Source organism: Mobula birostris, chromosome 20 (assembly GCF_030028105.1).
Source record: "Mobula birostris isolate sMobBir1 chromosome 20, sMobBir1.hap1, whole genome shotgun sequence".
NCBI lineage: Eukaryota > Metazoa > Chordata > Chondrichthyes > Myliobatiformes > Myliobatidae > Mobula > Mobula birostris.
In genome coordinates this window covers 38,439,718-38,511,806 of record NC_092389.1, presented here as the reverse complement: position 1 = coordinate 38,511,806, position 72,089 = coordinate 38,439,718, and the positions used below count along the sequence as shown (strand labels likewise).

The 72,089-nt window shown below is 46.6% G+C and overlaps 1 protein-coding gene across 1 annotated transcript; it reads left to right on the top strand.

The window, feature by feature from the left end:
- Window positions 1-49,900: 49,900 nt before the first annotated feature.
- On the top strand, window positions 49,901-67,612 carry LOC140185455 (nucleoprotein TPR-like). Its single transcript, XM_072238796.1, has 6 exons — window positions 49,901-50,009; window positions 53,420-53,520; window positions 53,638-53,766; window positions 55,688-55,822; window positions 57,165-58,089; window positions 67,543-67,612. The coding sequence occupies exons 1-5, from the start codon at window positions 49,901-49,903 to the stop codon at window positions 58,062-58,064; spliced, it is 1,374 nt and encodes a 457-aa protein (XP_072094897.1). The 3' UTR covers window positions 58,065-58,089; window positions 67,543-67,612.
- Window positions 67,613-72,089: the final 4,477 nt, after the last annotated feature.

Below are 72,089 nucleotides of genomic sequence, written 5' to 3'. Positions count from 1 at the left end.
CCCTTTCAACCTTATTTATATCCTTCCTGTAATTTGGTGACCAAAACTGAACACAAAACTCCAGATTCGGCCTCACTAATGCCTTATACAACCTCATCATAACATTCCAGCTCTTATACTCAATACTTTGATTAATAAAGGCCAATGTACCAAAAGCTCTCTTTACGACCCTATCTACCTGTGACGCCACTTTTAGGGAATTTTGTATCTGTATTCCCAGATCCCTCTGTTCCACTGCACTCCTCAGTGCCTTACCATTAACCCTGTATGTTCTACCTTGGTTTGTCCTTCCAATGTGCAATACCTCACACTTGTCTGCATTAAACTCCATCTGCCATTTTTCAGCCCATTTTTCCAGCTGGTCCAAGTCCCTCTGCAGGCACTGAAAACCTTCCTCACTGTCTACTACACCTCCAATCTTTGTATCATCAGCAAATTTGCTGATCCAATTTACCACATTATCATCCAGATCATTGATATAGATGACAAATAACAATGGACCCAGCACTGATCCCTGTGGCACACCACTAGTCACAGGCCTCCATTCAGAGAAGCAATTCTCTACTACCACTCTTTGGCTTCTTCCATTGAGCCAATGTCTGATCCAATTTACCACCTCTCCACATATACCTAGCGAATGAATTTTCCTAACTAACCTCCCATGCGGGACTTTGTCAAAGGCCTTACTGAAGTCCATGTAGACAATATCCACTGCCTTCCCTTCATCCACTTTCCTGGTAACCTCCTCGAAAAACTCCAATAGATTGGTCAAACATGACCTACCACGCACAAAGCCATGTTGACTCTCCCTAATAAGTCCCTGTCTATCCAAATGCTTGTAGATTCTGTCTCTTAGTACTCCCTCCAATAACTTACCTGCTACCGACGTCAAATTTACTGGCCTATAATTTCCCGGATTACTCCATCTGCCAGTTCTCAGCCCACTTCTGCATCCTATCAATGTCTCTCTGCAATCTTTGACAATCCTCTACACTATCTACAACACCACCAACCTTTGTGCCATCTGCAAACTTGCCAACCCACCCTTCTACCCCCACATTCAGGTCGTTAATAAAAATCATGAAAAGTAGAGGTCCCAGAACAGATCCTTGTGGGACACCACTAGTCACAATCCTCCAATCTGAATGTACTCCCTCCACCACTACTTGCCTTCTGCAGGCAAGCCAATTCTGAATCCACCTGGCCAAACTCCCCTGGATCCCATGCCTCCTAACTTTCTGAATAAGCCTACCGTGTGGAACCTTGTCAAATGCCTTACTAAAATCCATATAGATGACATCCACTGCACTACCCTCACCGATATGCCTGGTCACCTCCTCAAAGAACTCAATCAGGCTTGTTAGACACGATCTGCCCTTCACAAAGCCATGCTGACTGTCCCTGATCAGACCATGATTCTCTAAATGCCCATAGATCCTATCTCTAAGAATCATTTCCAACAGCTTTCCCACCACAGACGTAAGGCTCACTGGTCTATAATTACCCGGACTATCCCTACTACCTTTTTTGAACAAGGGGATAACATTCGCCTCCCTCCAATCCTCCGGTACCATTCCCATGGACAACGAGGACATAAAAATCCTAGCCAGAGGCTCAGCAATCTCTTCCCTCGCCTCATGGAGCAGCCTGGGGAATATTCCGTCAGACCCCAGGGACTTAACCGTCCTAATGTATTTTAACAACTCCAACACCACCTCTCCCTTAATATCAACATGCTCCAGAACATCAACCTCATTCATATTCTCCTCACCGTCATCAAGTTCCCTCTGATTGGTGAATACTGAAGAGAGGTATTCATTGAGGACCTCACTCACTTCCACAGCCTCCAGGCACATCTTTCCACCTTTATCTCTAATCAGTCCTGTCTTCACTCCTGTCATCCTTTTGTTCTTCACATAATTGAAGAATGCCTTGGGGTTTTCCTTCACCCTACTTGCCAAGGCCTTCTCATGCACCCTTCTTCCTCTCCTCAGCCCCTTCCTAAACTCCTTTCTTGCTACCCTATATTCGTCAATAGACCCATCTGATCCTTGCTTCCTAAACCTCATGTATGCTGCCTTCTTCCACCTGACTAGATTCTCCACCTCACCTGTCACCCATGGTTCCTTCACCCTACCGTTCTTTATCTTCCTCACCGGGACAAATTTACCCCTAACATCCAACAAGGGATCCCTAAACATCAACCACATGTCCATAGTACATTTCATCATCAATGAAGGTGACTTATTCAAGAAGCTATTTGCTTGGAAAACAATGGACAATAGACTGAGTATATGGGTGGATGACCGAACACAATGAAACATGCCCCTAATCCAGCTGATAATATTGGAAAAGGCAAGATGCACCTTCAATCATAAGAAGAAGATACGTCGGTAACATTCACAGCCAGCAGAGGTTGGTTTGATGGATTTAAACAGCGTAGTAACTTCCACAGCATACGTATGTCTGGTGAAGCAGCTAGTGCAAACAGCAAGCAGCCCAGGATTTTTCTGCAGCACTGAAGACTTTAATCAAAAATGATTATCCTCCCAACTTGTCTTCAATGTGGATGAAATGGGCCTATTTTGGACAAGAATGCCTTCTTGTACTTTCATCTCCTGAGAAGAGAAACACTCATCTGGGTTCAAGGCTGAATGGGCCGATTAACACCCTTGCTAAGAGACAATGCTAAAGGTGACTTTAAGTTAAAGCCTATGATTGTGTATCACTCTGAAACACCACGAGCAATGAAAGGCATTTTAAAGTCAAGTCCACCAGTTTTTTGGAAATCAAACAAGAAAGCCTGGATGACGGTTAAAGTTTTCCAAAATTGTTTTGTTTCCCCTTTTTGTCCAGCAGTGAAGTGGTATTGTGAGAAGTATGACCTTGAACCTAAAGCGTTCTTGGTGCTTGATAATGCCCCATGCCACCCTGAGAATCTTCACACGCTTCAGATCTGCATTCCTTCCACCCAACACCAATTCATTACTCCAACCAATGGATCAAGGAGTAAAATTGAATTTTAAAGCCTACCTGTGGAGGAAACAAAAAGTCAAAACGAGCAATCCATCAGGCAATTTTGGAAAATCTACAACGTCATGAAATCTGTAGACAATATCAGAACAGCCTGGGATGGAGTAACTTCAAACTGCATGAACGGAGTGTGGAAGAAGCTATGGCCAGAAGCATGCAATGATGTCCGAGTATTTCAGGCAGAACCAGTCATCCAAAACATCGTTGAACTGGCCAATGAAGTGGGATTAGAGGATGTTAATGATGGTGATATTGAAGAGTTACAGCACTCCCATGGTGAGAGCCTTAATAACAAAGAGTTTCGAGAATTGGCAGTGCAACGCAGCCGGGTGAATCCGAGGACACGGATGGAGAAGAGACAACACCAGCAAGAAACCACACCACAAGGTTCCTCAACATTAGCATTACCACGATCACACAAATGGACCAGTTCATCGATAACGATCCTGACTGGGAGCAAAGCGATAAGGAAGGCAAAGAGAGGTCTTCTCGACATGATTTCCTGCTACCGAGAACTGCTTCATGAGATGAAACTTAAGAAAAGGCAGTCAAATCTCGATGTCTACTTGAAGAGGAAGCCAAAGTTAGAGGAGGACCTACAGCCTGGTCCCTCCTCTAAGACGTAACCACCACCCGCTTCCCTCCACTGCCGCTGCGAGGTGTTGCTGATGTACAGGTTTGGCCTATTTGTGTGTTTGCTACCCAACAAATTGTGTGTTGACGCGTGGCCAAGTGGTTAAGGTGTTCATCTAGTGATTTGAAGGTCGCTAGTTCGAGCCTCGGCAGAAGCAGCGTGTGTGTCCTTGAGCAAGGCACTTAACCACACATTGCTCTGCGACGACACCGGTGCCAAGCTGTATAGGTCCTAATGCCCTTCTCTTGGACAACATCGGTGGCGTGGAGAGGGGAGACTTGCAGCTGGTCTTCCATATAACCTTGCCCAGGAAACTTTCCAAGGCGCAAATCCATGGTCTTATGAGACTAACGACTATACTCAGCAAATTCCTGTGTACACATAAAATAATATATCATATATCTCGGGTTTGGTTTTTTAAAAATCAGGCACACACGTCCATTTACCTTATGTTATGACCTCGCATCGTGCTGATTTACACAGTGCTCCACCTCCAGTGAACGCATCCTCAGCGTTAAGTGAGGTCCGAGTGTACCAGATGGTAGAAAGTGTTGGGAAGGTCAAGAAATTATCCCGGGTTCTTGCAACAAATTCCATTTTGTGGGCACTGACTCCTAAGTTCTTATTCACAGTACAAAATTTTACTGGACTGTGAGTAACATTGGTGTTATGAAAACAAATGCTGAAAACACTCAGCAGATCAGGCACCTTCTGGGGAAAGGAAAAACATATGTTGTGATTAAGGACCTCGACTGCAGTTGTTTTGTTTTTCAGCTTTGGGTCATATTTGATTCTTATGTGAGCTTCAAACCATTAGACCATCATTAAAACCAACACAATTAGTTTCTCCCTCATCTTTGTTTTGCTGCTGAAACCCTCTTCAAAACTTTTGTTATACCTGCATTTCATTATCCCAAACCACCACTAATCTGCCTAGAGAACACATGGCCATCATTGGGTACAATACAGTATCGTGGGAAGGATATTGATACCCTGGAGTGGAAATGCAGATTAATAAGCCGATAAAAGAAAATTCAGTTAGCCTGTATAATAACTCAGAGTTTTAAACTAGTTTGGCAGGGGTATGGGAAACAGAGCACCAGGTCAGAAAGTGCAGGGATTAACAGAAAGGTAGAAGTCATGACCAACAAATCTGTAAGGAAGAAAAGGCTATAAACTTGATGGGGCATAGACATAACAAGGTTATAGACATGATGAGATGGATGGGTTGAAGTGTGTTTGTTTTATACCAGGAGTATTAGGGGTGAGGTTGATGAACTTACAGCATGAATCAGTAAATAAAACTATGATAGCCACTACAGAGACCTGGACGAGAGAGGGACAGGACTGGATGCTTAATGTTTCAGAGCTTTGGTGTTTTAGAAAAAAAATAGGGAAGTAAAAGATTGTGGGTGTTAGAGTGAGTTTTTTTGGATAGATGATTTGTTTACACTTAAATGACTTTGGCCGCCAGACTTCTATTTGACAAAGCATTGTGGATTGAGTCCACCACAATGGGCTTCCTAAAAAGGTGTGAATACCAGATGCTTCTGGCACCGTTGTTTCAAAGACAGTATTATCTATACATTGTAAATATTAATTGTCTTCTATGTTAGCACGTAAAATGCCAAGTAAATCCTAAAGGCTGTGGATACCAACCCAGACACGTTGGCGTCGGAAGGAAAGGATAGTGTGATATTTTGTATGTAGCTTCAAAAGGAAGCCTTGTCTGTAACTTTTTAAGTAGCGATTGCCTTTGTGTTTAGCATATAAATATCCAGTCCACATTGAGCTAGCAGACCTTTCTATGGAAAGCGTCCTCGTCCGTAAGATGCCTGCTGTACCTTGTTGTGTCGAATAAAGAAGCTGCTTTGTATCTATCAGTGACTCTGTCTCTCTGGTAATTTCATCCACGCTACAACACATGTAATGTAACGGTGGCCATGAAAGCAACCCCCTCTCCCAGGTGAGCAGCTGCTGTCTGTAACAGCAGCAGATGTGAAAAGGACTCTGCAGAGAGTCAACCCCTGCAAAGCAGCTGGGACAGGCAACATCCCAGGCCAAGTACTCAGGGAGTGTGCACACCAGCTCACTCATGTATACATGGACATCATAAAGACTTCACACTTCCAGGCTACTGTCCCCACGTGCTTCAAATCAGCCATCATCATCCCTCTACCAAAGAGCCCTACACTTTCGGACCGAACAACTTAAATCCAATGCCACTGCCGCCAATCATCATGAATTGCTTTGAACAGCTGGTAATGTCACACATCACAAACTCCATTCCTGCCACACTAGACACTCACCAATATGCTTAACGACACAACTGCTCTACAACAGATGCCATAACACCTGGCCTGACACACTTAGAAAACAAGGACACTTGTGTCAGAATGCTGTTTCTGGATTTCAGTTTGTAGTTCAACACTATGGTCCCACAGACCTTGATGAACAAACTCCTACTCCTTGGTCTAAGTACACCACTGAGCAACTGGGTGTTGGACTTCTGAACCAACAGACCTCAGATAGTCAGGACATGTAAATGCTCCCTCCCATCGTCCTCAACATGGGTGTCCCCCCATGTGTAAAACAAAACTTATCTTGTAAACCTCTTCTAAAATTTCTCTCTCTCTCACCTTTAACCTATGCACTCTAGTGTTTGACATTGCCACCCTGGGGAAAAATACTCTGACTGTTTGCTGTATCTATGTCTCTCTTTATTTTATAAACTTTTACCAGGTTGCCCTTCAGCCTCCAGAGAAAATAACCCAAGTTTGTCTAACCTCTTCTTGTAGCTAAAACTCTAGTCTATTCTGGAGATTTTTTTTTTGCAACCTCTCCAAAGCCTCTACACCTTTCCTGTAATGGGATACCCAGAATTAAACACAATACTCCAAATGTGGCAGCATTTTATACAGATGCAACATGACTTCCAGACTCTTATACTCAACACACCACCCAAGGAAGGCCAGCATGCCATACACCTTCTCTACCACCCTGTCTGCTTGTGTTTCCATGGTCAGAGAGCTATGAACTTGTACCTCAAGATCCCTCTGTACATTGGTAATCTTAAGAGTCCTACCATTTACTGTATATATTTCTCTTAGATTTGACCATCCAAAGTGCACACCTCACACCTGTAGGGAAGCTTTTGGAAAAAATTCTGAGGCACAGGATTAATTTATACTTGAAAAGGCAGGGATTGATCAAGAATTGTCAGCATGAGTGTGTCATAGAATCATTCTATGTGAAAAGATGTTCTTCAGCTCATGAGTTCACCATGGCTGGCAAGCAGCTGGCTGCACTAATAGCCTTCTTACTGTCCTGATAGTCTTGATGACTGTTATTCTTAAGGGACTCGACCCAAAATGTCAACTGCACTCTGTGTGTGTGTTGCTCAATATTTCCAGCGTCTGCAGAATCTCTTGTGCCCCCTAGATTCTATCACTCATCCCACATTAGGGACAATGTATAGTGTCCAATTAACCTACCAATCAGGCAGCATTGGGCCAGGGGTGGAAATTGAAGCACCCAGAGGAAGCAGACACAGTAATATAGAACATCCTGAGCTCAGGATGCAACTTGAACTTGAGCTGAGACAGCGGCTCTACCAGCAGTTTGCTTTGTTGGACGGTGATCCTGTCTGTCTAATTTGCTTGGTTGTTTCGAAGAAGTAGCAACATAGTGATGAGGGTAGTGAGTTTGATAGCTACAGAGACGTCAGTGAGACCTTTAATAAAGTCTGTCCAAAAGGTGAGAGGACCTGGGATTCAAGACGTTTGGCAGATTGGATCTTAAATTGGCTTGGCAATAGGAGAGAGGGTGAAGAATTGTTTTATTGATCAGAAATCTGTGACCAGATATCAGTGCTGGGACCTTTTTATTTCTTATATACAGTGTATTAATGACTTGGGTGTGAATGTATGAGGTGTGATAAATACAGTAATTTTTCAATGACTCAAAAATTGGAGGTGTTGTTGATAGGATAGTCTTAAAACTACAGAACAACATTGTTCACCTGCAAATTTGAAATATTCCCAAATTTGAAAATTGGAAATTGAGTGGAAAATGGAGATGGAACTTAATCCTGAGTAAGTGTGTTACATGATATACTTTGCAGGGACTAATGAAGGCAGGGCATGCATTATGAATGGTAGGGCCCTGTGAAAATGGAAGGACAGAGAGACTTAGTGTATAAATCCATACATTCCAAAAGGTGGCAGCAGAGGTAGATACAGTTGTGAGGTGCTTATTTTCTTTGGCTGAGACATGTGGTGGAGATGATGGTGCAGGTTGTTTAAACTTTGGCTGGGCAGCAGCTGAAATATTTTATAGTCTCGGAGCAGTACATCACAGAAGCAGGCCACCTAACTGCTTTCCCATCCATATCAATCAGATTTGCCCAGAGTACTTTTGTAGCTTTATTTAAGATTGAGCATAGAATATAGAACATTGCAACCTTTTAACCTAAGATTAATCTAACCCCTCCCACATAGCCATAGAGCAGCGGTCCCCAATCACCGGGCCACGAGGAAACGATGTGAGTCAGCTGCACCTTTCCTCATTCCCCGTCACGCGCACTGTTGAGCTTGAACGCACATGAGGTCATTACGCATGCGTCATCCACGTCAGCACGGGAAGGAGATCAACTCCTCGAGCTTGCAAATGACGACAGGCTGAAAAGTATGTTTGACATAATATCTCTGCCGGCATTCTGGATCAAAGTCAAGGCTAAATATCCTGAGATAGCCATGAAAGCACTAAAAACGTTACTTCCATTTCCAACATGTCTCTGCAATGAATGCAACAAAAACTAAATTGCGGAATAGACTGGACATAAGGAACCCTCTTTGAGTATCACTGTCTCCCATCACCCCTCGATAGGACAGACTTGTTGCAGGGAAACAAGCCCAGGGCTCCCACTGATTCAGCGATATTGGTGTGTTGCAATGATTTTATATGTTCATACGAGGAAAATATGTGCTGTGTGTTTGATATCCAAACGTTACTTAAAGTGTTATGATGCTATTGACTTATAAGTGACTTATATAACCATAAAACAATTACAGCACAGAAACAGGCCATCTCTGCCCTTCTAGTCCGTGCCGAACGCTACTCTCACCTCATCCCACCGACCTGCAGTCAGCCCATAACCCTCCATTCCTTTCCTGTCCATATACCTATCCAATTTTTCTTTAAATGATAATATCGAACCTGCCCCTACCACTTCTACTGGAAGTTCGTTGAGTACTTACTTCAAGCTCCCCTGTCCTCCCCTGATAATTGACTTCTCACTATATTCATGCGAGGAAAATATGTGCTGTGTGTTTAATATTAAATTCGTTAGATAAACCCTTTTAGAAACGAAATTGAGTGTATGAGCCACTTATCACCTATATTCCGGTCGTGATTAACACCCGCCTTCAAACAGAATCGCCAAAAAAATCGGCACGTCCACGCATGCGCAAGACATGCATGCGTGCATAGGTGCCCGCGCAAGGCTTCATGGTCATGGTAGTCTTTCTCCGGGTAAACACAACGTATTTGACGGCTACTCTTGTCCGTTGGCAACACTACCCCACCCCCCTCCGGTCGGCCAGTCCGCAAGAATATTGTCAATAGTAAACCGGTCCACGTTGCAAGAAAGTTTGGGGACCCCAGCCATAGAGCCATCAAGCATTAAAGTACAGGAACAGGCCCCTTTGCCCATAACTGTGTAAGTCCTACCCAGGTTTGTCCTCCCAAAGTGCAACACCTCACAATTATCTGCATTAAATTCCACCTGCCATTTTCAGCCCACTTTTCTTGCTGCTCCAGATTCCACGCAAGCATTGATAGCCTTCCTTGCTATCCTCTATATCTTCAATCTCTATCTCAATCTATCCCCAATCTCAGTGTCATCTGCAAAATTGCTTAACAGTGGCTAAGGATGTTTTATATATCTCTGTTAGGTCCTCTGCAATTTCTGAACTCGCCTGCTACAAGGTCTGAGGGGACACCTTGTCAGGCCTTGGGGACTTAGCCACCCTAACTTGCGTCAAAACAGCAAGAACCTCTTCTTCTGTACTCTGTATATGGCTAATAACCTCACAGTTATTTTGTCTCAGTTCTATAGACTATATGTCTGTCTCCTGAGTAAATACAGATACAAAATATTCCATTTAAGATCTTCTCCATCTCTTTCAGCTCCACTTATGGAATTAACATTCTGATCTTCCAGAGGACCAAGTTTGCCCCTTGCAATCCTTTTTCTCTTAACATATCTGTAGAATCTTTTGGGATTCTTCTTCACCTGGCCTGCTAGAGCAACCTCACGCCTTCTTTTAGCCCTCCTGATACCTTCCTTAATGTTCTTTTGCATTTCTTATACTGCTCAAGTGCCTCATTAGTTCCTACCTACCTGTACCTACTATGCACATCCTTCTTCTTAACCTGTGCCTCAATACTCCTGGAAAACTAAGATTCCCTAAACCTGTTATCCTTGCCTTTTATTGTGGCACATTAATGTGTCCACACTTTCTTATTCCTGAGTTTCACCCATATATCCTCACTAGATGAGCTCTTCAATCTGTCCTCTCTCAGCACTGCCATGACATTTTCCCTGACTAGTAATGTCACATCTTCCCCTTTAATCCCTGCTGTTCTATCATGTCTAAAACAATGAAGCTTCAGAATATTGAACTGCCAGCCCTGCTCCTCCTGCAACCAAGTCTCACTGCTGACCACGATGTCACAATTCCACGTTTATCCATGTCCTAAGCACATCCGCCTTTCCTACAATACTCTTGCATTGAAGTATGCACAACTCAGAACATTATTCGCACTATGCTCAACCTTTTGATTCCTGACTTTGTATGTAGGCTTAACAACAACTTCTCCCACACCCACTCCCACTCCACTGTCTGCTCTGGTGCTCTGGTTCCCATCCCCCTGCAACTCTAATTTCAACCCCCCCCCCACCACCACCACCACCGCCAGTGCAGCACTAGCAAACCTTCCTACAAGGATATTAGCTCCCCCCTCTCCCCACCCCCCAGTTCAGGTGTAAACCATCCCATCTGTACAGGTCCAACCTTCCCTGAAAAAGTGTCCAATGATCCAAAAATCCGAAGCCCTTCCTCCTGCACCATCTCCTTAGCCATGTGTAAAATGGTATTACCTTCCTATTTCTGGTCTCACTAGCAGATGACAAGGATAGCATTCAAGAGATCACAGCTCTGGAGGTCTTGTCCTTTAACTTATGTAACGTTCCGTTATTTTGGCTCGTGTATGTCTAGGGGAAATCCCGCCCAGCACCTGCTTCAACAGTCCCCTCAGGGTCAATCGTCGCCCGAATCAATCACAAACATCAATCATCAGCCAGCACACCCAGTAAATTTTAACACATACACTTTATAGATATTACTAATTCTAGGGCATTAATATACATTTGATACAGAGAGGAAAGTAATGGAAAAAAAAGGCGCCAACACTTATTCAAAGTCCAAGTTCTTCGCGCGCTACCGTTGGAGCTCAAGTTCGACGTCAGACGACCACCCGAATTCCGTCGACCCACGGCTCGGGACCACCCGAAGTGATCGACCGGAGCCTCTCCGCACGTCCGCCGTCCTCCTCGTCTCTCCTCCCGACTCCCCGCCAAAACTCAGTCCACAGTCATATCATACAGCATGGCATCCGAAAACAAAACGATACATAACCACCCATTGGCTAATAGCACCCTCTTATCACCCTCTAAACCACAATAAACTGCTAGCGCAAACTCTCTGCAGCGTTAAAACACAACAAAGCCGCATTCCACAGATTAACATAACAAAAATCGCCATTTTTAATGTAACAAAAGAAAGACCCCGTACACTCTCCCCCCACCTAAAAAAAGTCATGCCCTCATGACGTTAACAGAATTCACTAGTACTCCTTGTAAAACACAAAACCCAACCCAGGTGCATAAAGCAGTGACATAACTTTGCAGGGCAGTAGAGATCACACCCTGCTCTCCCGGCGCTATATAAGTGAGTCTTTCCGGGGGATGCCTACTCCTCTGAGGCCTCAGGACTTCCTTTGCTGTCTCTCCCTGTTCAGACACCCCAGTTGACCCCTCGAGCCTATCTGTCGGACCTTCCCCTTCACCGGGATCCCTCTGCCCCGGTGAGCCCTCTGGCTCGGGTTCTGCCTCCACCCTCTCCTCCCCCAATGCCGGCTGTAATACAGGCGGCTCTGCAACACCTTCCCTCGGTTCCCCTGACTCAGTGATGGAAGGGCCAAGAGTCTCTTCTCCTGGCACCGGGGAATCAGCGAACGGAAGCAGGTACCACACGTCCGACTCATCATCTTCCGATGACGTATCCCTTCTCGAGGTGGGGACCGGCCCCGTTTTCTTCGCAGCGGCCTCTTCCCGCGCCCCGCACCCTCACAGAGTCCTCGTACTAGGAGTAAACTCCCATTCGGGCTCTGGGTCCATCTTCACCTCTCGACCCAGAGGCAACAGGTGGTTCCGATGGAGTACCTTGACAGGCCCCTGCCCGCCCTTAGGTCTCATCCGGTAAACCGAGAGATTCGGCATCTGACTCTCCACCACATATGGGGTGGCTGCCCAACGGTCCGCCAACTTGTGCTTACCCTGTAGTCCTAAATTCCGGATAAGGACTCGGTCTCCCGGCAATAGCTGGACGAACTTTACCTTCTGATCATACCTCCTTTTATTCCGCTGGTTCTGCTTGGTGGCTGCCGCCTCAGCCAACTCGTACGCCCTTTTCAACTCTCTCCTCATATCGGACACGTACTTCAGACATGGCTTCGAAGGTATTGCCCCCGCTTCAGTCCCAAAACACAGATCAATGGGCAACCTCGCTTCCCGTCCGAACATCAGATAGTAGGGCGAGTACCCCGTAGCATCATTGCGAGTACAATTGTAACAATGAACCAAATGGGCGATGTGCTGACTCCACTTACTCTTCCGTCCAATCTCCAAGGTGCCGAGCATGTCCAGCAGGGTCCGGTTAAACCTCTCGGGCTGAGGATCACCCTGCGGGTGATAGGGGGTGGTTCTGGACTTTTCAACCCCAAGCATATCCAGCAATTCATGGATAAGCCTGCTCTCGAAGTCCCGTCCCTGATCACTGTGGATCCGCCGGGGAAGGCCATAATGAACAAAGTACTTCTCCCATAACACCTTCGCCACTGTAGTCGCTTTCTGATCCTTAGTAGGAAAAGCCTGCGCATATCTAGTGTAGTGATCCGTGAGGACCAAAACATTCGCGGTATTGCTGGTGTCCGGCTCAATAGACAGGAAATCCATACACACCAGGTCCATGGGTCCTGCACTCTGCAAGTGGGATAACGGAGCCGCCTGCGCAGGCAAGGTCTTCCTCCTGACGCAACGGCTACAGGTCTTACAGTATTCTTCCACCTCCCCCCTCATCCGGGGCCAGTAAAACCGGTCCTTGACTAATCCATAGGTCTTCTCTACCCCTAAGTGCCCGGAATCATCATGTAGAGCCTGAAGCACAGCCTTTCGATACTTCTCGGGCATGACCAGCTGCCAGCGCCGGAGGTGGTCCGGAGGCGACGTGACTCGGTACAGGACGTGGTTCTTCAGCTTCAACCGGGGCCACTCCTTCAGTAGTAGAGGAACGGAGGCATGTTTCGCCTTCTCCACCTGCCCCATATCACCCTGGCTAACCGCGTACCAGATAGTGCCAAGGCTTGGGTCATCACGCTGAGCCGCCTGTACTTCCTGGTGACTCAACTCCGGCAGCTGCTGGTTCCTCAGAGCAGTCACATTACAGTAACCAGTGGGCAGCGCGTCACCGTCAGCCCCCAGTTGATCTACTGCCCGATCCGTTCCCATCTGTGCTCCTACTTCCCCGTCGCTCCCAACTTGACACATGGCCTTTACTCCCTGGGCAGGGACACTCTTCCACTCCTCGGCCGTGCCCGACTCATCATGCGCCTGACGAGACAGGGCATCTGCATCGATGTTCCGACTCCCCGGGCGGTACTTCAGGCTGAACTCATAGGCAGACAAAGCTGCTAACCACCGGTGCCCAGTAGCGTCCAGCTTCGCCGAAGTCAGGATATAAGTGAGGGGGTTGTTATCAGTTCTCACTTCAAACTGGGCCCCGTATAGGTAGTCACTCAACTTGTCTACCACCGCCCATTTCAATGCCAAGAACTCCAGCTTGTGAGTGGGATAGTTTCTCTCAGATGGCGACAAGCTCCGACTGACAAACGCCACTGGCCTCAATCCGTTTCCCTGTTCCTGGTACAGAACAGCCCCCAGACTGTCGTGACTGGCATCAGTGTGTAGAACATACGGCTTCCGGGGATCAGCAAAAGCCAACACTGGGGCCTGTGTCAGCGCCCTTTTTAGAGATTGGAACGCCTCCTCACATTGAGCATCCCACCTCAATCCAAAAGGCTCCCCCGGGTTCAAGTATCCTCCTACCTCCGACCCTGGGTCTCCCTTCCTCCTCCTCCCCACAGGTGGATAGCCACACAGCAGCTGGTTCAATGGATGACTCATTTTCGCATATCCTTTCACGAATCGCCGGTAATATCCGCAAAACCCCAAAAACGAGCATAAGGCGCTCACCTTCTGAGGTCTCGGCCAGGTGGTGACTGCGGCTATCTTACCCGGATCGATGGCCACTCCATTTCGCGAGATTATGTGCCCAACATAGCTGACCGACGTCTTACAGAACTGGCATTTATCCAGGGAAAGTTTTAACCCTTCCTCTTTCAGCCGACTCAGCACCTTCAGCCGCCGCTCCTCATGTTCCTCCAACGTAGATCCAAACACTATCAGGTTGTCCAGGTACACCAATACCTCCAGCAGGTTCATGTCCCCCACTGTCCGCTCCATGAGCCGCTGAAAGGTGGCTGGGGCCCCCGAGATACCTTGGGGCATTCGTTCGAACTGGAAAAACCCCAGGGGACAGATAAAGGCTGTCTTCTCCTTATCAGTCTCGCTCATCGGAATCTGGTAATACCCACTCCGCAAATCCAATACACTGAACCACTGTGCACCACTCAGACAGGCCAAGGCATCTTCCACCCTCGGGACCGTATATTGGTCGGGAACAGTGCGGCGGTTCAGGGTCCTATAGTCCACGCACATGCGTACCTTCCCATTTTTCTTCCTTGCCACCACTATGGGGGACGCATATGGGCTTCGGGACTCCGCAATAATCCCTGCATCTTTCAACTGCCGCAAGTGCTGCCGCACATCCTCCACATCTGCTGGGGCCAACCGCCGCGACCTCTCCCTAAACGGGGTGTCATTTGTTACCCGAATGGTGTGCCGAGTGCTCTTGGAAAACCCTACATCAAACTCGCCCTGAGAAAAGACATCCCCTAACTTCAGCATCTTCTCCACCAGCCTGCTCTTATACGCCGGCGGTACAGGGGAGTTTTCAAAATTAAAGGCCTCCTCGGTCAGCCGCCCCCCGTCTCCCAATAGTTCTCTTCCTGTGGGCTTCACGGGGGCGCTGGACATCACCGTCACCGGGAACAAGTGCGCGAGGGGCATCCCGCGCTTAAAGGTGATCTCCCTCTCCGTTATGTTCCGTATCATCACCCCCATCCGCCGTGCCTGTACAGCTGAGGGCCTCTGCAATTCAGGTCTCACCAGCGCCCCGGCCGGGAAGCAGGACTCCCTTTCCAGGTCGTCGGGGGCGTCTACTAGCAGGGCCTCTCCCGGCGGCAATCCGGGGAATCTGGGGGTTCCCATCACTAATGCCGCCTCCCCTGGCTGTATCACCTTAGGCCTCGCCTGAGTGCACCACACCGTCCCTCGTTTGCACTCCGGGTCCAGCCCCTGGGGGTCACTCACTCCTTCGTACACTCCTCGGAACACGGGGTGTACCGAGAGGGTCTCCAAAAAGTTCTCCCCCCCCCCTTCTTCTTACAGGCTCCCAAGAGCCGTCGCACCAGAGGGGAGTTAGTCCCCACCAACAGGGCAGCACCACCGGTCTCCACCGGGTCCGGACAAACCAACACCAGCGTCTCAAAGGCTTCCGATCTCCCTCTGAAAATTCCAATCTCACTGACAAGTATCCATCGTACGGGTAATCACCATCACTTATGCCCCAAATCTCCAATGCGTTAAACGGAGTTGCTGCCAAATGCTTCAGATATTTGTTGTAGAACGACCGGTACAGTAAGGTAACCTGCGACCCGGTGTCAAGGATGGCTTTTGCAAAGATTCCCTCTATCCGTAGGGACACGCTGGAACGGGGTCCCACCAGCCCATCAGGAATTTGGGCTTGTTCGTTCCGGGGTTCCATAGGGGTTTTCTGGGAACGTGTTCCTCCCGAGACTCCAGTCCGTTCCCTCACTGAGCCTCTCTTAAGTTTCCCGACACCTCTCCCTTCTTGGTGGCCTGGGGGCCCTCCCCCCTCGGCGCATTTCGTCTCTCACAATCCTTCCGTAAGTGGCCAGCTTCCCCACAGTGGTAGCACGCCCCCGGCCACTCACATTCCCGGCGGAAATGCCCTTCTCTCCCACAGTTATAGCACCCACTACTCGCCGCCTCTCTCCTCCCGATACGGGCCCCCGAGGACCCCTTGGATTTCTCTGGTCTCATCCCGGCTACCACCTCCTGAACCGCTGAAGACCGTCCCTGAGGGTCCGAACCCCCTGGTCGGCCCAAAGCACACTCCTCGGCCCGTACCTCTCGGATCAGCCGTCCGAATGATGGAGGGGAGCTCTGCTTAAATGACTGCCGTACACTCCAAGCCACCCTGTCATCCTCCCGGGAACCGCTACATATCTGGCTCATCCTTAACTCCGCCACATCGTCCTCCCTCACTATACCTCGTCGCAGCAACCCCGTAAGCTTTCCTTCCAGCCTGAAAGCATAGTCGGAGAGCTTTTCCCCTCTTCTCTGCCCCATCCGTTGAAACTCTGCTAAATGCCGCCAGGGATCCCCTGACAGTCCAAACACTTCCTCCAAAGCGTCTAAACACTCCGATAGGGAAGCCAAGGGGCGTGCCGCTCTCAGATCGCGGACCACCCCTTAAGCTTTCCACCAATCGCTGTCTCTTTTCCTCATCCGAAACTGGCCACACCTCTAACAATTGGGATGTATCTTCAACCCAGGTCTCATAGTCATCCTCCCCTTCCGGGGTGGGCTTGGCTCCCGAGAAAATTCTCAGCTTCGGGCGGTGCACCTCAACCCTTCTCGCCAGGGAGGTAATGGCAGCCGTTAACTCGGCAGTCTCCTCAAGCCCATGGGGGCGAGGCCTGGCCAAACCTTCCCACTCCACACCTCTACCTCTTGCTACGGGCACCCGGCCGGGGGCCTCATTTAGCTCCTCCTCCTCCGGCACCTCCTCACTTGCGTCCTCGGGGAGGGTATGGAGACCCCACGGCCCCGCCTCCCCCTGGACATGGACTGTCGCTGGTAATTCTAAAGTCACGACGTCGGCACTCGCCCGCACCAACATCCAGCTAGCTTCCAGTTCTTTCCCACTCCTTCTAGCTACAAGTTCTACCTGCCCGATACCTTTAATCAAACTCAACCCTCGCACCAGTACCTCTGCCGGAATGCGATAATCGACCCCGCTTACCACACACGCATGATTCACCGGTACCTCCTCCATTTCACACCAACTTACAATCTTATCTCGCTCCATCTTCACACCACTTACCGCAACCACAAGTACAACTTTCCCGAAAAAAAAATCCAAATCCCTGACGGTAGCCCCCACTTGTAACGTTCAGTTATATTGGCTCATGTATGTCTAGGGGAAACCCCGCCCAGCACCTGCTTCAACAGTCCCCTCAGGGTCAATCGTCGCCCGAATCAATCACAAACATCAATCATCAGCCAGCACACCCAGTAAATTTTAACACATACACTTTATAGATATTACTAATTCTAGGGCATTAATATACATTTGATACAGAGAGGAAAGTAATGAAAAATAAAGCGCCAACACTTATCAAAGTCCAAGTTCTTCGCGCGCTACCGTTGGAGCTCAAGTTCGACGTCAGACGACCACCCGAATTCCGTCGACCCACGGCTCGGGACCACCCGAAGTGATCGACCGGAGCCTCTCCGCACGTCCGCCGTCCTCCTCGTCTCTCCTCCCGACTCCCCGCCAAAACTCAGTCCACAGTCATATCATACAGCATGGCATCCGAAAACAAAACGATACATAACCACCCATTGGCTAATAGCACCCTCTTATCACCCTCTAAACCACAATAAACTGCTAGCGCAAATCTCTGCAGCGTTAAAACACAACAAAGCCGCATTCCACAGATTAACATAACAAAAATCGCCATTTTTAATGTAACAAAAGAAAGACCCCGTACACTTAGCTCCTAACTCTCCGACTCACTTTGCAGGACCTTGTAACCCTTTTTGCCTTTGTCATTGGTACTGACATGAACCACAACCTCTGGCTACTCACCCTCCCACATAAGAATGCTATGGACTTGATCTGAGGTGTCCCTGACCCTAGCACTTGGAAGGCGACATACCATTCCCAGCAATCTTGTTCACTTCCACAGAACCTTCTGTACGTTCCCCTAGCCAATGAATCCCCTATCATTACTGCTCCCCTCTACTCCCCACCTTCCCTGCTGAGTCACAGAGTCAGACTCAGTGCCAGAGATGCTAGGTTATCCAACCCTCAAAGGCACAGCAATCTCTTCCCTCACTTGTAAAAACCAATGCCCCAGGGACAACACCATTTATGAAAAACTATACATAAATAAAGACAGACAAACAATGTGCAAAAGAAGACAAATTGTACAAAAGAATATGTATAAATACTGAGAACATGAGTCATTGAAAGTGAGTCTGTAGGATGTGGAATCAGTTCAGAGTTGTGGTGAGTGAAGATATCCATGCTGGTTCATGATGATTGTGGGGTAATAACTGTTCCTGAAGCTCCTGGTGTGGAACCTAATGCTCCTGTATCTCCTACCTAATTGTAGTAGTGAGAAGGGAGCATGGTCTGGATGGTAGAGGTCTTTGATGATGATTTAGGTTGTTCTCACAAACATGAAGGTCCCTCTCATTGGTGAATACTGAAGCACAATATTCATTGAGAACCTCGCCTACCTCCTCTGACTTCAGGCACATGTTTCCTCTTCTATTCCTGATTGGTCCTCCTGTTCTTCACATACATGAAGAACCCATTTATGCTTTTCTTAATGCTACTCACTAAGGCATTCTAGTGATCCCATCTATCTCTCCTCAGTCCATTCTTAAGCTCCTTCATGGTACTGTGTAGCTCTGTAGAGCCCTGTCTGATCCTTGCTTCCAAAACCTTAAGTAAGCTTCTTTCTTCTTCATGACCAGATGTTCCACATTTCTTGTCAACCACGGTTCCTTCATCCTACCATCCTTTTCCTGTCTCAACAGGACAAACCTATCTAGAACTCTGTGCAAGTACTCCCTAAACAATATCCACATTTCTGTTGTGCATTTCCCTGAGAACATCTGTTCCCAATTTACTTTGCCAAGCTCTTGCCTAATGGCATCATAATTTCCCCCTCCCCCAATGAAATACTTTCCCATTTCATCTGCTCCTATCCCTCTCCAAGGCTACGGTAAAGATCAGGGAGTTGTGACATTGTTTCTCAAATGCTCACCCACCAAGTGATCTGACACCTGACCAGGTTATTGCGAGGACCAAATCCAGAGTGGCCACTTTTCTAGTCTGCCTGTCTACATATCGTATCAGGAATTCTTACAAATTCCGCTCCACCTAAACCTTTTCCACTAAGTAGGTGCCAATGAATATTTGGGAAGTTGAAAATCACCCCTGACAACAACCCTGTTTTATTTGCATCTTTCCAAAATCTGCCTCCCGATCTGTTCCTCTGTGTCTCTGTTGCTATTGATGGATCTATAGATTATTCCCAATAGAGTGATTGATCCCTTCCTGTTTCTGACTTCCACCCACACTGACTCAGTGAACGATTCCTCCAGGAGGTTCTCCCTTTCTGCAGCTGTGATACTATCCCTGATTGGCAATGCCACTCCCCTACTCTTTTACCTCCCTCCCTGTTCCTTTTGAAACATCGAAACCCCAGAACATTTAGTAGCCACTCCTGCCCTTGTGATAGCCAGGTCTCTGTAATGGCCACAATGTCACAGTTTCATGTACTGAATCCATGCTCTAAGTTCATCACCCTTGTTCCTGATACTTTTGTATTAAAATAGACACACCTCAACACATCCAACTAACTGTAATTTTGCCCTGTCAACTTCCTATCCTTTCTCACAGTCTCTCTACAGGTGGCGTCCATCTGTACATCAACTGTCCATTTCTCTAACCCATCACTCTGGTTTGCATCCCCTACCAAACTAGTTTAAGCACACCCCAACAGCTCTAGCAAATCTGCCCGCAAGGATATTGGTCCCCATCATGTTCTGGTGTAGCTGTCTTTTTTGTACAGGTCATTCCTTCCCCAGAAAAAAAGTTCCACAAATCTGAACCCCTGCCTCCTGCACCAGTTCGTCAGCCACACTAATTTATCCTATTCTCACCCTCACTGGCATGTGGAAAAGGCAGCAATCCAGAGATTACTGCCTTTGAAGTCCTGCTTTTCAGCTTCCTAGCTAACTGCCTCCATTCTCTCTTTAGGATCTCTTCACTTTTCCTCCCTAGGCCATTGATACTGTTGAGACTGTGATTGAAGTCACTGACGCTAGTGATATAATGGAGGCCGATGTCAGGCTGTCTTTCGAGAGGGCGATCCTTCGCAAGGCGAGGCCCCGATGGAATACCTGGTAGGGCTCTGAAAACCTGTGCCAACCAACTGGCGGGGGTTTTCAAAGACATTTTCAGTCTCTCATTGCTACAGTTGGAAATTCCTACCTGCTTTAAAGGGCAACAAAAGTGCCCAGGAAGAGCAAGGTGAGCTGCCTTAATGACTATCATCCAGTAGCACTCACATCTATGGTGAAGAAGTGCTTTGAGAAGTTGGTTATGGTTAGAATCAACTCCTGCCTCAGCAAGAACCTGGACCCACTGCAGTTTGCCTATTGCCACAATAGATCCACAGCAGACGCAATCTCATTGGCTCTCCACGGGGCCCTGGATCACTTGGGCACTATAAAGATCTATGTCAGGATGCTGTTTATTGACTACAGCTCAGTGTTTAATGCCATCTGTGATGAAAGTACACATAGACTAAGATGTTAACTGCCCTGTGCTGGCACCAGTGGGATCAGCAGTTGGTCTGCCACCTGTCTTCAGGAGAAAGAGAGATAAGGAAAACAATTGAGCAGCATTTGGAGATGTTAATGAAGGGACGGGGGAGTTTAATGGAAGGAGACACGGTCTGAGAGCTGTCAAGATCAGCTCCTCTTTGAACCCTGAACTGTTTGAAGTGATGGACAGGCGAAACCCCAGCAGGGGGATAAAAAGGGACAGGTTCGCTAAGGCAAGACACACACGACACCACGAGGTAACGAGACCCTGGAAGCGGTGCGCCTCCCACAAGTCGGTGGGAGTTTTGGAGGGCTGGTCGCGGGACCAAGCCATAGACGCACAGGGTGGAGAGGTACGATTGGCGGGAACCTGGTGTGTGTCCGCCCTTGCCTGGGTGCCGGGTTCACTGCAGAGGAAAGATCGTATCTGAAACGGAGGGGTCACAGTCGGTGACCTCAGAAGACATCACAAAGGGCTCGCCCGAAAGCTGACTGCGAAGAGTATCGAAGGTCTGTGTGGAAGCTGTTTGAATATTCATTCACTTTTGCTCTCTCTCTCCTTCCCGCTGCCCCCCGCCTGCCCATCGCCACAGCAGTGATTACTGTGAACTGAACTGAACTCAATTGAACTGAACTTTGCATCACTTTGAAACTGGTCATTTACCCCTAGACGACGATAGAGCTTGATTGATCCTGTTATCCTAGTTCTGTGTACATGTGTATTTATCATTACTGAACTGTTGCATTTATTATCCTTTTGATTAGAGTACTGTGTTGCTTGTTTCTTTAATAAAACTTTCTTAGTTCCAGTAATCCAGACTCCAACTGAGTGATCCATTTCTGTTGGTTTGGCAACCCAGTTACGGGGTACGTAACATAAGTGGGGGCTCGTCCGGGATTTTGAACGCTAAATTTGGGACGGAGTAAATTGATTGGGTTAAAATTCCTGAAAGAAAGAAAAGGCAAACAGCAGAAATGGAGATTGAGGAATTTCTAAAGGCACCGACCTTGGAGGCATTAGAGGATGCCAGGAAAGCGGAATTGGCAGCTGTGGCCAAACAGTTGAATCTTGTTAAGGGGAAGTCGACAATGAGGAGAGAGGAGATACACAAAGCTATCGTAGAGCACTATGTATCTAAAGGTGTGTTTCCCCAAGGGGAGCTGGAGGTGGTGTCTATTGAAAAACCTGCTGGAAACGCGGTACAGGTGCAGCTTGAAAAACTGAGACTCGAGCACGAGTTCCGGGTACGGCAGCTAGAACACGAAGAGAAGCAGTTAGAAAGGCAGGAGAAAGAGAAACAGTTAGAAAGGCAGGAGAGAGAGAGACAGTTAGAACTGCAAGAGAGAGAGAGGCAGTTGGAGCGAGAAGAGAGGAATAAACAGTTGGAGCGAGAAGAGAGGGATAAACAGTTGGAGCGAGAAGAGAGGAAGAGGGAAAGGGAATTTGAGCTGGAGAAGTTTAAGATAAGGGCAGAGCAGGGGCCCATGCCGAACCAAGGTGGAGGGTTCAGGGCGACCCAGGAGGTTAGGCTGGTTCCCCCATTTGACGATACCGATGTGGATCGGTACTTTCTCCATTTCGAAAAAGTTGCTACAAGTCTAGAACGACAATCCAAAAGAACACTGGTATCGAGCTACAATGCTGGAAGTGTTCTGGTGTGAATGAGGGTCATGACTGCAGTTTCAAGTAGATGCAAAAAGTACTGGTATGAGTAGGTGTGAGGAGGGTTGAAGGGAGCTATTCACAGAAATTTGGCCAACACTTACGGTCACTTTATATTTGCAAAAATAGATTATCTACACTTTATGTTTGTGAGGGCTCCAGGAATACAATTAGGTTTGTGTTACTTTATCAAAAAGGAATATTTCACTTTCAAATTATTTATCATAAAAAGCAATTTGCTTTGACCATGTTTCAGCATTTTGCATCCTGACATACAGAACAGCATTTTTCAAATGTTTCTCTGTTAGTCATCATCATCATCATCATCGTGTACTGTGTCATGTGACATGAGTGATCATGGTCCATGACAATGACTGTTCTTGGCAAAGTTTTCTGCAGAAATACTTTGCCATTCCCTTCTTTCTCAGCCGTGTCTTTACAAGACGGGTGACCCCAGCCGTTATCAATATTCTTCAGAGATTGTCTGCCTGGTGTCAGTGGTCACATAACCAGGACTTGTGATATGCACCAGCTGCTCATATGACCATCCATCACCTGCTCACGTGGCTTTACTTAACTTGTACTTAGCCTCAGTTGCTGTGTGTAACATTTTGCTGTACACATATTGCTTGTTACTATTTCATTCATCCACAGGATGTGGACATCAACAGCGAAATTGTCATTTCATAAACAAAAAAAGATTCTGTAGTTGCTGGAAGTCCAGAGCAATGCACACAAAATGCTGGAGGAACTCAGCATCAATATAAATGAAGAAACAGTGAATTTCTGGGCTGAGACCCTTCAATATTACCATTTATTAAACATTTCGAACTGCCCTTGAATTGAGTAGCCATTAAATGTCCACTACGTTGGTGGGTCTGTGGTTCCATACAGGTGTGAAGATAAAAGATTCTCTCTCCTGAAGAACAATTTCTTTTCTGGTCAATCTAATGGTGACTACAGTACAAAAGTAAAGAGATTGGTCACTTGAGCTCTGCTTTGCTCTAAGTGTGTCAAAAATTGCCTTAGGAATGCTACAGCATTCTCCTTAAACTCTTGAGAGGAAACTTGAGGCAAAGTGAGAATCGGAATGCAGACAGCGGCTAGGTTACTAATAATATCACACAGAGTGCCCTGTGCATGGTCGTGAGATAATTAGGAAAGAAGCAATCAAATAAATTGGTTGCAAAGGTAATTAAATCAACACTCACAACACGCTGGAGGAACTCAGCAAGTCGGGCAGCATCCGTGGAAACGATCAGTCAATGTTTCGGGCCAGAACCCTTCGTCAGGACTGAAGAGGGAAGGGGCAGAGGCCCTATAAAGAAGGTGGGGGGAGGGTGGGATGGAGAAGGCTGGTAGGTTCCAGGTGAAAAACCAGTAAGGGGAAAGATAAAGGGGTGGGGGAGGGGAAGCTGGGAGGTGATAGGCTGGAAAGGTGAAGAAGGAATAGGGGAAAACACAATGGGTAGTAGAAGGAGGCGGAACCATGAGGGAGGTGATAGGCAGCTGGGGGAGGGGGCAGAGTGACATAGGGATAGGGGAAGGGAGGGGGAGGGAATTACCGGAAGTTGGAGAATCCAGTGTTCATACCAAGGAGCTGGAGACTACCTAGACGGTATGTGAGGTATTGCTCCTCCTACCTGAGTTTAGTCTCATCATGGCGGTAGAGGAGGCCATGTATGGACATATCCGAATGGGAAGCAGTGTTGAAGTGGGTGGCAACCAGGAGATCCAAGGTAATTAAGTCATCCCTTTCTCAAGTAGAGCTAATAGACTGAAGGAGAGTTAGTTAACAATAGTGTGACAGAGGCTTACTGATAAGTTGCCGTTTTCCCACAGCTTCTCTTCAGTATCTCACCAATTGTTCCTTAAAATTGTCACAGCTGGGAAGTGCGGTAGTGGGGATAATCACTGCCTATGAAATGCTCCCAATGAACACAATACAAACAACATTAGAATCCCACCCACCCTGCAACTTATACATAGCAATGAAAAATGTAAACGAATACAGCTCATCTAAGACGTCAACTACTTTTTAGTACACACGTGCTGAACTTCCGAACAGAGACTAAACATTCACGTTACACTGTTACATGCACAATCAGTCCCGATACAATAAAGTTAGACAAAAGGTATGAGACACTTTGGCATAACTTTCACAAGGTATTGCCTGGTAGTTAAATTACAGGAAGACTGACCTACTTGGATGGTGAGGAATTTTGCATAAGCCACGCTACCCAGCATCGATTTCTTCACTCGTGGAAATCTAAAGCATCCACATGTAATACATGTCAAATTACTGATATTCTCGATTTGCCAACAAGCATAACAGAATTCACGTGGATACTGTCAATTAATATTCACTGTTCCTCACCATGTCCAGTATCTCTGGAAGGAACTTAATCCCCACGTGCATTACAAGGACATTGCTAGAAGAAAGAAAGGAAACTTGCACTTAAATGTGTTTTGTCACGTACCTATCAGAGCATCTACGAACTCGTTACAACAAAGGAAGTATTTTTGAGATGCATTTACAATCGTATAGAACATTCATCAATTTACATATGGTCGGCCGCCAGACTGCAATGTGTTAAATCCTGCTGATGTGCTTAAGGAATGATTGTTGATGGATAATTGTTACCCAGGGCAACAAGAATAACTCCTTTGGTTTTCTCTGAAGTTGTCCCAATGACCACTCAAGTTCAAGTTCAGGTTTAGAACCATTCAATCACTCACATGTTTACGGCCAAATGAGACAATGTTCCTCTGGACCAAGGTGCACGATATACTACATAGAACTCAGACACATAATACATATTATCACAAATAAATTAACAAACAATAAGGTGCATATACAATACAAGTTTAAAAAGTAGACAGTATAACATCACTAGCTCTTCATATGTGATGAGACCTGGGTGGTGTCTGGGAGTTCAGTAGTCTTATGGCCTGGAGGAAGAAGCTGTTCCCATCCTGACTGTTCTTGATCTAATGTTACAGTACCTCCGGCCTGATGGTAGGAGGTCAAAGAGATTGTTGGACAGGTGCGAGAGATCACTGACGATGCTGATGGCCCTGCGTTCCTCATCTCAGGAAGCAGCCACAAGCTCATTTTAACATCGTATCCCATCACAAGCAGAGCTACACCCACTGAGAGGGGCAGCCTACGTCTGATGTTCAGTTCTTCAAAGCAGGCTTTGCACCCACAAGTTTCTGAATCAGAAGTGAGACTGCAATAAACACACTACATATTTATGAAGACAACATCATTTTCACAGCAGCCTTTGCTTTTCTGAATGGAAAGCCATTAGGGTTGTTAAACGTGGTCACATCAGAAGAGAAAAAGACAAAAGAGAGTGGCACCATGGTAATCCTGCCACATCAACCCAACCATAAGTGTAAGTGTTGCAAAGTTGTGAAATTAACTGAACAGGTGGAGATACAATATTCCAGCTTGGGGCTTCGGTGTTTAGAGTTCAATCCCAGCGTTCGGTAAGGAGTTTGTACGTCATCCCCATGGAATGTGTAGCTTTCATCCAGGTGCTCCAGTTTCCTCCCAGAGTCCAAAGACACGCCGGTTAGGAGGTTAATTGGTCATTGCAAATTGTCCAGTGATTAGGCTGGGGTCAAATTACAGGTTACTGGGTGGCCCAGCTTGAAGGGCCAATGGGCCTACTCTGTGCTGTATCTATAAACACAATCAAAATAAAATACAAATTAGACAGTGAATGACTGAACAAGTTCAAGGGACTGATGGTCCACATGTGGAGGGGCTGAGTTCGGTGGAACAAGACCGAGGCCGATTCTCGGTGCTGGGGTGAGGGAGGGCACGGCTATTTACCTTCGGAGGAAAGTATGCTGTCGTGGATGAAGATGAATGAGGGTAACTCTTTGGTTAGTCCTACAGTGAAGCACAAAGTGTCAGAGGTTAAGGTCAAAGTTCAAATGAATTTATTATCAAACTATGTACGATATAACTATGATCTGAGCAATGGGATCTACATGCACGAAACAGCTCACCCTAACACCTTCGCCATCATTTTGGGAGATTTTAACAAGGCCAGTCTGAAAAAATCACTAAGCAATTTCCATCAACAGATGACTTGCAATACCAGAGGAAACAACACACTGGACCATTGCTACACCACCATCAAGAATGCCTACCGTACTATTCCACGCCCTCACTTCGGGAAGTCTGATCACCGAACTGTATGTCCACTCCCTGAGTATAGGCAGAGACTGAAGACTGCAGCACCAGCAGTGAGGACCAAGAAGGTATGGACAGGGGAAGCTTTGAATCGGTGGACTGGACTGTATTCAGGGATTCATCTTTCAATCTGGATGAGTATGCTGCAGTTCATTAAAACCTGTGTGGATGAGTGTGTGCCTACAAAGACTTAATGTACATTCCCAAACCAAAAGCCGTGGATGAGCCAGGGGGTACATCGTCTGCTGAAGTCTAGATCTGTGACATTCAAGTCTGGCAACACTGGCCTGTACCAGAAAACCAGGTATGATTTGGGGAGGGCTATTTCATGGGTGAAGAGACAATTTTGAACAAGGTTGGAGGTGATATCAGATGCACAGCAACTCTGGCAGGGTCTGTAAGACATTACTTCCTACAAAGTGAAACCCAATAGTATGAATGGCAGTGATGCTTCACTACCAGATGAACTCAACGCCTTCTATGCACGCTTTGAAAGGGAGAACACAACTACAGCTGTGAAGATCCCTGCTGCACCTGATGACCCTGTGATCTCCGTCTCAGAGGCCGATGTTAGACTGTCTTTAAAGAGAGTGAACCCTCGCAAGGTAGAAGGTCCCAATGGAGTACCAGGTAAGGCTCTGAAAACCTGTGCCAACCAACCAGCGGGAGAATTCAAGGACATTTTCAACCTCTCACTGCTACGGGCAGAAGTTCCAACTTGCTTCAAAAAAGCAACAATTATACCAGTGCCTAAGAAGAATAATGTGGACTGCCTTAATGACTATCACCCAGTAGCACTCACATCGACAGTGATGAAGTGCTTTGAGAGGTTGGTTATGACTAGACTGAACTCCTGTCTCAGCAAGGACCTGGACCCATTGCAATTTGCCCATCTCCACAACTGGTCAACGGCAGACGCAATCTCAATGGTTCCCCACAGGGCTTTAGACCATTGAGAAAACACAAACACCTACTGTATGTCAGGATGCTGTTCATCGACTGTAGCTCAGCATTTAATACCATTATTCCCACAATCCACAATCAGAAGTTGCAGAACCTGCGCCTCTGTACCTCCCTCTGCGATTGGATCCTCAGCCTACTAACTGGAAGACCACAGTCTGTGTGTTTTGGGAATAATAATCTCCTCACTGATGGTCAACACTGGCGCACCTCAGGGGTGTGTGCTTAGCCCAGGGCTCTACTCTCTGTATACACATGACTGTGTTTGCTGGGCACAGCTCAAATACCATCTATAAATTTGCTGATGATACAACCATTGTTGGTAGAACCTCAGGCGGAGATGAGAGTGCGTACAGGAGTGAGATATGCCAACTAGTGGAGTGGTGCTGCAGCAACAACCTGGCACTCAATGTCAGTAAGACAAAAGAGCTGATTGTAGACTTCAGGAATGGTAAGACGAAGGAGCAAATACCAATCCTCAAAGAGGGATCAGAAGTGGAGAGAGTGAGCAGCTTCAATTTCCTCAGTGTCGAGATCTCTGAGGATCTAACCTGGTCCCAACATATCAATGTAGTCATAAAGAAGGCAAGACAGCAGCTATACTTTATGAGGAGTTTGAAGAGATTTGGCATGTCAACAAATACACTCAAAAACTTCTATAGTTGTACCGTGGAGAGCATTCTGACAGGCTGCATCACTGTCTGGTATGGAGGGGCTACTGCACAGGACTGAAAGAAGCTGCAGAAGGTTGTAAATCTATTCAGCTCCATTTTGGGCACTAGCCTACAAAGTACCCAGGACATCTTTAGGGAGCGGTGTCTCAGAGAGGCAGCATCCATTATTAAGGACCTCCAGCACCCAGGGCATGCCCTTTTCTCACTGTTACCATCAGGTAGGAGATACAGAAGCCTGAAGGCACACACTCAGCGATTCAGGAACAGCTTCTTCCCCTCTGCCATCCGATTCCTAAATGGCCATTGAAGCTTTGGATACTACCTCACCTTTTTTAATATACAGTATTTCTGTTTTTGCACATATTTTAAAATCTATTCAATATACGTAATTGATTTACTTGTTTATTAGTTTTTATTTTATTTATTATTATTTTTTTTCTCTCTCTGCTAGATTATGTATTGCATTGAACTGCCGCTGCTAAGTTAACAAATTTCACGTCACATGCCGGTGATAGTAAACCTGATTCTGATTCTGATATATGTCATGATATTCAACGTGGAGATTCATTTTCTTGCAGGCATTCACAGCAAATACAAGCAAAGAAAGACTGCGTCCAACAGGACAGATAAATGACCAGTGAAAAAGACACCAAACTATGCAAATACAAAAAAAAAGAAAAAAATGAATAATAATTATTATAATAATAATACTACAGAGGATTCCGGTTAGTTGGGCCACATCAGGACCAGTACGTTATTAGATTTGTTAATTTTATTCTCCTGAAGGTTCTTCCAGGAGTCGAGAATGGTGAGCAGTCTGAAATTCTTATTGTCTATTTTAAAGTACAGACAAACATACAAATACTATGGAAACTAAATAAAGAGCTGGGAAATGAAGCTAAGGTGAATGAAAAACAATCAGAAGCTGAAGATAAAAGAAAAGGAAAGAAGCAAAGATGTCGCTCTGAAAAATCCATCACCATGTGTCATCCATATGACAGAAATCCCTGAGAAAAGAATAAACCAATCAGTGCTGCACAATTACATCACATGGGCAGTGTGTGTGTGCATGTTCAGCCAATGAGAAATGAGAAAGGCAATAAACCATTAGTTTAACTGCTGTCAACTTTTATGTCTGTAAGTATGGACGACCCACCACAAACTTTGAAAAATGCATCAGTTTGTTGAGAAGTACAAATCATTAAAACACAACTTGAGTCTTGGATTAGTTCATCTTATAAAAAGTAATAAAAACACAGTGGTGTCCATCATAATTTTGACCCAATTAAATGGCTGCCCTAATTCGTCAGAGTTTCATGGAATGGTTAAAAACAGAAACTACCTTTTAACTGTATTTTGTATGTAAATGAAATACAGAACAGATTAGAACACTATAAATACTTTCACTGTACTATAAAACTGTGTATTAGTTCCAAATAGTTATTGAAGAAGTAACTAAAGAAAGTTGGCAGAGGGATTGGCACTACTGATAGGGCAGAGGGTGGGTGAGTTGGAGAATGAGGGGGAAAGGGGTTAACACCTTTCGGTATTCAAAGGCGACAGCGACCCAGATTCAATTCCTGCCACTGTCTGTAAGGAGTTTGTACGTAACAGCATGGACGTCCTCTGGGGGCTCCAGTTTCCTCGCACAATCCAAAGACACACTGGTCTTTGGTCAGCTAATTGGTCATTGTAAATTGTCCCATGCTCAGGCTAGGATTGAATTGGGGGAATGCTGGGCGGTGCAGCTCAAAAGACTGGAAGACCAACTCCGTTCGGAGGTAAAAGATTGCCATGAAGTTATTGAATGATGTACAGGCACAAAGGGTTGCCGGCTGTTGGCGTAGTGGCATCAGCACTGGACTTCGGAGCGAAGGCTCCCGAGTTTAAATCCAGCCGGCTCCCTTGCACGCATTCCATCTGTGCTGGGATTAACGTCAAGCAAGCAACTCGGCCTCGTAAAAATAAGAAAGCCTGCGAAAAAAATGCTATCATGACGGCGTCCCTATAACTCCACTCTGAGTTAAGGGCTTTCTTCTTTCTTCACAGGTACAAAGGGTAGAAATGCAAGCTCTTGCATTTGTTTATGTTCTCCCATAAATTGTTGTGACCAGGTTGCTGGTAACTCAGAATATAAATGATAAAATACTAAATACTGTTATGTTTTGTAAATTCAAAACATTGAAACGAATTGAAAGGCAAACAAGGGAGCTGGGAGATAACTCATGTGTGTTTGCTTTTACTTTAAGCGAGAATCTCATGTTTGATGTGGTGGCATGATGCCAATCACGCCCTTTTACATATACCCCAGAATTAATTATTCAAACAACAAGGGATGCTTAATCAAACAATATATTTACAGTAGAAAGCAAGCATTACTGAAATATTAAACACAGAACTGTAACCTGAGGAGAAAGTTGTGGAAATTAGCTGAGGGTCAAGTAGAGGAGAGAGAAGCAAAGTTAAGGGTTCAGCTCACTGATGTATCAGAAGAGACAATGGTTACAGACACAGAGGAACGATGGGCAATTGGTCTGTGACCCTGCTCAAACCAAATCAGACAACATGACACAGGATGGGATCTCAGGGTAATCTAAAACACTGAGTTTAATTTGATGCTGAATTATTTGGTGTGTTTCAATAAAACTATGAGTGAAGTTGCTCTATATTTAACCCAACATGCTTGTATAACCAAATCAATGATTTCATCATTATTGGACAGGATTTGGTGTTTGTATGCTTGTTCAAACAGTTCGCAGATAAATAAAAGTTAATTTTCAAAAACCTGAAATCTGCGAAAGTGGCCATACACTTTTGTGTTATCTGGAGTCATAACACACTACAGAACTGAAAGAAGCTCTTCGGCCTATCTCGTGTGTGTGAGATGTAAAGGAAATTTTAAATGAATGACTCAACTCCCGTTAAAGAGAGTTAGTATCTAGTGTTCCGATTACTAATGCAATTTTAATGGAACATAGGACCCAGCCTCCAGCAGACAATGATCTAACTCCATTCCTTTTCTTGCAGATGCATTTGAAGATCCACACTGGAGAGAGACCTTTTTCCTGCCACACTTGCAGTAAGACATTCACACAACAGGCCTATCTTCAGAAACATTACCTTGTACATACTGGGGAAAAGCCTCACCAGTGTCAGGTAAGAGAGTGCATGCAAGGAAACTTGGGAAATAAACTGAGGTGATTAAAAGAGAGTCAGCCATGGTTCCTGACCTTAATTGTGAAAAGCAGCACAGACAATATTGACACACCCCACAGTTGAATACCATCACTGCTTTCACAGGTGGGGTGACTTTGACAAACCTCTGTGGATATGCAGTGGGGAGTATATTGACTGGCTGCATCTCATTCTGGTGTGCAAACACCAATGCCCTTGAACAGAAAATCCCACAGAAAGAAATGGATGCAGCCCAGCCCATCACAGATAAAGCCCTTCTGACTATTGAGCACATCGACATGAAACACTGTTGCAGGAAAGCAGCACCATCATCAGGGACACTCCAACTGAAGGGAGAGTGGAAATTTGTCCTTCTGCTTCTGATAGGCTGCCTTGTAGTGATCCAGACTAAACTAGTCAGAGCCTAACTGGCCATACTTATTGAGTCCAGTCTGGCACCAGTGCAGACAGGACCTCGGAATTTTTCCAATGAACTGATCCTGAGATTTTACAAACAGGCTCTGACGGGCCAAGGCCAATGTTATGGGTTCCATCAATTGGAACCTGGGTGCTCAGGCAGAGAGCTCACCTGGCCTTCACACCTGGAATATTTTACAAATTACTGACAAATCTGCATCAAACCCAGAGTTCTCTGGTGTACTATTAGATTGTTCACATGACATGCTTCTTCTGTGCAGAACTGTCTTGGTTGGCACTTCTCACTATGGAGACCCCCAAAGGGCTGGTTCAGTTGAATGAGGCTTCAGATCATAGATGGCATCTGAACAGCCCGTGGCTCATTCAGGAAAGCAGAATGGATGGGGGTGGCGGTGGTTGTGAGGAAAGGAAAGAATGTGAATGAAATACAGGCCATAACATACAACATTTAGAGAAAAAGTAGAGTAGGATTGTGTGACATGGACATTCGTCTCCGTTTTAACCCACATACCCCATGGGACAGGAATGAAACTCATTTTAATGCGGCACAGTTTTGCTTTTCTTCCAATGCTTGACTTATCTTTCCTTGTTTTACTCGGGCAGGTGTGTCACAAGCATTTCACTAGCACCAGTAACTTGAAGACCCACCTTCGCCTGCACACCAGAGAGCGGCCATATCACTGCAAGCAATGCTCAGCCAAGTTCACCCAACTCATTCACCTTAAGTTGCACGTGCGTGTACACAACACCGGAGAGAGGCCACACAGGTGTCACCTCTGCTCCAAGAGCTACAGACGCCTACGCAGCCTGAAGGGGCACCAGAACGGCTGCTGCCCCATGGCAGCAGACACAAAACGGACCAATGAGGATTGCCCAAAGATCGGCGATGAAATCGACATGAGTGAATGGGCAGAAAGAATGGACAAGGTTGCCCCAGTAACAGAGAAGGAACATTAGTTACAGGTACTGAGGGTTTGGCAGTGCGACTGTCAAACATGGCTTAAATCTGGAAAGAGTTGTTTCAGACTCACACTGGGAGAACTCCCACTTCCGGCCGAGACCCTTCATCAGGACTGGAAAGGAAGGGAGAAGAGGCCAGGTTATTCTATAAATAAAGGACAGATTTTACTGTAAACATCTGAAAACGTTGCCACAGTGCCAGGGAAGGGAGCCATTTCAGCGTGAGGAGAACAAAGTCTGGCCATAGTAATCTCTGCTAAATGCTAGAGGAACTCGGCATGTCAGGCAGCATCTATGCCGGCTGGTTGTGTGGTGGCATCCGCACCGGACTTCGAGCTGAGTGGCGGTTCGAGTCCGGCCGGCTCCTTGCACGCCTTCCATCCGTGCTGGGTTGAGCGTCAAGCTGGCGACATGGCCTGGGAAAAAGCAGACAGATGTGAAAGAAATGGCAAGGTTACCGCCCAATGCGCCACGAGAGGAACAACTAAAACTGTCGATGTTTCGGGCCGAGGGCATTGATCAGGACTGGGAATGAGATGAGAAGTCAGAGTAAGAAGGTAGGGGGAGGAGAAGAAGAAGTACAAGGTGGCAGGTGATAGGTGATAGAAGGGGTGGGGGTGAAGTAAAGAGCTGGGATGTCGATTGGTGAAAGAGATAAAGGGCTAGAGAGGGGGGAATCTGATAGGAGAGGACAGAAGGCCATGGAAGAAAGGGAAGGGAGAGGAGCACCTGAGGGAGGTGATGGGCAGGTAAGGAGATGAGGTGAGAGAGAGAAATGGGGATGGGAAACGGTGAAGGGGAAGGATGGTGGGGGGGAAGGGGAATTTGCAGAAGTTCGAGAAATCAATGTTCATTCTATCAGGTTGTAGGCTACCCGGACGGAATATAAGGCGTTGTTCCTCCTGCCTGAGTGTGGCCACATCGTGGCAGTAGAGGAGGCCGTGACTGAAGTGACTGAAAGGGAATGGGAAGTAGAATTGAAATTGGTGGCCACCGGGAGATCCCATTTTTTCAGGCAGACGGAGTGTAGATGCTCAGTGAAGCAGCTCCCGGTCCACATTGGGGCTCACCGATATACAGGAGGCCACACCTGGAGCACCAGGTAGTCAGCCCCAACAGACTCACAGGCGGCAGTGACAAACCACTTCTGTAGAAATGTCTGCCAAGAACAATCATGGTCATGGAAAAACTGTGATCGCCCACATCACACGACACGGTACATAATGGTGACGTCATACGACACAGCAAATAATAATGAGCAGCTCAATTTCCAACTGACAAATGCTAGAAATCCAGAGTAACACAAGCAAAATGGAGCAACTCAGCAGATTAGAGAGCTGGATAAAGGGCCAACATTACGGGCTGACCTCCACAGCCTTGTTGTGGTTTGAAGGCTTACATGCCTCAATGACCCAGAGAGCTATACTGGCTGGGGTCGGGGCTTTGTGCTTTGGCTCTTGGTAGGATCGCCCATGCCAAGCAGGTCAAAGGGTAGAGGTCAGACTAAGAGTGGTCCAGCAGTCCTCCGGATTCGGGGGTTCAGCTCAGAGTTGTTACGGAAACAGTAGTGAAGATTCCTTCTACGTCTGAGTGCTGACGGTACTCCTGAGTCTCCACCCGGGGCTTGCATGGCTAACAGTAGTGAAAATGGAGAGAAGCCACCGACGTGATGAAGGGAGTCCTGAAGATCGTCAGAGACGGAGGACCTTCATTGCAGAAGGTAAAGTAAGTTTCAGGCCAAAACCCTTCATTAGGGCTCACTAATACTTTGTGATTGGTGAAACCGACCATTGTGTGCGGGACATTCTGACTCTGCCCAGCTGAAACTACATAGGGGGAAGGCATCAGATCGGTATCGGCACTTTGTGAAAGATATATCCCTGCCTCTTAAGGCCCAGTTCAGGACAGATCTGTTTCATCACTTAAACCTCTGTTTAGTTGTATATTCAGGGTGCCATGCGTCAATGCTGTAACAGAAAGGGTTCTGCTAGTTGGGACGTGCTACCATTGTAATCATGTGATTCTGTAAATCTGCCTGACTCTATTCAAAATGTTCACATTAAGTAGGTGATTAGTTAATCAATCATGGTGTCGACGAAGTCAAAGTCAAAGTAAAATTTATTATCAAAGTAGGTATGTGTTTCCATCTACAATCCTGAGATTCATTTTCAATAAATCTATGGAATAAAAACCCGAACAGAATCAATGAAAGACCGCAACGACTTGGGGTTCAGCCCGAGTGCGAAAGGCAACGAGCTGTGCAGATCCGAAAAGAAAGAAACTTTAAACAATAAATAAGCAATAAATATCGAGACATGAGATGAAGAGTCCTTGCAAGTGAGTCCACAAGTTGTGGGAACATTTCAGTGATGGAGCAAGTGAAATTGAGTGAAGTTAACCCCTTTGGTTCAAGAGCCTGTACCTCCTCCCTGATGGTTGTGGGGTAATAACTGTTCCTGAACCTGGTGGTGTGGGACCTGAGGCTCCTGTACCTCCTCCCTGATGGTTGTGGGGTAATAACTGTTCCTGAACTTGGTGGTGTGGGTCCTGAGGCTCCTGTACCACCTTCCTGATGGTTGAGGGGTAATAACTGTTCCTGAATCTGGTGGTGTGGGTCCTGAGGCTCCTGTACCTCCTCCCTGATGGTTGAGGGGTGATAACTGTTCCTGAATCTGGTGGTGTGGATCCTGAGGCTCCTGTACCATGTTCCTGTTGGCAGCAATGAGGATGGGAGTCGGATGATGGATGCGAATTTCCTGTGACAGTGTTTCATGTAGGTGTGTTGAATGGTAGGGAGGACTTTACTTGTGACGGACTGGGCAGCATCCACTACTTTTTGTAGGATTTTCCATTCAAGGGCATTGGTGTTTCCCTACCAGGCTGTGGTGCTGCCTGTCAATATACTCTCCACCACACATCTATAGAAGTTTGTCAAAGTTTTGGAGGTCACGCTGAATCTCCACAGGCTCTCAAGGAAGTAGAGGCGCTGCCATGCTTTCTGCAATGGAACTTACGATAAAAACTCCACTAAAACAAAGATTGCCAACCAAGCCATGTGCAAAAGAATGCAAGTTGTGTAATAGAGAAAAGCAGGGAACTTTAGTTGTAAAATGTCCTTGAAATGTGAGTTTGCAGTTTGCAGGAAATCTGAAAAATAGTGTCTGGAGAGTAAGAATCTCTCGGATTCACCTGTGCCCTACATGAGGACTGAAAAGGGTTCTCGGCTTGAATCATCGACTGTGTATTCAATACCTTAGATGCTGCCTGACCTGCTGTGTTCCTCTGACAGTTTGCATGTGTTGTTCTGGGTTTCCAGCTTCTGCAGAGCCTCTCGTGTTTATGACGACCCTCCCCATTCCTGCATTTGTTGCTCCGGTGTTTCTCCATTCTCCGGTCCCCCACCTTCCTCCTTCCTCCTGCGACGGCGGCAATCTATTGGTCTCCAGTCTACAATCACAGACTGAACTGGCATTGTTTCTTTCGCAGTTCGCCATGCAGCCGCACTCTTTGGGTTGAGAGAGGTCGGCGAAGATGAGCAATGGACATTGTTCTGGACAGACTATTTCGTGTCACGGGATGAAGCCATGGCATTAGAGTGGTACCAGGTAATTGGCCCACGGAAGAGCCAATGAGAAGCTCCCATTCCGCCCCCACTCTACACCCTGTGAAAAACCTGCACCCGTGTGAAACCCCACTCAGCTTTTAAATTTCATTATATTGATGCTGTAGTTACAAGGCACTCCTTCCTTCCGCTAGCCTGCATGTCAGCCTTGGGCAAGGTGTAGCACCTGGTTAGACCCCCCCCCCCTCCACTGATCAGGGTCATGTGAAGCCATGGGGGCAGCTGGTGGATGGTCGTATGAGCAGCCAGTGCAGATCAAAAGTCCTGGTGATACGACCACTGACGTCAGGCACACAATCTCTGAAGAGTATTGACAATGGTTGCGGGGGAGGGTCAACCATAGAACATAGAATAGTACAGCACACAGGCCCTTCAGCCCACAATGTTGTGCCGACCCTTAAACCTTACCTCCCATATAACCCTCCACCTTAAATTCCTCCATACACCTGTCGAGCAGTCTCTTAAATTTCACTGGTGTATCTGCCTCCACCACTGACTCAGGCAGTGCATTCCACGCACCAACCACTCTCTGAGTAAAAAACCTTCCTGTAATATCCTCCTTGAACTTCCCACCCCTTACCTTACAGTACAGGCCCTTCGGCTGCATCATTACCTCCCAACTCTTAAACTCTGTCCCTCGACTTATGAAAGCTAACACCCCGTAAGCTTTCTTAACTACCCTATCTACCTGTGAGGCAACTCATATTGTCCTCACCTTCATCAAGTTCCCTCTCATTGGTGAATACTGAAGCGAAGTATTCATTGAGGACCTCACTCACTTCCACAACCTCCAGACATGTTTTCCCACCTTTGTCTCTAATCGGTCCTGCCTTCATTCCTGTCATCATTTTTTTCTTCACAGTAATTGAAGAATGCCTTGAGTTTTTCCTTTACCCGACTCGCCAAAGCCTTCTCATGCCTCCTTCTTGCTCTCCTCAGCCCCTTCTTAAGCTCCTTCCTTGCTACCCTATATTCCTCAATAGACCCATCTGATCCTTGCTTCCTAGACCATGTATGCTGCCTTCTTCCACCTGACTAGATTTTCCACCTCACTTGTCATCCATGGTTCCTTCAGCCGATCATTCTTTATCTTCCTCACCGGGACAAATTTATCCCTAAACATCAACCACATGTCCATAATACATTTTCCTGCAAAATCATCATCCCAATTCACACCCGCAAGTTCTAGCCTTATAGCCTCATAATTTGCCCATCCCCAATTAAAATTTTTCCTGTCCTCTCTGATTCTATCCTCCTCCATGATAATGTCAAAGGCCAGGGAGCGGTGGTCACTGTCCTCCAGGTGCTCACCCGCTGAGAGATCTGTGACCTGACCTAGTTCGTTACCTAATACTAGATTTAGTATGGCATTCCCCTACTCAGCCTGTCAATATACTGTGACAGGAATCCATCCTGGCCATACTTAACAAACGCTGCCCCATCTAAACCATTGGAACTAATCAGGTGCCAATCAATATTCGGGAAGTTAAAGTCACCCATGATAACAACCCTGTTATTTTTGCACCTTTCCAAAATCTGCCTCGCAATCTGCTCCTCAGTATTTCTACTGATACCAAGGGGCCTATAGAATACTCCCAACAGAGTAACTACTCCCTTTGTGTTCCTGACTTCCAGCCATACTGACTCAAAAGAGGATTCTGCTACATTGCGCACCCTTTCTATAGCTGTAATAGTATCCCTGACCAGTAATGCCACCCCTTCTCCCCTTTCCCACCTCTCTATCCCTTTTAAAGCACTGAAATCCAGGAATATTGAAAATCCATCTTGTAAAGACAATACCCAGAAGAAGGTGATGGTAAACCACTTCTGTAGATAACATTTGCTGAAAACAATCACGGTCAGGATACATAATGGTTATGATGTGCCTAAGACTTTTGCACACAGTACTGTATTTCTCATCGTGGAGCGGAGAGCAAGTTTGTAACTCTGGCGGGAACAAAGGATTTTGGGAATGGCGAGGGTGCAGCACCCCAGGAGGGGTGTGGGATACGTGGCAGAGAAGGAGTGCCAAGGGTGGGGGGTGCAGACACACCCAGCCCTGACACACCAGGCAAGGTCACTTGATTCCAAAAATTGGTTTATTGATCATTACAGAATGTCTCTCTGGTGCCTCCCTCTCCCTCTCCCTTTTCCCACCATTATTCCCCTCTCCCTGCCCCACTTCCCACTCAGTCCACAATGGAGACCCGTATCAGAATCAGGTTTATCATCACTCACACATGTCATGAAATTAGTTTTTTTTTGTGGCAGCAGTACAGTGCAATACATAAAATCACTACAGTACTGTGCACCCTTGATATATAGATGTGCTCCTAAGACTTTTGCACAGTACTCTACCTCATTATGATCTTGCATTTTGTCATTTACCTGCGCTGCATTTTCTGGGTAGCTTTTACACTTTATTCCGTACTTTGATTATTTTACACTGTTCTACCTCAGTGTACTGAACTGTGTGAACAGTAGGCAAGACAAGCTTTTCACTGTATCTTGGTATGTGCATGAAAATCGCAAGGTCAGCATTTCTGATATACTCAAACCACCCGGTCTGTCACCGGCAATCATTCCATGGTCAAAGTCACTTAGATCACAAATTCTTCCCCCTCTAATCTGATGTTTGGTCTGAACAATGACTGAACTTCTTGACCACGTCTGCATGCTTTTATGCATTGAGTTTCTGCCACATGGTTGGCTGATGAAATATTTTATATTAAGGATCAGGAGCACCTAGTAAAATGGTCACTGAACGTATGCCACGTCATACTGGTATACCGTCTGCGTGGATTGATAATTCTTTTCCTCACACAGAAAATGAATTACTTTCCTGGGGTGAACGAAATAATCCAAAGAGCTTTTACAGGTATATTAAGAGCAAAAGGATTGTAAGGGATAAAATTGGTCCTCTTGAAGATCAGAGTGGTCAGCTATGTGCAGAACCAAAGGAAATGGGGGAGATCTTAAATAGGTTTTTTGTGTCTGTATTTACAAAGGAAACTGGCATGAAGTCTATGGAATTAAGGGAAACAAGTAGTGAGATCATGGAAACTGTACAGATCGAAAAGGAGGAGGTCCTTGCTGTCTTGAGGAAAATTAAAGTGGATAAATCCCTGGGACCTGACAGGGTGTTCCCTCGGACCTTGAAGGAGACTAGTGTTGAAATTGCAGGGGCCCTGGCAGAAATATTTAAAATGTCGCTGTCTACAGGTGAGGTGCCAGAGGATTGGAGAGTGGCTCATGTTGTTCCGTTGTTAAAAAAGGATCGAAAAGTAATCCAGGAAATTATAGGTCGGTGAGTTTAACGTCAGTAGTAGGTAAGTTATTGGAGGGAGTACTAAGAGACAGAATCTACAAGCATTTGGATAGACAGGGACTTATTAGGGAAAGTCAACATGGCTTTGTGCGTGGTAGGTCATGTTTGACCAATCTATTGGAGTTTTTCGAGGAGGTTACCAGGAAAGTGGATGAAGGGAAGGCAGTGGATATTGTCTACATGGACTTCAGTAAGGCCTTTGACAAGGTCCTGCATGGGAGGTTAGTTAGGAAAATTCAGTCGCTAGGTATACATGGAGAGGTGGTAAATTGGATTTGACATTGGTTCAATGGAAGAAGCCAAAGATTGGTAGTAGAGAATTGCTTCTCCGAGTGGAGGCCTGTGACTAGTGGTGTGCCACAGGGATCAGTGCTGGGTCCATTGTTATTTGTCATCTATATCAATGATCTGGATGATAATGTGGTAAATTGGATCAGCAAATTTGCTGATGATACAAAGATTGGAGGTGTAGTAGACAGTGAGGAAGGTTTTTAGAGCCTGCAGAGGGACTTGGACCAGCTGGAAAAATGGGCTGAAAAACGGCAGATGGAGTTTAATACAGATAAGTGTGAGGTATTGCACGTTGGAAGGACAAACCAAGGTAGAACATACAGGGTTAATGGTAAGGCACTGAGGAGTGCAGTGGAACAGAGGGATCTGGGAATACAGATACACAATTCCCTAAAAGTGGTGTTACAGGTAGATAGGGTCGTAAAGAGAGCTTTTGGTACATTGGCCTTTATTAATCAAAGTATTGAGTATAAGAGCTGGAATGTTATGATGAAGTTGTATAAGGCATTGGTGAGGCCGAATCTGGAGTATTGTGTTCAGTTTTGGTCACCAAGTTACAGGAAGGATATAAATAAGGTTGAAAGAGTGCAGAGAAGGTTTACAAGGATGTTGCCGGGACTTGAGAAACTCAGTTACAGAGAAAGGTTTAATAGGTTAGGACTTTATTCCCTGGAGCGTAGAAGAATGAGGGGAGATTTGATAGAGGTATATAAAATTATGATGCGTATAGATAGAGTGAATGCAAGCAGGCTTTTTCCACTGAGGCAAGGGGAGAAAAAAACCAGAGGACATGGGTTAAGGGTGAGGGGGGAAAAGTTTAAAGGGAACATTAGAGGGGGCTTCTTCACACAGAGAGTGGTGGGAGTATGGAATGAGCTGCCAGATGAGGTGGTAAATGCGGGTTCTTTTTTAACATTTAAGAATAAATTGGACAGATACACGGATGGGAGGTGTATGGAGGGATTATGGTCCGTGTGCAGGTCAGTGGGACTAGGCAGAAAATGGTTTGGCACAGCCAAGAAGGGCCAAAAGGCCTGTTTCTGTGCTGTTTCTATTTTCTATGGAAATCTGTAGGAAGGATTTGCTGGCCAGTAACTTAAATCGAATGCTAGGGCAATACCCAGAAGATTACAACATCTTCCCAAAAACCTGGTGTTTAAAAACCACTTCGAAATGGAGTGGGGCTCTGTTCATGCGTGTGTGTGTTTCGAAGTTTCAAAGTATACTTATTATCAAACAATATGTAAATTATACAACCCTGAGATCTTCTTGCTTGTCAGCAGTTGCAAAGGAAGAAATCCAAAAGAACCCAATTAAAACTAAAGGCCAACACCCGATGCGCGGAGAAAGGGAAAAAACACAAATCATGCAAACAGTAGAAGCAAGCGACAACATTGTGAACCAAAATGTATGGTCTCTGAACCATAAAGTGTGTGTGTGTGTATAAATTATTCAAAGATTAAAGATTAGCCTTACTTGTCACATGTACAGTACATCGAAACATACAGTGTTATGTGGTCTCAGGCACAGAGCCGAGAGTGCATCGAACCGGCAGAGCCCGGGTCCCGAGAGCGAGGAACGACCTGAGATTTGGACGATTTAAGTGCCGGGCCAGTTTGAAAAGGTCAGGAGGTGACGAACAGGCTGGTATTCAGCTCACTGCTCGGCAATGTTTACTGAGCAGTGTGCTGAACTGAGGCCGTGGCCTGCAACGAACAGGCTGCAGTGACGACTGGCTTCGTGTCAGTGAACTCACTTCTGTCAACTTCAGTTCTGAAAGTTATTTGCTTCCTTTTATTGTTGGCACGATTTAATTTTGTTTCTGCCCATTGGGAGTCTGGCAGTCTTCACTTTTTTAATGGGTTCTTCTATATTTCGTTGTTCTGTGGCTGCCTGTAAGGAGACGATTCTCAGGATTAGATGTCGTACACTTACTTTGATAATAAATGTACTTTGAACTGCGTCAATGACACTTAGCACCACTTTCCCATCTCTATTACATCAAAGGTTAAAGTTCAAAGTAAATTTATTATCAAGGTACATATACAATATGACCTTGAAATTTGCTTTCTTGCAAGTACAATAGAATTTGTGAAAGACTATTAATAACAAAGACTGACAAACAACCAATGCGCAAAAGAAGACGGATTGTGCCAAGTTGGAAAAGAGTCCATAGGGTTGTAGAATGAGTTGAGGGTGGAGGTGAGCGAAGGTATCCATGCTGATCGTTGAGGGGTAATTACTGTTCCTGAACCTGATGGTGTGGGACCCCAGTCTGCTTGGACCTCTTTGTCCAATGAGTGGAGAGCATGGGTGTGGATGTTGGGGCCCCTTGATGTTGGACGCTGTCTTCTTGTGGCAGTTAAGTGTACTCAGTGGTGGGGAGGATTTTGCCTGGCATGGACCTTCTATAAACTCTGCCATTATTGCACATTGGTCTGAAGATGAGATATGTTTTAAAAAAAACCTCAACATATCTCATCTTAGCAATCTTTGTTAAACATACACCCAAGTTGCAAGGGTCCATTAAGTTAACACCTAATGGAAAGAGATATTAAATGACCATTACCAGTCTCTCCTCCCATGTCCCCACCCTCACCCCCTCCCACTCTCCCTGTCACTTCCTCTGTTGCTTCCTCTTCCCACTCACCCCCACTCTCCTTTCCCAATACGCCTCCCACTCCCCTGCCACTCTGCTCTTGCACTCCCCCGCTCCCAATTCCCCATGCGTGCCCTCCAACACACACCTCCCAATCCCCCCTTTCACTCCTCCCAGCACCCCTCCCACTCCCCCCTCTGAGTCCTCTCTCCCACTCCCCCCTCTACTGCCTCCCTGCCACTGCCGCCTCCCCTCCCCTCTCACGTCTGTATCATACAGCTCTCCGGTGATGTGGATGGAGCGTATAAGATATGGCTGACCAATCTCCTATCATCGCCCGAAGACAAAAGTACCCACATGATTGTTATAAGGACTGCATCCCTCACCTGCTTAAAAAATTATGGTATCAAAGGCAAGTGCTCATTCAATAGTCAACAAATTAGGAAAAGAGATGGCAAGGTGAGACTTGTGAGGCAAAGAGATGGTGTGGTGAGACTTGTGAGGCAAAGAGATGGTGTGGTGGGACTTTTTAGGCAAAGGGATGGCCTGGTGAGACTTGTTAGGCAAAGGGATGGCCTGGTGGGACTTGTTAGGCAAAGGGATGGCCTGGTGAGACTTGTTAGGCAAAGGGATGGCCTGGTGAGACTTGTGGCCTCCAGTTAAATTGACAGCAACAAAAGAGAGTTAATTTAAAATAAGTCTCTGCAATCAGCAGCAAATATAATTCAGCCATGTCTCCTGACTAAAAGCAGTGAATGAAGGAGTGCTGAATAACGTACAGAGGGAATGGATCTGTGATGTAGAAAGGAAAACTAGGGGTCCAAGTTCATAACTCCCTGCAAATGGCCATGCAGATAGGTAGGGTGGTCAAGAGGGTGTAGAGAAGTCTTTGCCTTCTTGGTTGTACACTCAGTACCCGAGTAAAGACGACATTTCACAGCTGTATAAAGCTTTAGTCAGCCTCCATTTGGAGTGTTGTTGCAGTCTGGTCACCCTATTGCAGGAAGGATATGGAGGCTAAGACTGCAGGACCATAAGAACACAGGAGCAGAATTAGGGCATTTGGCTCATTGAGTCTGCTCTGCCATTCCATCATGGCTGATCTATCCCACTCTCCAGCCTTCTCCCTATAACCTTTGACGCTCTGACTAATCGAGAACTTATCAGCCTCCGCCAGTGGTTTGTCCTCCACAGGCATCTGTGGCAATGAATTCCACATGATCACCACCTTCTGGCCAAAGAAATTCCTCCTCATCTCTGTTCTAAGGGGACGTCCTTATACTCTGAGGTCTTGAACTCTCCCACGATTCTCCTATAGGGGAGAAAGTGGTCCAGGGACTGACTTACACAGGCGTGGGGACATTTGGTTGGATTTTGAGAATGGGTAACTAGACCATAGACAGGGGCTTAGCCTCCACAGCTGTCTGTGGCAACAAACTCCACTGATTCACCACTCTAGCTGTAGCTCGGGAGTTACCAACCTGTTTTATACCATTGACCCCTACCATTAACCGACGGATCCGCCGACCACAGAATGGGAATCCCTACAAGACTAGCTGAGAAATTCTTTCTCATATCCGTTGAAAATGCACGTCTCTCTATTTTGAGGCTGTGCCCTTTGGTCTGAGACTCACTTGAGAGAGGATGCAGAAAAGGTTGGCTAGGATGCTGCCTGACTGAGAGGTCTCTACATTGAGGTTGGACAAGATTGGGATTTTTTTCTTGGGAGTGCAGGAGGCCGAGGAAAGTTTATAAACATTGGACAAGATTAGATTAAGAGATTAGATTATGAGGACACTCAGTCCACGTTTATTGTCATTCAGAAATGCATGCATTAAGAAATGATACAATGTTCCTCCAGTATCATATCACAGAAACACAGGACAGACCAAGACTAAAACGGACACAAACCACATAATTATAACATATAGTTACAACAGTACAAAGCAATACCGTAATTTGATAAAGAGCAGACCATGGGCATGGTTAAGAAAAGTCTCAAAGTCCCGATAGCCCCAACATCTCACGCAGACAGTAGAAGGGAGAAACTCTCCCTACCATGAGCCTCTAGCGCCGCAAACTTGCTGATGCAGCACCCTGGAAGCACCTGACCACAGCCGACTCTGAGTCCGTCCGAAAACTTCGAGCCTCCGACCAGCCGTCCGACACCGAGCACCATCTCTGCCAAGCGCTTCGACCCTGCCCCGGCCGCCGAGCATTGAGCAAAGCCAAGGATTCGGGGCCTTCCCCTCCGGAGATTTCAGATCACACAGTAGCAGAGGCAGCAAAACAGGCATTTCAGAAGTTTCACCAGATGTTCCTCCGTGCTCTCACATCTGCCTCCATCAAATCAGAATTGTGCACGGCACCCTACTTGACAGATAACAGATATTCATCACCGGAGTGGCCGCTGCGCGCTGTGTCGCGCCATCTTCTCCTCTCCAATTGGGTTATTTTATCTGTAGTGCAGGAGGCTGAGGGAAGTTTATAAAGGCTGGACAAGTTTGGGTTATAGACAATAGACAATAGGTGCAGGAGTAGGCTATTCGGCCCTTCGAGCCAGCACCGCCATTCACTGTGATCATGACTGATAGACATAGAAAATAGGTGAAGGAGTAGGCCATTCGGCCCTTCGAGCCTGCACCACCATTCAGTATGATCATGGCTGATCATCCAACTCAGAACCCTGTACCAGCCTTCCCTCCATACCCTCTGATCCCTTTAGCCACAAGGGCCATATCTAACTCCCTCTTAAATATAGCCAATGAACTGGCCTTAACTGTCTCCTGTGGCAGAGAATTCCACAGATTCACCACTCTCTGTGTGAAGAAGTTTTTCCTCTTAGGACTGAGATGAGGCTCTTCCTTTATCCTCAAACTGTGACCCCTCATTCTGGACTTCCCCAACATCGGGAACAATCTTCCTGCATCTAGCCTGTCCAATCCCTTTAGGATTTTATACGTTTCAATAAGATCCCCCCTCAATCTTCTAAATTCCAACGAGTATAAACCTAGTTGATCCAGTCTTTCATCATATGAAAGTCCTGCCATCCCAGGAATCAATCTGCTGAACCTTCTTTGTACTCTCTCTATGGCAAGGATGTCTTTCCTCAGATTAGGGGACCAAAGCTGCACACAATACTCCAGGTGTGGTCTCACCAGGGCCTTGTACAACTGCAGTAAGTACCTCCCTGCTTCTGTACTCGAACCCTCTTGCTATGAATGCCAGCATACCATTCGCCTTTTTCACCGCCTGCTGTACCGCATGCCCACTTTCAATGACTGGTGTATAATGACACCCAGGTCTCACTGCACCTCCCCTTTTCCTAATCGGCCATCATTCAGATAATAATCTGTTTTCCTCTTCTTGCCACCAAAGTGGATAACCTCACATTTATCCACATTAAGCTGCATCTGCCATGAATTTGCCCACTCACCTAACCTATCCAAGTCACCCTGCATCCCCTTAGCACCCTCCTCACAGCTAACACTGCCGCCCAGCTTCATGTCATCCACAAACTTGGAGATGCTGCATTTAATTCCCTCATCTAAGTCATTAATATATATTGTAAACAACTGGGGTCCCAGCACTGAGCCTTGCGGTACCCCACTAGTCACTGCCTGCCATTCTGAAAAGGTCCCGTTTATTCCCACTCTTTGCTTCCTGTCTGCCAACCAATTCTCTCTCCACATCAATACCTTACCCCCAATACCGTGTGCTTTAAGTTTGCACACTAATCTCCTGTGTGGGACCTTGTCAAAAGCCTTTTGAAAATCCAAATATACCACATCCACTGGTTCTCCCCTATCCACTCTACTAGTTACATCCTCAAAAAATTCTATGAGGTTCGTCAGACATGATTTTCCTTTCACAAATCCATGCTGACTTTGTCCGATGATTTCACCGCTTTCCAAATGTGCTGTTATCACATCTTTGATAACTGACTCTAGCATTTTTCCCACCACCGATGTTAGGCTAACCGGTCTATACTTCCCTGGTTTCTCTCTCCGTCCTTTTTCAAAAAGTGGAGTTACATTAGCCACCCTCTAATCCTCAGGAACTAGTCCAGAATCTAAAGGGTTTTGAAAAATTATCACTAATGCATCCACTATTTCTTGGGCTACTTCCTTAAGCACTCTGGGATGCAGACCATCTGGCCCTGGGGATTTATCTGCCTTTAATCCCTTCAATTTACCAAACACCACTTCCCTACTAACATGTATTTCCCTCAGTTCCTCCATCTCACTGGACCCTCGGTCCCCAACTATTTCCGGAAGATTATTTATGTCCTCCTTAGTGAAGACAGAACCAAAGTAGTTATTCAATTGGTCTGCCATGTCCTTGCTCCCCATAATCAATTCAACTACTTCTGTCTGTAGGGGACCTACATTTGTCTTAACCAATCTTTTTCTTTTCACATATCTATAAAAGCATTTACAGTCAGTTTTTATGTTCTCTGTCAGTTTTCTCTCATAATCTTTTTCCCCTTCCTAATTAAGCCCTTTGTCCTCCTCTGCTGGACTCTGAATTTCTCCCAGTCCTCAGGTGAGCCACTTTTTCTGGCTAATTTGTATGCTTCTTCTTTGGAATTGATACTATCCCTAATTTCTCTTGTCAGCCACGGGTGCACTACCTTCCTTGATTTATTCTTTTGCCAAACTGGGATGAACAATTGTTGTAGTTCATCCATGCGATCTTTAAATACTTGCCATTGCATATCCACCGTCAATCCTTTAAGTGTCATTTGCCAGTCTATCTTAGCTAATTCACGTCTCATACCTTCAAAGTTACCCTTCTTTAAGTTCAGAACCTTTGTTTCTGAATTAACTATGTCACTCTCCATCTTAATGAAGAATTCCACCATATTATGGTCACTCTTACCCAAGGGGCTTCTCACGACAAGATTGCTAATTAACCCTTCCTCACTGCTCAATACCCAGTCTAGAATAGCCTGCTCTCTAGTTGGTTCCTCGACATGTTGGTTCAAAAAACCATCCCGCATACATTCCAAGAAATCCTCTTCCTCAGCACCCTTACCAATTTGGTTCACCCAATCTATATGTAGATTGAATTCACCCATTATAACTGCTGTTCCTTTATTGCACACATTTCTAATTTCCTGTTTAATACCATCCCCAACCTCACTACTACTGTTAGGTGGCCTGTATACAACTCCCACCAGCGTTTTCTGCCCCTTAGTGTTACACAGCTCTACCCATATTGATTTCACATCCTCCCGGCTAATGTCCTTCCTTTCTATTGCGTTAATCTCCTCTCTCACCAGCAATGCTACCCCACCTCCTTTTCTTTCATGTCTATCCCTCCTGAATATTGAATATCCCTGAATGTTGAGCTCCCATCCGTGGTCACCCTGGAGCCATGTCTCTGTGGTCCCGACTATATCATATTCAATAATAACAATCTGCACTTTTAATTCATCCACCTTGTTACGAATGCTCCTTGCATTGACACACAAAGCCTTCAGGCTCGCTTTTACAACTCTCTTAGCCCTTATACAATTACGTTGAAAAGTGGCCATCCACTTGATCATCCACAATCAGTACCCCGTTCCTGCCTTCTCCGCATACCTCCTCTATCTAACTCTTTCTTGAAAGTATCCAGAGAATTGGCCTCCACTGCCTTCTGAGGCAGAGCATTCCACAGATCCACAACTCTCTGGGTGAAAAAGTTTTTCCTCAACTCCGTTATAAATGGCCTACCCCTTATTCTCAAATAGTGGCCTCTGCTTCTGTACTCCCCCAACGTCGGAAACATGTTTCCTGCCTCTAGCGTGTCCAATCCCTTAATAATCTTATATGTTTCAATCAGATCTCCCCACGTCCTTATAAATTCCAGTGTATACAAGCCCAGTTGCTCCAATCTTTCAACATATGATAGTCCCGCCATCCCGGGAATTAACCTTGTGAACCTCCGCTGCACTCCCTCAATAGCAATAATGTCCTTCCTCAAATTTGGAGACCAAGACTGGACACAATACTCCAGGTGTGGTCTCACCAGGGCCCTGTACAACTGCAGAAGGACCTCTTTGCTCCTATGCTCAACTCCCCTTGTTATGAAGGCCAACATGCCATTAGCTTTCTTCATTGCCTGCTGTACCTGCATGCTTACTTTCAGTGACTGATGAACAAGGACACCTAGATCTTGTTCTACTTCCTTTTTTCCTAACTTGACACCATTCAAATAGTAATCTGCCTTCCTGTTCTTGCCATCAAAGTGGATAATCTCACATTTATCCACATTAAACTGCATCTGCCATGCATCTGCCCGCTCACCCAACCTGTCCAGGTCATCCTGCATTATTTCAACATCCTCAGCACATTTCACACTGCCACCCAGCTTTGTGTCATCTGCAAATTTTCTGATGTTACTTTTAATCCCATCTAAATCATTAATGTATATTGTAAATAGCTGCGGTCCCAGCACCGAGCCTTGCGGTACCCCACTAGTCACCGCCTGCCATTCTGAAAGGGACCCGTTAATCCCTACTCTTTGTTTCCTGTCTGCCAACCAATCTTCTATCCCTGTCAGAACCCTACCCCCAATATCATGTGCTCTGATTTTGCCCACTAATCTCCGATGTGGGACCTTATCAAAGGCTTTCTGAAAGTCTAGGTACACTACATCCTCTGGCTCTCCCTTGTCCATTTTCATAGTCACATCCTCAAAAAATTCAGAAGATTAGTCAAGCATGATCACTCAGACCGATCCTGTTACTGCTATCCAAATCTGCTGCTATTTCATCCTTTATAATTGACTCCAGCATCTTTCCCACCACTGATGTCAGGCTAACTGGTCTATAATTCCCTGTTTTCTCTCTCCCTCCTTTCTTAAAATGTGGGATAACATTAGCTACCCTCCAGTCCTCAGGAACTGATCCTGAATCTATAGAACATTGGAAAATAATTACCAATGCGTCCACGATTTCTAGAGGGTTGTTTTATCTGGGGTGCAGGATAGAAACATAAGGTTTTGGGGCTAAGGACTGGAGGCCTGTCTGAATGTATGAGTGGAGAGGTGAGTGGCAGAGTGGAAAAGGAGCTTTACAGAGTCATAGAAAAGTACAGCACATATATATGTCATACCCAATTTGTGTACCTGCTCAGGGCAAGTGAAGAGGATGGACGAGTGCGGGAGCGGTCAGCGGTCCCAGGATGGTGGATACCGGAATTCGACGGTTCGGAGGCTGTTGGAGGTTCGGAGGTCGTTCGTGGACGGATCAGGGAGGTGTGAGCTCCAATGACTTATTTTGGTGCATAAAACTGACAAATTTACTGAGTGGCACCTTTGTTTGTTTGTGTCCACTAACCACACCACCAAAAAGAGTTATAAAGTGTAATCACTTAACTGTACATTGTGTATTGTCTGGTATTTTACGGCGTGGGCTTGTATCGGGGTGCATTATGTAGCATCTACGCAAACGTGAGTACACAGTTTGGTAGGGCCTACGGCAGTTCCCCTAGACGGACGTGAGTTGATCGAGCCGAGCGTTACATATCTATCCAGCTAGGGTGCCTGAGACTTTTGCACACGGCGCTGTATTTGTCAACATGGAGCGGAGAGCAAGTTTGTAAATCTGGCAGGAGCAAAGAATGTTGGGAATGGCGAGGGTGGAGCACCACGGGAGGGGTGTGGGACAGGTGGCAGAGGAGGAGTGCCAGTGCACTTGGATGGCGTGGTTGCAGACACACCCAGCCCTGAGACACCAGGCAAGGTCATTTGATTCCAAACATTTGGTTTATTGATCATTACAGATGTCTCTCCCTTCCCCTTTTCCCACCCACTGCCTCTCCCTTCCCCTATTGCCAACCATGATTCCCCCTCTCCCAGTCCACAATACAGATCCACATCAGAATCAGGTTGAGCATCACTCATATACATAATGAAATTTGTATTTTTTGCAGCAACAGTACAGTGTAATCCATAAAATTACTACAGTACTGTACAAAAGTTTTTGGCACGCTATTTATATATATGCTTGTGTGTGTGTGTCCCTAAGAATTTGGCACAGTACTGTACATACTTTGATAGAAAATTTTTCAAAGTTCCAAGTTCAAAGTAAACTTTCACTTTTCATCTTGCAGGCGGTAACAGTCCACGTTGGCAATGATCTGCACAAAAACCACTTCAGCCATTTCTAGGCAATGCAACGCCTCTACAGTGCACTGATGCCCCTGTCCACTCACGCTCCAGCCTCTTTCGCCTTGGACATGATACGACGCTGCTTAAATTTGAGAAAAAATCATTTTATAACTTACTAATCTACTGAGTGGAAAGTTTAGTCCTTAACCTCATGCTTTTTGTAAATGTATCTCTTTCCAAAATGTATTAAATATATTTAAAGCTTGCAAACCACTGTAATGTTGCATCAGTTCTTTTGCCTCCCCCGTAGATAACGTGTTGATGATATTTTACCTGTATGGTTGAGGGAGGGAGAGACAGCGATAGGAACATTGACACATAGAAACAGAGAAAATCTACAGCACAATACAGGCCCTCCAGCCCACAAAGCTGTGCTGAACATGTCCCTACCTTAGAAGTTACCTAGGGTTACCCATAGCCCTCTATTTTTCTAAGCTCCATGTACCTACCCAGGAATCTCTTAAAAGACCGTTTTGTTTCCGCCTCCACCACCTCTGCCAGCAGCCCATTCCATGCACTCACCACTCTCTGCATAGAAAAACTTACCCCTGACATCTCCTCTGTACCTGCTTCCAAGCACCTTAAAACTATGCCCTCTCGTGCTAGCCAATTCAGCCCTGGGGAAAAGCCTCTGACTATCCACACAATCAATGCTTCTGATTATCTTGTACACCTCTATCAGCCACCTCTCATCCTCCGTAGCCCCAAGGAGAAAAGGCTGAGTTCACTCAATCTATTCACACAAGGCATGCCCTCCAATCCAGGCAACATCCTTGTAAATCTCCTCTACACCCTTTCTATTGTTTCCACATCCTTCCTATAGTGAGGCGACCAGAATTGGGCAGTACTCCAAGTGGGGTCTGACCAGGGTCCTAAGGAGCTGCAACATTACCTCTCGGCTCTTAAACTCAATCCCACCATTGATGAAGGCCAATGCACCGTATGCCTTCGTAACCACAGAGTCAACCTGCATAGCAGCTTTGAGTGTTCTATGGACTCGGACCCCAAGACCCCTCTGATCCTCCACACCGCCAAGAGTCTTACCATTAATGCTATATTCTGCCTACATTTGCTATATTCTGCCTATATTTGACCTACCAAAATGAACCATCTCACACTTACCTGGGTTGAACTCCATCTGCCATTCCTCATCCCAGTTTTGCATCCTATCAATGTTCTGTTGTAACTTCTGACAGCTCTCCACACCATCCACAACACACCCAACCTTTGTGTCATCAGCAAATTTACTAACCCATCCCTCCACTTCCTCATCCAGGTCATTTATAAAAATCACAAAGAGTGGGGTCCCAGAACAGATCCCTGAGGCACACCACTGGTCACTGGCCTCCATGCAGAATATGATCGGTCTACAACCACTCTTTGCCTTCTGTGGGAAAGCCAGTTCTGGATACACAAAGCAACGTCCCCTTGGATCCCATGCCTCCTTACTTTCTCAATAAGCCTTGCATGGGGTATCTTACCAAATGGCTTGCTAAAATCCACATACACTACAACTATGGCTCTACCTTCTTCAATGTGCTTAGTCACATCCTCAAAAAATTCAATCAGGCTCATAAGGCACGACCTGTTTTTGACAGAGCCATGCTGACTATTCCTAATCATATTATGCCTCTCCAAATGTTCATAAATCCTGCCTCTCAGGATCTTCTCCATCAACTCACTGAAGTAAGAATCACTGGCCTATAATTTCCTACGATATCTCTACTCCCTTTCTTGAATAAGGGAACAACATCCACAACTCTCCAATCCTCCGGAGCCTCTCCTGTCCTCACTGATGATGCAAAAATCATTGCCAGAGGTTCAGCAATCTCCACGCTTGCTTCCCACAGTCGCTTGGGGTACATCGCGTCTGGTCCCGGTGACTTATTCAATTTGACGCTTTCCTGAAGCTCCAGCACATCCTCTTTCTTAATATCTACATTCTCAAGCTTGCAGTCCACTGCAAGTCATCCCCACATTCGCCAAAATCCTGTTCCGCCAAGACTATACGGTTAGGAAAGAAATGAAAAAAAAAGAAAACAAGGGCCCAATCTTATTAAACAGTCTGTTGCGTAAAGTTGGAACTCACGGATAAGTTGACCATTCAACAGCGACTTCCTCCGATCGTCGCTGCCCTTCGGACTCTCGCTCCGAGTCCACCCCGTTCGGCGGTCTACCAACTTGTGTAGTTGTAATCTATGGGGGTGTCTCTGATGATGGACACTGAATCCTTGTCACATCACTCTGTGTAGTTTTTTTCTGGATATCCGTTCTGACACGTGATATCCGGCACCAAGAAGAAAACTTCCAGGAGCTTACCTGGCAGGGGAGAGACGGTGATGAAGAGCGAAGATCAAGCGTTCTTCACCGGAACGCTCTAATCGCCGGTGGTCTTTTCAGCACACAGAGAGCGTTGGCAGGGGAGCGGCCTCGGGCTGACACGGGGTGGAATGTGGAGGGCATTGGCTCTGAAATCTGGCCCTTTCCCCCTGTGCAGCGGCGATGGATGGAAGGATGGCTGGAGCGACAAGCGCAGCAGAGAAGAGGAAGGCTGGAGAGACCAGCGCTTCGATTCGTGGGGCTGGGGTCAAGGAGACGGTCAGACTAAGCGTTTGAGATTTGAAAGAAGGCAACAGTTTCAGTAGGGAGACCTTCATTCGCAAGGTGCTATCGGATTGCAGTGGCTTCAAGGTGGACGATCTTTACTGCGTCCAGGATTTCGCCGGTTACGACGACGTCACCGTCGGGCATGCCGCAGGGTGGCAGAAGTTACGTGACTCCTTCAGTGAGAAGGGGAGCGAGGTGCCGCTGTCGCTACTAAAACCGCAGCCGCTCTTTGCTGACGTAACGCAGCAAGAGAGAACAGTTATGGTACAAATATTCAACCCCTATGTACCAGTCGTTGGCATCCTCACATTCCCAGCGTGATATGTGGAGAGCGTGGGCAAGTGTGAGAACGTCAAGGACAGTCCGGGAGTATGGACAAGTAAAAGGCAGGTCAGGGTGAAGCTGAGGGTGGACACCAGTGGCTGTGTCATCCACCCATCCTCAGCGTTCGCAATTGGAGGGAACCGGGGCTTCCTGGTTGACGCCGGGCAACCCAAGGTGTGCCGGAACTGCGGTAAGGCGGGGCACATCGCAGCCCAGTATAAGGTCGTAGTGTGTAGAAACTGCAAGGTGGAGGGACACCTCACCAAGGACTGCACGGAGGCTAAGTCCTGCCATCTCTGCTTCACCACCATTCAGGCTACATCCCAGCTGGAACATTACTTCCTTTTCTCAGGACTCCAAACACATTCTGGCCGACCATTGCCTAATGCATCTCTGCTCAATGGGGACTCTACTCAGGACTTTCTCCACCTGGAACGAGAGGACAGGGCTGCACTCCACCATAGCAGAACATCCTGCGTATGCCCAGAACATTCAGCTAGAGCATCAAAGTCAAAGTCGAGTTCACTGTCTCACACACACAGGTACATGTATGAACACAGGCGCAATGAAACGCTTGCTGCAGCATCACAGACACAGGGCATCAGATGAGCTGTATTCACATCAATCATACACAGGTTTTTACAAGAAAGCACGACTAGAGCAAAATAAAACTCAGATTGAGAGCAAAGTGCTCACAGTGTTGCTAAACTGAAGTGATTAGGGTTTTAACCAGTTGGGTCGATAACTGAATATTTTAAGGAAAGTAGTTGTTCTTGAACCTGGTGGTGGGGGATTTAGGACCTAAGAGGGAAGATGACTAAAGTATATAAAATTGTGGGAGATAGAGATAGGGTGGTGTTGGTATTAGCATTAACTTCTGCAAAGGTAGATGTCAAGTCTTCAGCAGTTCCCAACCTGGGGTCCACGGACCTCTCAATGGGAAGCCTCCATAGCATAAGGAAGGTTGGGAGCCCCTGACTTAGAACAGTACACATCTCCTGCCTCCACACAGTGGCAATGTCTTCAGTTTCTCGTTGGACCAATTCTTCCCCCTGTGGAGCTCTCAGTATTTGTTGTAAGCCACCCTCTCTTCGGTTCAGCCTACTCTGTATGCTCCTCTACCTCCCTGGATTTTGATTTGGGAATTGCTTCTTTTATTGGTTTATACTCGTTCTCGCTGCTCCTTCAATCACTCACACACCTTCAAGTAACTCGTATCCTAGGGTGGATAAAACCAGTTGTAAACCAGAGTACATCTTACGCTCTAGACTGCTTTTACCTTTCTTTACAGATTTATGATTGTTGCTGAAAAATGCCCTCTCATCTACCATTTCCATTTGCCAGATTAGTCCACTACTATGCCCTCTCACAAAGGCAAACCAGACTGCAGGTGCTGGAATCTGGACAAAGTACAAAATGCTGGAAGAATGCAGTGGCTCAAGATTCAAGATACAAGTTTATTTGTCACATGTACGTGAAAGCATACAGTGAAACATGCCGTTTGCATTAACAAGCAACAACTAAGGGTGTGCTGGGAGCAGCCTGCAAGTGTCGCCACACATGCCAATGACAACATATCAAACCCACAATGTTCGGCAGAACAACACGTAACACAACAAGCAACAAAACAGCAGCAGCAAACAAGCCCCAACCCTCCCTCCCTCCCGCCCTCACTCATACATCATGACAGGCTATCTTCCAGCAGACTGAGTCTCGGATTCAGGCTCGCAGATATTGGGCTTTGACTTCCCTGGTGATCTCAGTGATATATTCAGACTTGGGCCTCCGACCAGCTTCCGGACTTCTGACTCGATCCTGATCCTCGACCCCCAAGGACCTGCTGATCACCGAGCACGAGGCCTCGAACTCTGAACTCGTCGAAGGCGGCATCCTGAAATCTGAACGGATTGCCCGAGTACTGCAGTACAAGGTAGCGGTGATGGGAGGCTGGTGGAACTGGATAAAGCAGGTGAACTCTCTCTGCATCCCAGGGTGAGGGAAGTGGATTTATGATCTGTAGGAGAATGAAGGGTTATACCCAGCAGGAAGGAAAGAGGAGCTGAGGTCAGGTCAGAGTAGCCAAGAGTTTTTTGAAGGAGGTCAGGCACGAGGGGCCAAATGCCCTCCACATTTTATGGTCTGAGTGTTGCCACCATTTCCCATCTTGGTCCGCCCAAAACGTTAGTCTACCAACACACGGGGATGGCCCTGGAGGAATGCTGCCGACTGGCACATTCCAGGCTACGTGCTGAGGGACACACTGAAACCTGGTGCAGCCACTACAAGGGCTCGGTGAGGAAGGACCACAGTGTAGGGTTCACTCACTGCAGGAAAGAGAGGGGCCAGGTTGGGTGAGGAAGCCCCACAGTTAATGTAATAGTGAACAGGTCACAAGCGGCAACAATCCTGTTGGTTTTAAGGAATGGAATTGACACTCCATAACACATTGACTGTGAATGAAACAATGATAAGGTAATGCACGGTTTATTCTTGTAATTTATATTGTGAATAAAGTTTATTTTGATAAAAAGATTCTGATGTACAGTGTCTACTTTTCCCATTAAAGTTTTCCCGAAGAATATAATTCCTTTTGTAGTTCGTTCATGTTAAAATGAAATGAACTTTCTGCTGCTTGGAGAAGTAATGTTCCTCCACGGTGATTTTGTTACAAATGTAGCTGGTCGTATTTACTTTAGAAAAGTAGGGAATGTGTGAGGAGAGAATGGATGGGATTGCTGCGATGCCCTTTTCGGGTCTCCGTTCTGACACGTGATGTCCGGAGCCATGGAAGCGGAAGCGCTCGGACGTTTCAGACAGGCGCTCCGCTGGCGGTCGGCCGGGAGATGGTGATTCATGTTCTCGTACTGCTTCAGTTCTTTGGCTTTGCTCCCATTTAGTGTCGCAGACAGATTCATTCTTCACCATCACCATCATCACTGCCGGATTCTGTTCTTCGGCCCGGCCACCGCGTGTCAGAACGGACACCCAAAACAAATCAAACCTGGCAGTGGCTGGACCGTAATCGGGCATAAGAGGGGTGACCGATCCAGTGTCCCCTTCACAGTCACGTCAGCTCCGACCACCTGAAAGTGTTCGGAGGGGCTGAGGCGTGCGGCAACAACTGGCTAGAGCGGACTGCACTGCCAAGGTGAAACGGAAACTGCGACTGTGGGGAGGGTTCACGGCTCGCCCTGCTGCTGCTGATGTCCAAGCCGGAGGCATCAACTGCGCCATTCATGCGGCTGGACGATACCCCCAGATGGGAACGGTGAAGACAGCCCAGCTGCGAGACGCCTTTGGCACCCCCACAGGCGGAACACAGCCACAAGCCACCTGGACACGATCGGACGGCTCCAAGACAGCAACAGGCAGTTGTTGAAAGACCAGCTTCACGAGCTCGACACTCACCAAGGAGACCACCACATCCTCTTCCGCCAAGACTTACAATACAACCTCCAGCCCCAGAACTGGGACCACCTGCACAGAGATTTCCACCAGCAAGGCAACCTTCATCAAGTCGAGGGGGAATTCAGCTTACTCCAGGCATTGGAGGTGTGCAGCAACATTTTGTTGATGAAGATGACAGAATGGTGCCCAGTACACCGACACTTGTTGTGCCCCACCGATCAGATGGGTTTGCAGAAGCCATTCCTTCTCCCCAGGTTGCAGGAGTCCCTCGATTTAGGTTTGGACCACCTGAAGATATGAATCAAACTAGTTCAAGTCAGTCTGATCTTGGGCAATTGGCATCACAAGGAGGTTTAGGAATGTATGAGACACCAATTTATCTTGCTGCTGTTCACAAAGATGAACCTGGAGGCCACAGTGTACCGACCACACCGCTGCAAGTTCATGCACCAGTGACTGTTCTCGGTGAGGGACCACAAACAGATATAACTGAGCATGCCTCCCAGTCTGTTCCTATGGTTGCAACATCCATGAGCAATCTGTCCAGCACAGTTGAATCTGGAGGTGGTGATGATGGTGATGAAGTGTTTATTGAAGGAGCAGACCAAGAAGAGCTTAATTCAGATGTTATGTTAGAAATTGAAGGACATCCGGAGGAAGAATCTGCCCAGCCTTCAGACGAAGCTGATATTCCATCCACTAGCCAGGATCCTCCTTCTAGTTCAGCTGATGCTGCCATCACACAACTTAAACTTCTGAGAAGAGTACGACTTTATCCACAGATGGGGCGAATTGCAGCTTGAGGACGACAATTCATTAGCCGAAGAGGTATGAACCTTTCAATGAGAGGAAGGAGAGGCATAAACAGAGGAAATCGTAGTTGAAGAACATGTACCTATGTGAAGCGCATTGATCTTTAGTCATTGGTTTGGCTCCTTGCTAAATAAAACAAATTTTTGAACTTCCAAAAAAAAATCAGAGGTGCCAAGGGACTTGGGAGTCCTTGTGCAATACTCCCAAAGTGTTACTTCACAGATTGAGCGTGAGGTAAAGAAGGCAAATGCAATGCTGGCATTTATTTCAAGGGGAATAGAATATAAAAACAAGGAAATAATGCTGAGGCTTTATAAGACAATAGTCAGGCTGCACCTGGGGTGTTGTCAACAGTCTTGAGTCCCTTATCTCAGTAAGGACGTATTGTCACTGGAGAGAGTCCAGAGGAGGTTCATGAGGATGACTCTGGGAATGAAGGCGTTAATACATGAGCAACACACATCAAAGTTGCTGGTGAATGCAGCAGGCCAGGCAGCATCTCTAGGAAGAGGTGCAGTCGACGTTTCAGGCTGAGACCCTTCGTCAGGACTAAGGGTCTCGGCCTGAAACGTCGACTGCAGCTCTTCCTAGAGATTCTGCCTGGCCTGCTGCGTTCAGCAGCAACTTTGATGTGTGTTGCTTGAATTTCCAGCATCTGCAGAATTCCTGTTGTCTGAGTTAATACATGAGGAGTGTTTGGCAGCTTTGGGCCTGTACTCACTGGAATTTAGAAGAATGCATGGGGATCTCATTCAAACCTACTGAATGTTGAAAGGACTCGATAGGGTGGATGTGGAGAGGATGGTTCCTCTAATGGAAGTATCCAGAGGTACAGGGCATGGCATCAAAATTGAGAGGCAACCTTTTAGAACAGAAGTAAAGAGGAATTTTTTTTAGCCAAAGTGTGAATTTGTGGAATGCTCTGCCACAGACTGTGGTGGAGGCCAAGTGTGTGGGTATATTTAAAGCGGAAGTTGATAGATTCCTGATTGGTCAGGGAATCAGGGGATATGGTGAGAGGGCAGGTGTATGGGGTTGAATGGCATCCGGGATCAGCCATGATGAAATGGTGGAGTGGACTCGATGGGCTGAATGGCCCAATTCTGCTCCTTTCTCTTATGGTCTTACGAAGGTGAATGTGACTTCTGGAGGCCAAACACAGCAGTTATGTATTGAAAAGTGGAGGGCCAGCACTTTTTGGACATGAATGGTTGAGAAAAGTCCAGCTAGACTGGCACTTAATTAAGGCTCTTACTGTGGCACCAAAAGGCAATGGCACTATATAGATAATAGCTAAATTAATTAAGTAGAGCCAAAAGAGGGGGAGAAAAGTAGTGAGCTCGTGTTCATGGTTTCATTGTCCATTCAGAAACCTGATGGCTGAGGGGAAGGAGCTGTTCCTGAATCGTTGAGTTTGTGCCTTCAGGTTCCTGTACCTCCTCCCTGATGGTTGAAATGAAAAGAGGGCATGCTGTGGGCGACGGGAGTCCTTAATGATGGATGCCGTCTTTTTGAGGCATTGCTCCTTGAAGATGCCCTGGATGCTGGGGAGGTTAGTGCTCATAATGGAGCTGACTGAGTTCACAACCTTCTGTAGCTCCTTTCGGTCCTGTGCAGTGCCCACCGCCCCTCCCCCCCACCATACCAGATGGCCATGCAGCCCATTAGAATGCTCTCCATGGTACATCTGTAGAGATTTTCCAGTGTCTTTGCAGACATACTAAATCACCTCAGCCTCCTCATGAATTATAGCCGATGTTGTGCCTTCTTTGTAACTGCATCAGCATGTTGGGCCCAGGATAGATCCTCAGAGATGTTGACACCCAGGAACTTGAAATCGCTCACCCTCTACACTTCTGATCCCTCTATGAGGATTGACATGTGATCCCTTGTCTTACCCTCTGAGGTCTGCAATCAGTTCTTTGGTCTTACTGACGTTGAGTGCAAGGTCAGGTACACTTCCATTCCTATGTCAAAGAGCACCCCACCACCCTCACCTACACTACTGTAACAGTTTCTCTTGGAAAAAAAAATCACTGGTGGGAGTTGTCGATCGGCCACCGAATAATAATATTACAGTGGCACAGGCAATAAACAGAGAAATATCTCAGGCACGTAAGAATGGAACAGCAGTTATCATGGGAGACTAACTTGCACATAGATTGGGTGAATCAAGTTGATCGAGACAGTCTTGAGGAGGACTTCATAGAATGCATAAATGATGGCTTTCTTGAACAGCATGTTACTTAACCTACAAGAGAATGTGTTATCTTAGATCTGGTCCTGTGCAATGAGAAAGGTAAAACTAGTGATCTTGTAGTTAGGGATCCTCTTGGAAAGATTGATCAGAATGTGATTTAGTTTCCCATACAAATGGAGGATGCAAAAGTTTGATCTAAAACCAGTGTATTATGTCTAAACAATGGAGACTACAATGGGATGAGGAAGGATTTGGCTAGTGTAGTCTGGGAACACAGGCTATATGGTGGGACTATTGAAGAGCAGTGGAAGACTTTCAAAGGGATTTTTCACGGTGCTCAATAAAAGTATATTCCAGTTAAAAGCAAAGACAGTAAGGTTGGGTACAGCCAGTCTTAGATAACTAAGGAAATTAAAGAAGATGTCAAACTAAAAGCTTGTGAATAGAAAGCCTCCAAGAGTAGTGGGAAACTGGAAGACTGGGAAAACTTTAAAAAGCAACAAAGAACCATCAAGCAAGTAATAAAGAAAGGGAATAAAGAAAGAAAATAAACTAGCACAAAATATAAAAATGGATAGTAGAAGTTTTTATAATTATATAAAGTGGAAGAGGGTGGCTAAAATGAACGTAGGTTCCTTGGAGGATGAGAAGTGGGAATTGATGTTGGGTAACGAGGAAATAGCAGAAGCTTTGAATGACTATTTTGTGTTGGTCTTCACGGTGAAGGACATGCTTAACATACCAAAGGGAGATGTTATGGAAGTGATGGGAGGTGAAGACCTCGATATTATAGCTATCATTAAAGAGGTAGTGCTGAGCAAACTTGAGGGCCTGAAGATACATAAGTCCTCTGGTCCTGATGGAATGCATCCCAGGGTACTGAAAGAGATGGCAGAAGTTACAGTAGAGGCTTTGGTGATAATTTACTAAAATTCTCTGGACTCTGGGCAGGTTCTGGTGAATCAGAAGATGGTGAATGTCACGCCACTGTTCAAAAAATGATGTAGGCAAAAGCAGGTAACCACAGGTTAGTTAGTTTAACATCTGTAGTTGGGAAAATGCTTGAAAGCTATCATTAAAGAAGAAATAGTGGGGCATCTGGCAAGAATTGGATCCATCAGGCAGATGCAGCATGGATTCAGCAAGGGCAGATCCTGTTTGACAAACTTACTGGAGTTCTTTGAGGATATAACAAGCACAGTGGATAGAGGGGAACAGATGGATATTATTTACTTGGATTTCTGGAAGGTGTTTGATAAGGTGCTGCATAAAAGACTTATCCATAAGATAAGGATGCAAAGAGTTGGGGTGATGTATTAGCATGGATACAGGATTGGTTAACTGAAAGAAAGCAGAGTTGGGATACATGGGTGTTGCTCTGGTTGGCAATTGGTGGTGAGCGGTGGTGCCATACGGGTCGGTGCTGGGCCTGCAACTGTTCATGATAGATACACTACACTCGGTCCCCTCTTTGAGATCGTTAATATATAAGTTTGCTGATGATACCAAATTGAGTGGAAAAGTAAATTGTGCAGAAGATACAGAGAGATACATATAGATAGGTTAAGTGAGTGGGCAAGGGTCTGGCAGATGGAGTACAATGTTGGTAAATGTGAGGTCATCCACTTTGGAAGGAAAAATGGAAGAGCAGATTATTATTTAAATGGTAAAAATTTCCAGCATATTGCTGTGCAGAGGGACTTGGGAGTACTTGGGCATGAATCACAAAAGGTTGGTTTGCAGGTGCAGCAGGCTATCAAGAAAGCAAATGGCATGTTGGCCTTCTTTGCTAGAGGGATTGAATTTAAGAGCAGGGAGGTTATGCTGCAACTGTACAGGGCACTGGTGAGGCTGCACCTGGAGTACTGTGTGCAGTTCTGGTCTCCATACTTGAGGAAGGATATACTGGCTTTGGAGGTGGTACAGAGGAGGTTCACCAGGTTGATTCCAGAGATGAGGGGTTTAGACTATGAGGAGAGATTGAGTAGCCTGGGACTATACTCGCTGGAATTCAGAAGAATGAGTGGAGATCGTATGGAAACATACAAAATTATGAAAGAGATAGTTAAGATAGAGGCAAAAAAGTTGTTTCCACTGGTTAAGTGAGTCTAGAACTAGGGGACATAGCCTCAAGATTCGGGGGAGCAGATTTAGGACAGAGATGAGGAGGAACTGCTTTTCCCAGAGAGTGGTGAATCTGTGGAATTCTCTGCCCAATGAAGCAATGGAAGCTACCTCAGTAAGTATATTTAAGACAAGGTTGGATAGATTTTTGCACAGTAGGGGAATTAAGGGTTCTAAGGAAAAGGCAGGTAGGTGGAGATGAGTCCATGGCCAGATCAGCCATGATTTTATGAAATGGAGGAGCAGGCTCGATGGGCCAGATGGCCGACTCCTGCTCGTATTTCTTATTTCTTTTGTTCTTATGTAGGAGGTGGTGGTCTGGTGCTTATGGTCTCACTCCAAGGCTTAACTGATGAGAAATTTCCGCTGTGTATAAGGTGCTGTTCGGGTCTCGGGGGCCCATCTATGTTCTCCTGAATATCAGGCAGCTTTTTTGTAGGGCATAGAATGGAATCGAGATATGACGACATGAGTTCAGTGGGGCAGGAGCAGGCAGAGACAACAGGCCTACCCCGACAGTCCGATCTGTGGATCTTTGGTCGGAGGTAGAAGCGAGCAGTGCAGGGTAAGGGAACTATGAGTTTGGTAACAATGGTTGGGAGTTCTCCAGAGTGGATGAAGTCAGTGATGTGTCGGAGACAGTTTTCTGATGGTGTGGAGTGGAGTGCTCCTCGAGGGGTAGGTATGAGGAGGTGTCTGAGGGTTGCCGCCTGGCCTCAGCAGAATAGAGGTCAGTGGGCCACACTACAACAGTATCCCATTTGCCTGCCAGTTTGATGGTCAGGTTGGGATTGGTGCGGGGAGAGTAAAGGACAGTGCGTTCAGTGGAGGAATGAAGGAGTGATGAAGTCGAGACGATTGATGTCCCGTCGGCAATTCGAGATGAGAAGATCCAGAGCGGCAGAGAACCAGAGCGGGGTGTCCAAGGAGAGGAGGAGGTGTGTGAGGGTAACTTCAGAGATATGAGAGCGAATCTTTTACACAGAGAGTGGTGGGTGCCTGCGGTGGTGATAGAGATAGATACATTAGAGATTTTTAAGAGACGTTTAGATAGGCACATGAATGTGAGGAAGATGGGAGGATATGGACATTTTGTAGGCAGGAGAGATGAGTTTAGTTAGCTATTTGATTATTAATTTAATTGGTCTGGCACAACATTGAGGGCTGAAGGGCCTGTTCCTGTACTATACTGTTGTATGTTCTATTAAAGGACTCCTGCCCTCAGCTGCAGGGATATCTTTGAAGGAACATCTGAGGGTCACGCCAATGGGTCTTTTCACTGCTTTAGCCTTCAGCCCAAGCAGGGCTTTGATTTGGAGGTTGGGAACGTGAGCTGGGTTTCAAGTTAGTAACCAAACCTGTTGGCAGATGTTTGCTCTGGCCGGACAGCTTGGTGTCAGCATGAGCGAGAGAGAGAGAGGATTCCAGTCTTTCTGCTGAGGCTTTATAAGGCAGTAGTGAGACCTCACCTGGAGTCTTGTGCGCATTTTTGGGCCCCTTATCTCAGAAAGGATGGACTGATATTGGATATTTGAATAGGCAGCTCAGGCAACACATCACCAAATAATTAGATAGGGCGTCAAAGGCTAAAGGGAAATGGATCAGCCATGGTGAAATGGCGGAGCAGACTCGATAAGCTGAAAGGCCTAACTCTGCTCCAGTGTCTTGTGTTCTTCCGGTCTTTCATATGGAGACTGTCCTCCAGTCCGCTGAAGGAGTCTGTTAATGAGCTAGACTTGGAGGTGCTCCATTGGTCGGAATGGACCATGGATGTTGTGTCCTAGCTGTCTACATGATGTGCAAGACAGGGAAGTACAACACGGAGAGCAAGTTGTTGCCCACACAGCAGGCTAGCTCTCTCCATGCAGCTGATGAATGCAAAGGAACAGCAGAGATCATCAGCCCAAAGCGACTGGTTTTAAGGCGTCAGTAACCCACCTAGGCGCCTCCTCCTGTCAGTAGAAATGGTTCTGCCAGCCTTAGTAGTTCAGCCAGATGTGAAGGCCAGGAGCTGGACTTGGTTGTCAGAAGCCTGCCCTGCCGTGCAATATGATCATGTCTGCTCTATGCTGACCTCAATTCTTTTTTTCCCGTACTGGTTTACGTATTAATAAACAGCCAGTAGGTGGAGGCTGTGTCTCTCTCAGCCTTTGGCAGTCCATCAGGGTCAAGCATATTTAGCTTCTAACCCACAACACACACACCAAGTGCCGGAGGAACTCAGCAGGTCAGGCAGCAACTCTGGTGAGGAATAAGGAGTCGATGTTTCAAACCGAGACCCCCTCATCAGGACTGGAAAGGAACTGGGAAGAAGCCAGAGTAAGACTGGGAAGTGGTGGGAGCATGGAGGGAAGGAGTACAAGCTGGCAGGTGATAGGTGAGACCAGGTAAGTTAGAAGCTAAAAGTGTTTAGGTCAGGGGTTCCCAATATCATAAAATCACAAGATATGGGAGCAGAATTAGGCCATTAGTCTGCTCTGCATTTCATCATGGCTGATCCATTTTTCCTCTCAGCCCCAATCTCCTGCCTTCTCCCTTTATCCCTTCCTGCCCTGACCAACCTCTGCCTTAAATATACAAAAATACTCGGCCTTCACAGCTGACTGTGGCAATAAATGCCACAGATTCACCACTCTCTGGCTAAAGAACTTTCTTCTCATCTTCCTATTCATCTCTAAAAGGACACCTCGCTATTATGAGGCTGTCCTCTGGTCTTAGACTCCCCTACCACAGGAAACGTCCTCTCCATATTCACTCTGAGACACCTTGCTTTATTGTACTTGTCCATGGCAAGTAAAAGGTTGGGAACCCCTGGTAGGGGTGGAAGAGTTAAAGGGCTGAAGAAGGAGGAATCTGATGGGAGAGGAGAGTGGACCATGGGAGAAAGGGAATTAGGAAGGGAAGAGGCTTAAGATGGGAAGGTCTTCATTGAGTCCTCAACATCCAATCAGCTCTGGTAGCCACAGTATTTATATGGGCTGTCCTGCTAAGACTCTGGACAATGATGGCCCCTCCAGGACATTGACAGTTGGGTCTTAACAACTGTTGGGTCATTGAATGTCAGGGGTAAGCAGTTAGATGCCCTCTTGCTGGAGATATCATTACCTGGTGTACCTGTGCCATGATAACTTGGCTTCCTGGTGTCTGGCTATAACACTGAAGAGTCCCAAACCGACTCTCTCCCCTGTACCACTGGGACCTTTCTCACCTGTCTGCTGTCTGCTGTGGTAGTGAAATCTGCCCCAATACCTTGTAAATTTTAATTCTTTGAGGACAAACAAATCTGGCTGTGGGAAACAAGCTTCAAATGTGTAGAACTTTTCAGTGATGGCATGAACTTCTATTTTCCCAACTACCGGTAATTTTTTCCCTCCTCCTTCCCTCTTCTTCAATTCCCCATTCTGGCCTCTTCTCCACATCTGCCTATCACCTCCCCGGTACCCCTCCTCCTTCCCTTTCTCCTGTGGTTCACTCTCCTCTCCTATCAGATTCCTCCTTCTCCAGCCCTTTTACCTTTTCCACCTATCACCTTCCAGCTTCTTACCTCATCCCGCTCCCCCACCCACCTGGTTCCACACATAATCTTCCAGCATGTCCTCCTTCCTTTCTCCCCACCTTTTTTATTCTGGCTTCTCCCCGCTTCCCTTTCCAGTCCCGATGAAGGGTCTTGGTCTGGAAACGTCAACTGTTTATTCATTTCCATAGATGCTGACTGACTTGCTGAGTTCCTCCAGTATTTTGTGTGTAGAATTCCATTTGTCTTTGCCATTATCTACATTACTCACAGCTAACTTCTGTGACTCTCCCCCCAGCTCTTCCTGTACAGTAACATTCTGTGATGTCTCTCTCTCCCTGTTTAAAGGATATTTTACTTTCCTACACCTTTCACCATCATCATTATGTGTCATGCCATATGATGTGGGCAATCATGGTCTTTGCCCCTGTGGGCGATGGCAAGCCTCTTCTGGGCCAGTGTCTTTACAAGACGGGTGACCCTAGACATTATCAATACTCTTCAGAGACTGTCTGCCTGGTGTCAGTGGTCGTATAACCAGGACTTGTGATATGCACCGGCTGTTTGTACGACCAACCCCCACCTGCTTCCGTGGTTTCATGTGACCCTGATCGGGAGGGCTAAGCAGGTGCTATTCCTTGCCCAAGGGTGACCTGCAGGCTAGTGGAGGGAAGGAGCACCTTACACCTCCTTTGGTAGAGATGTATCTCCACCTCACCACCCAACGGCACCTTTAACCACACATTATAGTCCAGCTCCCCTGTGGTGTTTACCCTTTAGGGAAGTATCTAAAATAACGCATACAAAATGCTGGAGGAACTCAGCAGGCTGGGCTACATCTGTGGAGAGGAATGAAGACATTTTGGGCTGAGGCCCTTCAGTAGGACTGGAAAGGAAGGGGAAAGAAGCCAGAATAAGGTGGTAGGGGAGGAGTACAAACTGGAAGGGAAATATCTCTATCTCTTTAGAAAGTTCTTACTGTGACTTTTGTTATTGCCCCTTAAGACAGTGAATTCTAAATCACAACTGGCTATATTAAAAAGAAATTACTTCATTGCCCCTCTGACCTAGGCCTAGGCTGAGTCCAGTCTGAACAAGAGGCCTGAGCAGAAACCCAGGAACTGGAATCTCAGTAACCAAAGGGAAGAGATTTATGGTAACTTAAGAATTATCCTAAATCTGTTCCCTCCAGTTATCGACCCTCCTGCCACTGAAAGCAGTTTCTCTTGACCCACTCTCCATTATTTGATTGCCTCTAATAAATCTGCCTTTATCACCTCTCTCAAAGGGGAGTAGCACTGGGGCTTCTCACGTCTCACCACATTAAATGATCCCCTCTCCCTGGGCCAGCTGCTCACTGACCTGTTCCAGTATCAGGAATGGCATTATTAGTGTCATGTTATTCTATATCATGGAAATAAATCTTTCACTGCATCGTGTTCTTGTCACTGGTGCCATTGTCATGGATTCTTCTGCAAGCCTGTCTGAGTCTTTGAGACGAAACTGAATGGTATTCTGAGCGTCGCAAGTTCGGGAAGTTCATCTGACACTGGCTGCCAAGATTGTTTTTTACTGAGTGTTTTAAAATGCCAGCTGTTTTCAAAGTTTTTTTTTCTTCTGTCTCCTTCAGACCAGCCAAGTGCTAGAAATTGTCCCCAGCCCAAGCCAGCGAGCAGGCAGCTGGGAGGAGAAGAATGTGGGCCAAAGCTGTGAATTGTCTCCAGGCAGAGCAGATGTTGAGCCAGAGCTGGTTGCCATAGAGCAGGTTTCTGAACAGAACGCCAATGGCACAGAACACTGCTCGCTGCTCCAGAACCAATCCCAAGCAGAGCAGAAAGAACCAGGCCAGAAGCAGGAGCAGACAGAGGTTCCATCAGAGATCCCTGCAGGAGCACAAGAGGGAAATGTTGGGAGTGAGGCAGTGAACCAACCGGAGGCCAATGTGCAAAAGTTCCAACCCGAGCTGGAAGTTCACTCTGGGGCCCGAGCAGTCCAGGAAGAGAGTCAGAGCCAGGCTTCATCCGAAACCAGCCCTCGGATTTTGTCAGGTTCTCTGGACAAGGTTCATCAGGAAGATCTCCTTCAATTCTACCCAGAGACCTGTCACCTGTCTAAAGCAAAGGCTTGTGCTCAGGCTCGAGTAGAGGTCCAAGACCAGAGCCTGCGAGAGGCCCAAGACCAAGGACAGTTACCAGCCCAGGGGCTGATCCAAAAGGAGGGCCAAGAACAACTCCTTTAGGAAGTCCACGATCAGCCCGAGACAGAGTTCGACGACCACACTCAAGGAGGGGCTTGTGACCAGGCTCATAAAGAAGTCTGTCATCAGGGCCAAGCAGAGGCCCAACATCAGCTTCGCGATGAGGCCCAAAGCTGGGCTAAGGAGACACAAGGCCATGGTGACTCACAAATCTGGGATGTCGTCCCACAGGAGGCTGGAGAACAACTTCAGACACAGTCCCTGGACCAGCCTCCGTCAGAAGCCTCAGAGTCGGGCCCAGCCTGTGTCCATTTCATCCAAAGGAAATACAACCAATGTAAGTAAAAACAGTCTTTCTACAGTGGTTGATTTTGACGGCCGAATTTGAAGCCCAAGGCCTTGATCAACAGCAGGCCCAAGGCCTCTATCAACAAGAAGCCTAAGTCCTTGATCAACAGCAGGTCCAAGGCCTAGAATTTGAAGGCAGATTACAAAGTTAATGGCAGTATTCTTAGCAGCGTGGAGAAACAGAAGGTTCTTGGGATCCAGGTCCACAGATCTCTTGAAGTTCCCAAGTAAGTTGTTAAGGTGGTTAAGAAGGCGTATGGTGTGTTCACCTTTGATAGGCAGGGGATTGAGTTCAAGAGGCGCGAGGTAATGTTGCAGCTCTAACAAAACCCTAGTTAGACTACACTTGGGCATATTGTGTTCAGTTCCAGTCACCTGATTACAGGAAGGATGTGGAAGCTTTAGGTAAGGTGCAGAGGAGATTTACCAGGATGCTGTCTGAACTAGAGGGCATGTCTCGTGAAGATAGGTTTAGCCAGCTGAGGCTTTTCTCTTTGGAGCAAAGAAGGATGAGGGGTGACTTGATGGAAGTGTATAAGACGATAAGAAGCACAGATCAATTGGACAGCCAGAGTTTTCTTCCCAGGCAGAAATGGCAAGTGCCAGGAGGCATAATTTCAAGGCGATTGGAGGGAAGTATAGAGGGGATGGTACAGGCAGAGAGTATTGGGTGCATGGAATGCCCTGTCATGGGTGGTGCTAAAGGCAGATACATTAGGGGCATTCAAGAAATGCTTAGATGGGCACATGATGATTGAAAATTAGAGGGTTAAGTAGGAGAGAAGGGTTAGATTGATCTTAAAGTAGGTTAAAGGTTGGTACAATATCGTGGGTCAAAAGGAATGCACTGTGCTGTGGTGTTCGATGATCTATGTTCTAAGTCACACATAGGCAAGTTGAGAATTTGAATTGACCAGGGCCTGTGTCAACAAGAAGCCCAAGTCATAGTCATAGAGCCATCGGTCCCTTTGGCCTAATGCCAACCACGATTACAGGGACTGGAGGACATGAGTTATAGGAAAAGGCTGAATTGGTTGGGACTTCATTCCCTGGGGTGTAGGTGGTGGAGGGGAAACTTGATTGAGGTATACAAAATGATGAGAGGTATCCATAGTGTAAAGGCAGGTAGGCTTTTCCCACTGAGGTTGGGTGGCACTGAACTAGAGGTCATAGGTTAAGGGTGAAAGGTGAAGTGTTCAAGGGGAACCTGAGAGGAATCTTCTTCACTCAGAGGGTGGTATGAGTGTGGAATGAGCTGTCAGCGGAAGTGGTAAAATTGGGTTCGAATTGCAAGTTTGGATGGGAGGAGTATGGATGGTTACGGTCCAGGTGCTGGTCGACTGGACTAGGCAGATTAATAGTTTGGCATGGACTAACGTGATGGAACTTGAGGTGTTGCTGCCAACTCGGCTGACTGGGGTCTTTCGAGAGAGAGAGAGAGAGAGAGAGAGAGAGAGAGAGAGAGACAGAGAGGGCAGTTCACCCACCAGCCTCTCAGGGATGATCATGCTAAATGCTGAGCTGAAGCTGACGAACAACATCCTGGCCTATGAGGCATCGTTTTCTAGATGGGACAGGAAGGAGTGGAAGGTCCAGGCTGTGGCATTATCAGTGGACTGGTCTGAGCGGTAGATGAACTGGGGAGGGGCCAATGTAGCTGGAAGATGGGTTTACCAGCCACTCAAATCACCTCGCAATTGTTAAGGTCAGTGTCACTGAAGTATAATCGTTTAGGCCAGGTACCATCGCTCTCTTGGGCACTGGAATGACGATGGGTGTCTTGAGGCCCTGCAGGAGCAGTGGACTGTTTCAAAGCGATATTGAAGGTTTCTGTTAAGACCTCTGTTCAATCACTCAGGACCTGTCTGGGTATGTTGCCCGTCCCTGCAGCTATATGTGGGTTTACCCTCGTGGGTATGCTAAGTTGGCATCAAAAGCGTGGTGACCCTGGTCCAATCCTCACTAATTTGATGCAATAGTGATGCATGTCACTGCTTTGACATTCTGATGTATGTGTGACAAAGCAAAGCTAATCTTTAAACTTTATCAATACATTTCTCCATTAATCTTACAATTCAAACATTATAATAATCCTGTCAAAGGTTATGGGGCGAAGACAGGGGAGTGGGGTTGAGAGGGATAACAAGTCAGCCACGATGGAATGATGGAGCAGACTTGACTTAATTCTGCTCCTATATCTTATGGTCTTAATGTTGTAACGTGATGTAATTATGGTGGTCAATATTACGCAAATTTCTACAGATCTACCATGTTTCAGAAATGCCAGTGAAGAGCTTGAGCAGATGGTATAATGCTAAACTCAAGGACACTGAGCAGTTTGAACAACTCAAAAAGGATACCATCATGTACATAGCTTGCATCAATAAGACCTTGGATCGGGACTACAGAGCATTGTGGGAGCTGAATTCTGAAGGAAGGCAGTTTTTTTTAAAAACTTCTTCGAGTGCAAGAAGGGCGAGACTGCGCAGGCGCGTGACATCAGCAGAACCGCGTGGAGAGTTTAAATAGGCAGGTTTGCTACCAACGGCTCTCCTTTGGATCGGGACTACAGAGCGTCGTGGAAGCTGAATTCTGAAGGAAAGCAGTTTTTTTTAAAACTTCGGGTGCAAGAAGGGCGAGACTGCGCAGGTGCGTGACGTCAGCAGGACCGCGCGGAGAGTTTAAAAAGGAGACCACCCTATACAGCGGGCAGCGGAGTGAGTGGGAGCAGAGTGTAGGGCTTTGGCTTCAACGGGCTTCGGCGGTAAATGGGAAGAGGCGAGAGCGAAGCGCCAACTCTTTTTTTTTCTTCCCCCCCCCCACCCCTTTCGCGAATCGGCCCGGACAGACAGGAACAGCAGGGCTCTCACAGCTAACGGTACGAGCTAACGATTTAAAAAGTTCGTCTGTTTGGCAAGGTAAGTAGGTGAGTACACTTATTTTTCCTGTTTCATTCCTGTAGAATTAGATATCATTGCTGCAGGGTTAGTGCTTTGTTCAGGGTGTCAGATGTGGGAATGCTGGGAGACTTCCAGCCTCCCTGATGGCCGCATCTGCGCCAGGTGCACCGAGTTGCAGCTCCTCAGAGACCGTGTTAGGGATCTGGAGCTGCAGCTTGATGACCTACTGCTTGTCAGGGAAAGTGAAGAGGTGATAGACAGGAGCTACAGTGAGGTAGTCATCCCTAGGCTACAGGGGTCAGAAAACTGGGTCACTGTCAAGAGAGGGAAGGGAAATGCCCGGATAGTGGAGAGCACCCATGTGGCTGTCCCCCTCAGCAACAAATATCTTGTTCTGGATGCTGTTGAGGGGGATGACCTGACGGGGCACGCCCATGGTGACCGGGTCTCTGGCACTGAGCCTGGCGCTGTTGTGCAGGAGAGAAGGAGGGAGAAGAGAAATGCAGTAGTCGTGGGGGATTCCATAGTCAAGGGAACAGACAGGAGATTCTGTGAGCCTGACAGAGATACCCGCATGGTGTGCTGCCTCCCAGGGGCCAGGGTACGGGATGTCTCAGATCGGGTCCTGAATATTCTAAAGGGGGAGGGTGAGCAGCCAGTTGTCTTGGTACATGTTGGTACCAATGACATAGATAGGACAGGAGGTCCTGAAGAAAGATTTCCAGGAGTTAG

Bases quoted from the DNA above. Each gene is read 5' to 3' on its own strand.
- LOC140185455 (XM_072238796.1), top strand. From the start codon at position 49,901: ATGGACGAGTGCGGGAGCGGTCAGCGGTCCCAGGATGGTGGATACCGG. The intron at 53,521-53,637 runs GTCAGACTAAGC...TACTGCGTCCAG, and splicing joins GGGCTGGGGTCAAGGAGACG to GATTTCGCCGGTTACGACGA. The intron at 55,823-57,164 runs GTGAACTCTCTC...GCACCCCCACAG, and splicing joins GGTGGAACTGGATAAAGCAG to GCGGAACACAGCCACAAGCC.